A 61,562-nucleotide genomic window follows, 5' to 3' on the forward strand; every position below is an offset into this window, starting at 1 on the left:
TTGGAGTTTAGAAGAATGAAGGGGTTCCTATTGGAAAATGAGAATGTTATATATGTTCACGAAGGCTTTGTTATCAGACTTGAACATTTCATCTGGAGTTGAGTATCTGGTTTGTGAATGACGTTCAGCCGACAAATGAAATGGCCAGCCCATCAGACCCAACTTTGAGTGTGACTATAGTTTTAATGCTGGGGCATTGGTCTGGAAGGGTAGGGTACATTGATGCTGATTATCTTACCCACCTACAGTGGATTGGACAATCTTGCCCAGAGAGTATTGCTTTAGGATGAGCATTGAAAATTGGCCCTATCTCATAAGTGGGTAGGAGGGTGGGAATCACTGCTGCCATTTAGTCCATGAGCATACTGCCAGTTTGAGATCTTGATCTTCATTCATTCTCCAATAGCCAAGGATTGTGCAAGTGCTCTGAAGATTGTGCTGGTGCTCACTAATGATGATGTCCAGATTACTGGCTGTATTTGTTGAGAGATGGCTCTCAAGATAGTGGGAAGTGGTCCACATTTTCCACGGTCTCATCATGAACCTTTATTGTCAGGTGATGTTCTGTATATAGGGGAGAGTTTGAGAGAGGATCTTTATTCTGTAGAGGTTAAGTGTATGGCTCATCCATTCAATGGGATCTGTGAGTGAGTCAGTTACGACTTGAAGCTTTGCCTCTGAACATGCACATGTACCAATGTTGTCTATGTATTGCAACTCAACAACTGAGCTAGAGTGTGCGCAAGTTGGGCCGAAGGGCCTGTTTCCATGCTGTGTGACTATGAGTGGAGGTGAGTAGGTTGAAAGATTTCCTGAATGTCCTGTCGATTAGTTCCACTCCACCAGCGAGCTTGTTGGAGGCAAAGGGCAGTATCGTAGCAAGAAATTACGACAGTGATGCAACCTTGCCTAACACCACTCTACAGTGAAATTGGGTTTATTGTGGAACCATTCGTTACAATCAAGACTTGCAAGCCGAGATAAAGCAGATTAAAATGAAGAGAAATTTCCGTAGCCAGCTAAATATGAGGATGCCAAACTGTCCTACTCGACCAACCAAGTGAAAAGCTATAATGGGGTAATTAAACACTATGTCAAGTAATTAGTGCAGCAGGTACACAAAAATGCTGGAGAAACTCAGCGAGTGCAGCAGCATCTATGGAGCGAAGGAAATAGGCAACGTTTTGGGCCGAAACCCAAGGGTTTCGGCCCGAAACGTTGCCTATTTCCTTCGCTCCATAGATGCTACTGCACCCGCTGAGTTTCTCCAGCATTTTTGTGTACCTTCGATTTTCCAGCATCTGCAGTTCCTTCTTAAACAATTAGTGCAGCATCCTGCAGTTCTTACCACTGGTGAACCTATCTTTAGCCACTAGGAGGAGGCAATTGACAAGATCTCTTACAATGACTTACCTTGTGGCAGACAATACCGTTCAATCACCATTACCATCAAAGCTCATGTGGTCATTGACATCCCTGGGATCCCCTGGCATTATCTCCTCTTCCCAGTTGCGAGAGATCAAAATGTGAATATGTCGTTGAATTTCATCTCCAGCAAGTTTTATCACTTCAGCAGTGAGGCTCCCGAGAACGTCAAACAGTCTCATGGTGTGTGTGGTGTTTTCAGCTAATTGTTGGTCAGGGATGGCGGTGAGGTGGGACTGGATAATTTACTGTGAGATAGTCTCATGGACACGTGTGGCAAGGACAAACTCAAGGTTGTGGAATTCTTCAAAGCTCCCCTTCCAATCCATGCTGGCTGCTTTTCTGCCCTTGATAAACATTCCACCATTCTTGGCTCTCCAAGAATGGTGTTCAGTTTTGGTCACCCAGCGAGCCACAGGAAAGATGCCATGAAGCTGGAAAGAGTGTAGAAAATATTTAGATGTTGCCAGGAGTCAAGGGACCGAGTAAAAAGGGGGAGATTGGGCAGGCTGGGACTTTATTCCTTGGAGGGTAGGAGACTGAGGGGTGATCTTTCAGAGGTGCATCAAATCATGAGGAGCATAGAACAGTTGAAGGCACACATCCTTTTACCCGGGGTTGTGGAATCAAGAGTAGATTTAAAGTCCGCGGGGAAAGATTTAATAAGAGCCTGAGGGGCCGCATTTCCACACCAGAGTGATACTGTGTGGAACGAGCGGAAGTGGTTGACACAAGTACATTTTGAAAGTCATTTGGACAGGTACATGAATATGAAAGGTTTAAAGGGATATGGCTCAAACGCTGGCAAATGGGCCGACCTTAGTTCACACCTTGCTCAGCTGGGACAAATTGGGCTGAAAGGCTTGTTTCCACGCTGTATGATTCTTTGCTGTCTGTAAGGCCAAGAATATTGAACACCGTGTGTCTGAGATGTAGAAACATAGAACTGTAGATGCTGGTTCATACCAAAGATTGACACAAAGTGCTGGAGTAATTCAGTGGATCGGGCAGCATCTTTTTCACCAGAGATGCTGCCTGACCCGCTGAATAACCCCAGCACTTTGTTGGCTGGCCTGTATTGGTGGCATGCGTTAAAGATGCCTTAAATTCAAAAGAATCAGAACTTCAAGAATGTAGTGTTTAATGTTCCTTAAAGCAGATGCGACTGCCATTATGACGTCTGTTGTAGAACCGCGACTCGCCGAGTCCTCACGGTTTTGTGTGAAGCGGCATTTGCAGTTCCTCGTGTCTACACCTCGCGGGTTCCTGTTGTTTATCTGAAGGGGGTTCTGCGGCACACAGCGCCTCCTCAACCCCGGGAGAAGTCACAGTCTGAGCATCACACTAGTCTGCGAAATTGAATATTAGAGTCCTTTAAAATAAACTCATTGTCTTGATTTTTTTCCTCTCCGAAGGGATCGGAAAGATGCAGTTTTACAGGAACCTCGTGTTCGCGATAGGCGCGACAATCTTGCTTTTCGGTAAGATCAATATCTAAACGTTTATACTCGGGCGGGGGGGGGGGGGGGATTTTGCAATTAATTAAACGAAATATTAAACTGCTATGTTTTAACTTCAGTAAGTGGACCGACACAAATACAGCCGAATGTTAATGGGATCCTTATTAAAATTAATATTAGTAATTATACTTATCAGTATTTACTGTCAATGCTCCACAACAAGTATTTACAAATATACATTTTGTAATAAAGCTTTGCCCTAAAATAGCGACCAACTTAGCAGGCTGTTTATTCGCTTTAGCTGTCAATATATATACATAGCGTTGAATGTAGACTCGGGCTTGGCAGATGAACGGAACCAACAGCAAATGCCAGCAAATTCCTATTTTCGCGTTAATTTGGAGTTTGCTTTGGAGGAGGAGGACAAACAATTTTAATGCAAGGCTTGGATTGTGAAAAGATTGATATTTGGTTCCATTGTGGGGCGGGGGGTGATATATTTTTGCTACTAGTTAGTTGTAAGGCCGCTTAAAGGCAAACTAAAATATTTCGGAGCAAGTCCTTGACATAAATGTACGAGTGAGATCCACAACTCGGGCGAATGAAGCTGTAACCAGACCTGAACAAACCTCTGAGCTATAAATTAATCACTTTTTAAAACCCGACATGCACGCCAGGATGATAACAATAGTTAGTCCGATTTATTTACAGACTATACGGTTTAAAACACAAACTACAGTGGTTAAGTAGTATTTTCCCAACGCATATAGAAATGTTTTTTTTATGTTCTGTAAATTATGAATTTTATTTTCGAAACTGCAAACATATTTCAATATTGTGCCGGATTGCATGTCCCCGGGTCTGTCTTTTAATTTCAGTTGCTACCTGACAAAATACATGCTTTGAGTTTAAATATTTCTTACAAAGTAGAGCAAGCCGGTAGCTTGTCCTTGCGGTTTTGCTGTATACGAACAGCAAATGCCGCAGGTGTCAATTGCAATATGTATAATATATGCAGCTATTAAACTATTTGCAATTGAGAGTTTAGTTTTAACTCAATACTAAGTGCCGCTGGTTCCCCGATTCTTGGTCTCTAACCCATTCCCTGCGCACACGGCCTGTGCCGCCCTGTGCCGGGCGCTCCGGGACCGGCTGCGGGCACCAGCTCTCCAATGCTCCGGGGAACCGCCCGATGCACACGCGCAAAACCTCCAACCTTCACTCCTCCCCTTTCCCTCCCCCTCTTCCCCCCCCCCCCCCCCCCCCCCCGTCCCCTCCTCCTCTCCACTCCACACCCCTCCCTTCTTCTATCCTCTCCTCTCACTCCTCTCCCCTTCTTTCTACTCCCCCCCCCCCCCTCTCCACTCCTCTTATCTCATTTCCTCTCCTCTCCTCAACTCTTATCCCCCCCCCCCCCTCTCCACTACACCTTCCCCATCCAGTTTTCAAGAATGCTTAAGAAGGAACTGCAGATGCTGCAAAATCGAAGGTACACAAAAATGCTGGAGAAACTCAGCGGGTGCAGCAGCATCTATGGAGCGAAGGAAATAGGCAACGTTTCGTCCCGAAACGTTACCTGTTTCCTTCGCTCCATAAATGCTGCTGCACCCGCTGAGTTTCTCCAGCATTTTTGTGTACTTTCAAGAATGCTTGGTCCCTTCACAGTTTCAGCTCTCAGTTATTCTCTCTCCCACTCTGCAAAAAGTCACCAAAGAGCCCTATTTTATTACAGATGCTAAACAATGTTTTAAAATGCGTGAAATAAAGGCTACATTTATATTCTGGTTTCCCTAACTTCTGGGGATATCAGTTGTTGACTGCGTATCGGGGAACAGTTGCCCTGTGACTGAGGTGTGAGCTGGGCGAAAGGACACAGCAAGTTTGTCAGGTAGCGTCTCTGGAGTAAAGAGATAGGCGATGTTTCGGGTCGAGACCCTCTATATTTCTACACGAGCCTGGCATCGGTTAATTCGCCGGTTACCGAGTCAGAACGAGTCCAGATGAACTCCGGGCTGGTGTAGAATCAAAGAACTGCAAATACTGGTTTACACAAAGTGCTGGGGTAACTCAGCGGCCAGGCAGCGTCTGTGGAGAACATCTGGCGATTGTGCCCTGTGCTGGGTCCTGCACTTTAGGGCAGATGTAGTTTGCCACCTTATTGCCAAGAATTGGGACCATTTGTAAAATAATGTGACACAAACATTGAAGTAAATGATATTAGTTTTGGCATTGCAGACCGATTATTGTATAACAAAGACAGCCCCGCTTCATAATGTCCCCGCTAATGCGTTGCCATAGATCCATCATCACAAACTTGACAGAGCTTCATTGATAGAATCAGACCTTTCAGATTCTTCCTCAGTTCTCTCGGTATGTACCGACCCACGGCCAAGGCAGACCCACCACAATCAAAGTAATTGATTTGAACCCCATAAAATCCATCCATGAATGATGCAATCAAGAGAGAATTAGATATAGCTCTTATGGCTAACGGAATCAAGGGGTATGGGGAGAAAGCAGGAACGGGGTACTGATTTTGGTCAGTGATGATCATATTGAATGATTCGAAGGACCGAATGGCCGACGTCTGCACCTATTTTCTATACCTATGTTTCTATCAGATCAAACATGGTCAATTGATCAGTTTTAAACACTTTGCTGAACTCTTCCATGTTGAATGTCCCTTTGAAGAAACCCTTTATGTGGCGACTATTGCATACCTTGGCACCGTTGCAATGGGATTTGGTAGCTCGCAGATTTCTAAATGAAATGCCAGCAAAGACTTGTCGTAGATAGATAGACACGAAGTGCTGGCGTAACTCAGTGGATCGGGCAGTATCTCTGGAGAAAAAAATATATATTTTCGGGTGGGACCCTTATCAGACGTAAACTGGTTACGCTGGTAAGCTGGTTCTGCAGTTTGGACGCTGGTTACTAGCATCATGGCACCATTGAAAAGATCAAATACGCGTTTTGACTATAACATCTTATTTCCCCCACAGCGCGGTATTTTCGAACATTGTATGTGTTCTATCAATGAACGAAACGTTTTGGGGTTTGGGGGAAGAAAAGACCAATTGACCGCCTACTGTATTTGTAATGGCATCTGAGAGCGATGTGGGGATTTCTGAGGATATTGGACGTGGAGAGAGAGAATTGTCCATTGGGAAGGAGGCAGATGTAGAGTGGACCACTGATGTAGAAGATATTCATGTACCGCCCTTCACGGAACCCAGCGGCCCCCAGCACCAGCTCCCAGACACTGCCAGCCCACTGGATTACTTCACCTTACTCTGGCCACAGACTGTGTTCGACACCATAGCCGTGGAAACCAATCGCTACGCTGCCCAGTGCCAAGAGACAGCAGGCAAAAGGGATTCCTCTTGGACCCCGACAGAGTCCCAGGAAATCAAGGCGTTCCTGGCTATCAACATCATGATGGGCATCAAGCAACTGCCTCGCATCTCCCTGTACTGGAGCCAAGACACTTCCCTCCGCTGCCCATGGATCTCTTCCGCCATGTCCAGGGACAGGTTTTGGAAACTAAACCAGTATCTCCACCTCCGGAACAACAGGGGCGCCCTGGACAGATCGGACCCCGACCACGACCCAGTGTACAAAGTCCGAGGCCTGATGGAGGTGGTGCGCGGCCTCTTTGGGCAATGCTACCGTCCGAGCCGCGACCTGAGTGTGGACGAGGGCATGGTGGCTTACAAAGGGCGGCTGTATTTCAAGCAGTACTCCCCGGCCAAGCCGACAAAGTGGGGTGTGAAAGTGTGGATGCTGTGCGAATCTGTCACGGGCTACTGCCTGAACTTCAACGTGTACACGGGGCGGCGGAGGTCGGTGTCGCCACACGGCACTGGGCACGATGTGGTGATGGAGCTCTGTCGCCCCTACTTCCACCGCCACCACCACGTGTACTTTGACCGCTTCTTCGCAAGCCCCGTTCTCCTGGAGCACCTGGAGGAGCAAGGGACGAGGGCTTGTTCCACCGCACACCTCAACCGCAAAGGCATCCCCGCACAAGCCAAGAAGATGAAGCTCAAGAGACAGGGCGACGTTCGGTTCTTTCAGAAGGGATCGTTGTTGTTAACCATTTGGAAGGACAAGCGACAAGTAGTCACGCTTTCAAACAATCAAGGGACCAAGATGATTGCTAGCTCGGGGGTGGTCAAACCTCAGGTGGTCACTGAGTATAATAAGTACATGGGCGGCGTTGATATTTCGGATCAGATGAGGAGCTATTATCCTGTGGGTCGTCCTTCCAAAAAGTGGTGGAGGTGTCTGTTGTGGTTTTCATTGAATATTACCATCGTCAATGCCTGGCTTATCTTCAAGAGGTCATCTCACGACCCACCGCTCCCCAACCGCTATGACCACCTCAACTTCAGGACGGCTCTGGCCAAGATGCTCCGTGGGGATTACTCTGCGGGAGGGAGCAGGAAGGGCAGACTGGCCTCGTCGGCAGAAACCAGATACCAGGCGGGCTTCAGCAACGCCAGAGCACACAACGTGGTGAAGATAGATGGGCGCAAGAAGGTGTGCCGGGAGTGCTCGCGATGCAAACGCAAAACCGAGTCCGGGAGATCAGTGGAGACCTCCTTCATGTGCGAGTTTTGTGAAGTGCCACTGTGCAGGGTCCAATGCTTTCGAGATTACCATCAATCTCTCCCTTAACTTCACATCAGTGGGCTTGTGTGTTGCCAGCTCTCCACCATTGTCCTGACCATTCCAGGACTGATATCCTAGCCCCTATTGGGAGTAATCCCGGGGATGTAATCAGCCAAAGCTTTCAAAAAAAGTTGTTCACCTTCTCTGAGTTCAAGATTCAGTGACACATCTCCCTGGATTTCACTTGCCTTGAAGGATGAGGCACTTCTAAGAATGATCCAAATGCGACTTGAGTGATGTGAACACAACACATATACCCTCAGTTGACACAAATGCTGGAGTAACTCAGCGGGACAGGCAGCATCTCTGGAGCGAAGGAATGGGTGATGTTTCGGGTCGAGACGGTTTGAGGAAGGGTCTGGATCCGAAACGTCACCCATTCCTTCTCTCCAGAGATGCTGCCTGTCCCGCTGAGTTACTCCAGCATTTTGTGTCTACCTTTGATTTAAACCAGCATCTGCAGTTCTTTCCTACACATATACCCTCGGTCTGTCTGTTAATGCAATGACCTCGGTCAAGCATTGGACCAAATGGTCACTCCACGCCTATGGTACAAATTCAATGGGGATCCTTCAGAGATGAACTCACCCCCTGTAAAGTCGTACAGTGACGTGTGAACGAACTCATCTCCTAATGTTGCTCTGGCCATGCTGAACAAGAATATCTCCTTTGTGGGCTTGCAAGTATTAGTTATAATACTTTAATCATTATAATACAGGAGATGAGGAAGGTCCCCATTTGGAGGTCAGGATGTTGATGGCATGCCTTGTGATGAAAGCTCGGGAACGTGTCAAACTCAACTACAGACCCAAACTCTTTTTCTATCTGAAATATTCAACTTTTGTCACAGTTTCCTCCCAGGCAGTGCTGATTTCTTGTACGCCTATGCTTGCGGATGTCTTATGCTAACTCATGTAACCGAGAACCCTGTTTGTTGGTCAGAGGTTCTAACCTAACCTTTGCAGCAGGCCTGACCCTTAATGGCACTGCATAGATACTCCTTGAGGAGAAATGGTACACCATAAAGCTCACTGGAGGATATTAATTAAGGATACACATCCAAATATTGTCAGACTTTTGAAAAATACTGGCTCCCATAGTTCAGTGGACGTCACTATATTATAGTTTCCGGAGATAACTTTTTTTTAATGAAGCAAATCTGGTTGTACGATATGGACAGAGTTTGCAATTGATGTCTTTTTAATGGTGGCTGCTACATTTTGGTGCTGGGAACATTCCTTAATGTATTTGCATGTTCTGTGGTGTATTTTAATTACAAGTTATCTCCTGTGCCAAAAGATGAACAATTGTACCGTATTGTTTTTCTGTTAAGTCATTATGTTTTGCTTGCATCATAGCTGAGGGATCCAAGTGGTATTTAATTCAATAATGGCATTTTTCTGAATCTTCAGTGATAGATTCTTTTTTAGATCTTTTTCCATGAGAACTTTTTGCATTTCAAAAAAAGTGCTGGAGTAACTTCTTGTATATATGTCTACAATTAAATCTTTCATATGTGTGCATGATTGGGTAAATGTACGGAACAATATAGGCCATATGTAACATTTTTGCTTCAGGGATTATATACTGAATAAATTTCAAATCTGAAGACTGTTTTATGTGTAGCTGTAGGGCTTTGCTTATCATTTATCATTGGCGGATGTGATTCTTAAGTTGCCAGGGCAACCCCTAACTTCAGGGCATACTTGTAAACTTCTGTGGCTCAACTTGCAGCTAATTTACCATTGAAACAGCTGCCTGTCATATTCTATCTGTCAAAATAAATTTAAAGATTGACGAGGTCTATATACTTGCATCACGAGTAAGAAAGGAGGGAAATTAAATTAAAGCTAAAAATAAAATGAATCAAAAGCTAAACTAAAACTATTCTTACAACACAAGAGCAAGAAAGGGGAGAAACTAGGCACTGTTCATTGCCTGAAAGGACTTTGGTCACATCCGAGGACATATCCTCACCAGATTTGTTCTTTGATATTAAGTTGTTCTCACTGCAATTGTTCATTAATCTTTTTTCATTTTTATAATTGATTTTTGCCCCTAAACCGATCTGCCCAGGAAGGGATATCAGATTTCAAGTTCACTTCCTGGTTAAGAACAGGAGCAGATAGAAGCATAGTCCACAATTCTATATGATCATGGCTGACCTGTCTCTGGACTCATCTCCTCTGTTGTGCCACTTCCTCAAAGGTCACGTTTCCCTGAACTTTTGAAAATGTTTCTATTTCTACTTTTATATAACCCAATTATCTCATCATGACAGCCCTCTATAATAGAGAATTCCAGAGATTCACCACCCGCAGTGAGAAGTTCCTGTGTACATCTGTTGTAAACGACTGTTCACTAATTTTGTTCATTCTTTTGAAGTAAGGAAAAGAAGAATCAAACTATATCTCAACCCCACTCATGAGGTCCAATTTCATTGTGGGTTACACAGTTCAGGGACATGCACACAGAGTACCTGGTTATGAAATTAAGTGGTAATGCGCAGAGCAAAAGCTCATGACAACTCTAATTGCTTGGACAATACTGCAGTTATATGATCCATACCCTGTGGGGATAATCATGGTATATAATGGGATTTACGGATTGCATGAATCGCACGTGTGTGTGTGCTGTGTGTGTGTGTGTGTGTTTGTGTGTGTGTGCTGTGTGTGTGTGTGTGTGTGTGTGTACACCAGTCGCCTTTACTGTCAGCGTTTGCATTTAATTGTAAACTGAAATTCATGACTGTTTTCTCAATTTCTTTCTATTTAGGGTTTTCCCAAGAAATGATTGGTAAGCCGTTGATTTTTATTATTGGGGTTAAACGTTACTATGAGTTATGAAAAGCAAGAAACTGAAGTTTAGGATTTGTTAGATTTTCCACAGTTTTTAATTGGGTTTTCAATGAAAACCTTTAATTTCTTACCTTTGAAACATTGCATGGATAAGAGAGCGAATGGGTAATTTCTTGCTCCACCTTTGTAGTAACATCAAGCTGTTAGGGTGACTCCCTGCCCAGATCTCTGCTATTTCTTTGATTTCACTTTGTTTGCCTCATCCCTTTGCAATTGCTTTGAGCTTGCCAGTCAGAGATTAAGGTGTAAAGATAATTCCTAGCACTAAACACTCAGTTCACTGAACCTCCACTTAAGTTGCAAAAGAATGTGACCCAGAAAGTGACTCGAGTTTCCAGACCGGAAAACTTCCGAGATCCTGATAGTTATGCTTACATGTTTCTCCTCGACTACCAACACACATAGAGTACAAACACAAAATGCTGGAGTAACTCAGTGGAACTGGCAACATCTCTGCAGAGAAGAAATGAGTGACGTTTCGGGTCGAGACGCTTTTCCAGACTGAAGCCTCACCCATTCCTTCTCACCAGAGACGCTGCCTGTCCCGCTGAGTTACTCCAGCGTTTTGTGTCTACCTTGTGCTGGTGTAAACCATCATCTGCAGTTCCATTCTACACATAGAGTATAGATCAGCAGTCGAGAATAAACAGATAAGCAACTGAGCAGAATAATAAAATATCATGAAGACAAATATAATACTACAAAGAGCAATCCAGAGCTGTGTGTCCAAAGTTTAGTTTGTCAATTTGAATTCAGAGTTTAAAATTCTGGAAATGCTAACCTTGTCTCAGGCATATAACTAATGTCCCTCTTCTTTAAGGGCATTAGTGATCCAGTTATAATTTTCCAACACCTTGGCTATTTTCAGGATTATATTACCTTTTAATTACAAATCATCAAATTTAAGCAAGCAATCCCAGAAAACTATAGATGGACACAAAAAGCTGGATAACTCAGAAAAGGAATAGGTGACGTTTTTAGGTCGAGAACATTTCAGTTCTTCAGACTGAGAGTCAGGGGGCTAGCAAACTATGCCGGGATGTGAACTTGCAAGCTTTTATCATGTTAAAGTGTTGCCAAGCATCACGCATGTGGGAAGATCCGTTCCTTTTTCTCTCCCTTCTTGACTTCTCTTCCACATCAGCATTCTGTTCTAAGATTGACACTAGCTAAGCTGAGCACAAATTACTACTTGGGAATCAGACTTTGAATTCCAATAGGGAGCTCACCTCCCAGTCAGTAGCACTGTCAGAGTGCTGCTCAGCTCCTGTGCTTCGTCCTCCTCAGTGATCAAGGAAGAGTCTGGTGGCATCACTATGAAGTGTCCAATTGTTGGAGAATGGGAGAAGGACGGAGTGAACTATGCAGGGAAAACGCATGATGGTAATATGAAACTGACCAAGCTCTCGGACACCGATACTGGAGAATATACCTGCACTGTTGGCCAAAAGAGATCGACCGCTTTTGTGTTTGTCAAACGTAAGTTGATCTTTTCTATGTAACACTTGAAGAGATGTGATAACTAGAGTTGGGCATGATGTTAGTGTTTGTTACATTGCTGTCCCTGACCTACCTGACCCTGAGTTCCTCATTGGAACCATTACCAAACTGGGCTGGGAACAAAAGAGGTGGTGGGTGTCTGAGACAGAAGTAGAATTTGAATATCAGGGGTATGTTCTCCAATTCAGCACTGGCTGAACATAAGAAGGTGGTCAGCTGCAGCACCAGAATGAATGAACAAAACAGGAGCAATAGATGTTTAAAAAATTATATTGCATTAAATATAAAATGAAATTTTGATACGTTTTTGTCCTACCTTTGTTTTCAGTTTGTAAGAATTGTGTGCAACTGGATGCCAACACGATCTCTGGAATTGTGATTGGAGACCTTATTGCTACTGTCTTTATCGCTTTAGCGATCTACTGTGTGGCATCTTCGAAGGGAGGAAAAGGTTACCATTTATTTTATTAGTTCTCATCACACCTGTACTGATTGTCTCATCCTCTACTTCTACTAACTATAAGACCATTATGTACTTGGCCAACCTTTTAGCCTTGAGTCAGTTGGGTCGATTCACGGCCCATTACAAACATGTCCATATCCCAGCAATAGGCATTGGAGATTCCATACAAGATCATTGGAACTTGAATTTGCAACTTTCTGAGTTAAAAGCAACTGAACCATGATATACTAACAATTGAACACTGTGCTGCCGGTAGGAAAATAAAATATCTCTTGTGAAAGATTCAATTAACCTTCAGGCACCACAACATTTTGGGGAAGAGAATTTTAGATTGCTGGACAATCGTCCAGTGGCTCAGACATCCACCATCATGAAGTGCTTTGATAGACTGATGATGGCACATATTAACTCCAGCCTCCCAGCCAGCCTTGATCGGTTGCAGTTTGTTTACCGTTGCAACAGGTCTACAGCAAGTGCCATCTACCTGGCCCTAAACATATCTCTGGAACACTTAGATAACACGAGCTATGTTAGACTCCTATGTATCGACTATAGCTCTTCCTTCAACACCATAATCCTATCCAAACTCATCTCCAAACTCCTGGATTTAGGAATCCCCATCAGGGTGGATAGAAGGCAATAATTAGACCTCCACAATAATTCTCAACATGGAGCCATGCAAGGATGCATTCTCAGTACCTTCCTATACTCCCCATACTCTCACAACTGTATGGCTAAACTAGGTGCTAATTCCAGTTGAAGATTTGCACCGTGGTGGGCAGAATCACAGACAATGATGAGACAGAGTACAGGAAGGAGATGGAGAACTTAGTGATATGGTTTCAGGACAATAACCGCTCCCTGAATGGCAGCAAGACAAAGGAGCAAGTTATTAACTTCAGGAAGCATAGTTGAGTACATGCTCCATTCAGCCATCAATGGTGTGGAAGTGTAAATGGTCGATAACTTCAAGTTCCTTGGCATTAATATTACCAATGATCTTTCACGGACCAAGCACACTGATGCGACAGCCTAGAAGGCTCAGCAATATCTTTACTTCCTGAAGAGACTGAAGAAATTCATCATGTCTCAGCAGCTTCTTCCCCTCTGTTACCTGAACAGGCCTTCCATAAGTTAGGGTGCTGTCCGATTCATCGCTAGCCTATTGAGGAAATTAGTCCTTTGTCAATGGAACTGATGCGCTACAATGCTGGGAACTATATTCTGCGCTCTGTGTTTTCCCTTTTTCTCTATCTACTGTACTTGAGTTTGACTTGATTTATGTATGGTTTATCCGATCTGTTTGGATAGCATGCAAAACAAATCTTTTCTCTGTTACTTGGTACATATGACAATGTTATACCTAAGCCTAACCCTTATAGAAATGGTTTAAGAATGAACTGCAGATGCTGGAAAATCGAAGGTGCACAAAAATGCTGGAGAAACTCAGCGGGTGCAGCAGCATCTATGGAGCGAAGGAAATAGGCAACGTTTCGGGCCGAAACGTTGCCTTTTTCCTTCGCTCCATAGATGCTGCTGCACCCGCTGAGTTTCTCCAGCTTTTTTGTGTACCTTATATAAATGATATTGGTCGTGCCTTAGATAATTCCAAGTTTCTTATTCCTTTCCTTGTACTTTTCTTCCAGCTTCTGACGAGCAGCACCTTGTTCCCCATAACAATGATCTGTATCAGGTAAGGAGAGTCAACAGTTATCAACTAGAGTAATGCCTTCATTGAGTTTGAGTGGGTTTTGGACTTTGATCACGTTATTAATGTGGAGCATCACGCAAATGAATGTGTGGAGTTTGCAACCAAGTGAGTTTCCCCTGGGTGTTGCAGTTTCATGTAAATTGCCCCTGGTGTTGGCAAGAGGTACAAAAATCAGCGGGGGTGTTGATGGGAATATGCGAGAGATTAGGTTACAGGGAACTAAATATGAGAAACCAAATCATGTAAGCTGACAGTTGAGTCAAAGTTTTGCTCTCTTAATGGCTGAGAAAGGATGACTTAACCCACCCTAGGAGCCAATCCAGGGTATGCCTACGTGATCTGCAGGAGTCATACAGCACAGAAAACAGGTCCTTCAGCTCAACTTGCCCATGTTGACCAAGATGCCCCATCTACGCTGGTTGTACCTCCCTGAGTTTGGCCGCTGTCCCTGTAAACCTTTCCTATCTATCTACCTGTTTAAATGTTGTTATTGTATCTGCCTCACGTACCTCAATATTGGCAAAGGCTTCAAATATTTGTCAAGTACACACTGGATATCTCCACGAAACCAGCAGACTGTGGTTTTACACCATGCTCTATTGGTTGAAGTGGGAAGAGGATACCTGGTCCTAGACCTCTGCCGAGTGCGTCCATAAAGACATGTACAGGAGATAGACACAAAAAGCTGTAGGTCTCGACCCGAAACGTCACCCATTCCTTCTCTCCAGAGATGCTGCCTGTCCCGCTGAGTTACTCCAGCTTTTTGTGTCTGTCTTCCGTTTAACCCAGCATCTGCAGTTCCTTCTTACACAAGAGATGTACAGGGATGGACATGGTAACTCTCCTTCCTGAAGGAGAGAATTTTCTCTATCCTGCTCTGGGATGGGAGAAATATAGATATCTCAGCGCAAAGTGCTGAGGGTGTAATTTCCTACTGGGTAATTTCATAATCCAGATCCCATGCAGTGAATATGATATTGTAGAAAGAGATAATTTAATGAAGCAACAAGATTTACAGCAGAAAGAGGGCTGTAATCGGCTTGTGATTTCTCATGCCAACCAAAAGCAAGTTCATTTTGATTAAATGTGTAAGAAAGAACTGCAGATGCTGGAAAAATCAAAGGTAGATGATAATGCTGGAGAAACTTAGTGGGTGAGACAGCATCTATTGAGCAAAGGAAAAGGTGATGTTTCAGGTCAAGACCCTTCTCCAGCATTTATGTCTACCTTCATTTTGAGTAAAACTACTTTCCAGCTCTTGGCCATTGGCTTTATAAACTATGATTCTTCAAGGATTCATCCAGGCGCCTCCTGGCTTCTATGAGAGTTTCCCTCTCCATTACTCTTTCAGTCAGCAAATCCTAGACTCGTCCCCACTTGCCCCATCACTGTCTTTCGGGTGAAGAATTTTCATCAACCCTTAGTTATTCATCTCCCTTCAGAGAAGCTCCTGTTGATTCTTTCCATGTCTTTCATATTTATAATGTGTCAAAAAGAGTCTATTCAGCACAACTGCTCCATCACTCTGACTAATGCGCATATCCTTTGAGGAGCCACAGCCACCCAACACTCCCCCCCTATCCATGCTTGGCACCCAAATCTCCCTTGTTCTGGATCTCCCTCAGTTGCCCTTGTTCTGGATCTCCCTCAGGTCCCCTTGTTCCAAAGAGAACAAGCCGAGCCCAACCAGAACATAACTGACCGCGAGAACGTCCTCAGAATTCCTTTCCGCAGCCCCTCACATGCTTTCACAACCTTCTCCTGAAGTGGCAACCACAATCGCTAGGGGCAACCGGGGTTTCCTTGCCTGACACATGAGAGGATTAAGGCGGTAGGTGATCACATAGTTATTATTTGGATGCTAATACTGTCTTGGTATTTTCCAGGATCTTCGGAATCGTAGAGGGAGCTCTGAATACAGCCAGCTTGCTCCACGCCTGAAAATATAAAAAAGCGCACAGCCGAGATCCAACACCTTCCCGCCGAGCACCTTCAGTTATCTCGTACTTCTTTCTTTTGCTTTTTTATTGATGAAACCGCTTTTCTAAGTCGCTATTTTGCAACAAAAGTTTAAATAAAATGTTATTCCAGATGGCAAGGATGTTGTTTAGCATCTGCTGTGCTCACTGGTCACAAAGGTCTCCGTCCTGCCTGTGGGTACCATGTGCTCCCTCTCCAGGGGCAGGTACCTCGATCCAAGCTGAATCCCAGAGGGACAGGCACTCAAGATTTATGGACCCTTACCTGGACCATCAATGTTTGGTCCAGGAGCGCTCCAATGAGTTTGTTCCTCGACAGACCCATTATCACCACTCAACCCCACACTCACATCAGTTGCCCAAAGATCAGGAGAGTTTGACAGCTGGTAAGGAGCAGTTCCTACAAGTGCACAGAGGGATAGTCTTACAGCGTGGAAACAGGCCCTTCAGCCCAACTTGCCCTCACCGGCCAACATGTCCCATCTACACCATAACACTCTAAACCTGTCCTATCCAAGTACCTGTTTAAATGTTTCTTAAACATTGTAATAGTACCTGCCTCAAATACCTCCTCTGGCAGCTCGTTCCATACACCTACCACCCTTTATGCGAATAAGTTCCTTTTAAATCTTTCCTCCCTCACCTTAAACCTATGTTCTCTGGTTTTCGATTCTCCCACTCTGGGTAAGCGACTCTGTGCATCTACCCGATCTATTACTCTCATGTTTTTGTACATGATTTTAGGATGGAGAAACGGAACACAGAATCTTTGGAAATTGCAGGCATTCCACAAAGCCGTGAACTTGGTAAACATCACTTGTGCAAGCCTGCTCTGTGCAACGTTATCCACTCCGGTTTCCTGATGTGAAATTCTTGATCGAGGACACTCACTCTCCACGAGATGTCAAAACCAATCTCCACCGTGTGCCTGAGTGTCAGACAGAGGGATGGAGAATGTGTGAAAACAGCTCAAACAGAAACAACTCCAATATCTCCCCCCTCCCCCCCTCACTCCCCCCCCCCCTCATTTTCCTGTGCCCCATCTGGATTTACACCCATATCCCTCACTCCCTCTCCCCCCACCACTCCCTTTCCACTTGTATTCAGTCCAATGGCCTCACGCCTCTTCTATCTTTATCTCACACTTTTTGTCTTTTCAACACTGGCCGTTGTCTAGCCATTGTCACTGATTTTCTGCAATCAGTTTTTAATTTGTAATTTGATTGATAACTACGAAATAAATGATCTGTGGCTTCCACGTGGTGTGAATGTGTCCCTGCTGTTTGTAATAAAACCGGAATTCAGGATGTATCATTAGTTTTCACATATTGAACACCGGCACACACAAAGACCCTAGAAGGTGAACATATTCTGCATACAAATGACTAACCCCTTTATCAGCCTGTGACGCACTCACCAGTGTCTCGATTGTAAGCATAAAGCATCCAAACCCTTTTGTTACATTTCAGCTTGTAAATTGCTTCCAGGTATTGATTATCCCGCATGTAAACCTTGAACTATGTTGCAACTCTCTGCAAGGTGCAACCAACCCCCATGTTAGGAGGGGAGTGGGGGAGATTGCAATTTTTCAATAACACAAAGCACAAGACACAAAACATCAGCACAATTGCTAATAAATGCCAGACAAAACTAAAATTAAACTCGATGCATACATTTTGTAAGAGGGAATTTTGTTCCATAGCTCATATTCAGGTTGTGATTTGTAATTCTGTAGCAGCAAATTTCTGTTACCCAAATGGCCGTATCGTAAGGAATAATTTTTATATTTTTCGTGTTACATAAACCTCCCGAATCTGTCAACTAGATTTCATTTTCACTGCACCTTTGGGTGCATGTGACGAATAAATTTGACTTTGAATCTGATTTTGAGTCTTTAACTCACTACAAATGATCCAACTCTAATAGAATGGCAAGCAGGTCGGGATATTTGTAAACCATTAGATTCTGCAAATAACTCACTGAATTATAAAGCACTTCACTCCCTCATACGGACTGAAATATAAGGTGGATGATATTTTGTAAGGATAGGCCTTAGTGACACACTGTCCATTTGAGCAAGTGTACCCTCAGCTACAAATGTGCTTCCTGTAATCCCCAACAGTCCTTGTGACTCAATGAGTGAGATGGAGTGAAATACATCTAATAGCACATGAGTTAACAGCGTGTTGCTGCATGTACTGATGCTGGCTAGAGATAACAAAGATGCAAACAAAAGCATGCAACAGGAAGAGGAAAGAGGTAATGTAATGCGGGCGCCTAGAATCGCAAGCAGTTGGTTGTGTGTGGGAGGTGTTCCACTTATCAGATATTGGGATTTGGTGATTGTTGAGATATCACAACCTCTTCAGTCTTGTACATCTGTCAAAGCATACATATGTTTCCAGCTGCCAGCCAAAATCACCAGCCAGCATCATCAGAGACCCACACCACCCTGGCCGCACGCTCATTTCACTCCTACCATCCGGATGAAGATACAGGAGCCTGAAGACTGAAACATTCAGAACAGGAACAGTTTCTTCCCTACAGCCATCTGGCTGTTAAACATAACAGCCTTCAAATAAGCTCTGAACTACATAGACTTGGGGACATTAGTTATGTCTTTTTGCACTATTACTGTTTGTTTGTTTTATGTGTGCTGATGTATGTACACATAAATATATATATATATATATATATATATATATTGAACCTTTTTCCATTTATTATATTGTTTGCCGAGTACTATGTTTATATATTCTGTTGTGCTGCTGCAAGTAAGAATTTTGTTGTTCTGTTTGGGATATTTGACAATAAAACACTCTTGAATCTTGAATAATAACTTACATAGATGGCATTCTTGTAGTGTTTGAGCTCCGGGAATGGTTTTAGAATGGTCTTGTGGACGGAAGGTAGCAACCATAACCCAGTCATTCAGAAAAGGAGAGAGAAATCAGGAAAAGTTATCCTGAGATCAGTCATTGGGATATTATTAAAATTCAACAATAAGGAAATAGCAACCAGGGTCCCTGGAAAACAATTGGCAAGAATCAACAAAGATTTATGAAAGAGAAGTTATTTTTCATAGAATCATCAGTCCATTATGCCTATCCTTATTTTTGGTTGTCGAGAGGAGATTAATTAAATAAACCTGTAAATGTAATATAATGGGATTTTTGAAAACCATTCAAGAAGTTACCATGAGATTCTTAAAATAAGCCACTGATCCACGATTACTGACCTTCATCCCTCATACTGACTGAAATATAAAGTTGATGGTGCTTCGAGAGGTGCAGTAAGTTGATTGTACAAAACTAGGCCCGTGGAATTAGGGTAATACATTAGCATGGATTGTTTCAAGGCAAAAACAAACCAACAAATAACAAGGTCGATATTCCCAAGAATTTATTTCTGGATTTCTGGAGAACGTGAACAGGCTTGTTTTTTCCCTTGGCTGGGAAATACAGAACCATGGGTCATAGAAACTGAAATCGTCAGATTATGAATTATTGATAAATTTGATGGTAATTTCTTGAATTAAAAAGTGAGGGAGCAGAGCAGATCTCCGCAGTGATTGAGCAGTTGTGCATATGACAAATAAAACAGCATTGAAGCATTGATCTTACTGCACGACTGCACGGACCTGCAGACCTTCTGATGGCCCCCTGCTGCCCTTACCTTACACTTTCTTAGAGGAAATCAAAATAGTTAATTGTGAGTTCTGGATGGTTTAGGCAGAATTCAATGAGAATTTACCCCCAACAAACTATCCTTCTGCACAGATGATGCTCTCATAATTAGTTGCCACCGGTCATGCAAATTTAAATGCAACCAGCGGATAATCACGTTGAGGCGTGTTAAATGCCGAGACTTAAAGAAGGGACTTGCTTTGTACTGAAAATAATGTCAGAAGTTTCCCCATGACAGAAACCTGAGTCCTGAATCCAGGCTGACAGCCCAGTGCGTTTCTGAGGTAGTCTTTTAGTTTCTTAGTTCAGAGATGCAACATGGAAGCAGGCACATCAGCCCACCGAGTCCACACTGACCACTGATCACCCATTCATTCCACACATCCTTCCTGAGGAGAGGCAACCAGAACTGCACATAGTGCTCCAAATGTGGCTTCACCAGTTGTCTAAAGCTGTAACATGACTTCCTGACTCGTATACTCAATGCTCTGACTAATCAAGGCATGCCAGGCACCCATCCCACTTTATCATCGACTCTCTACACACTAGGGACAATTTTATAGAGGGAAATTAACGTGCAGACCCGCACGTTTTTGCGATGTGGGAGGAAGCCTATGTGGTCACGGGGCGAACGTGCAAACTCTGCATAGACGGCACCCGAGGTGAGGATCGGACCCAGGTCTCTTGCGCTGTGCGGCAGCAGCTCTACCTGCTGCGCCACTGTGCCGCAGTGTCATCTCCTTTTGGAGGCACTCTCTTATTGCTGTAGCAGTAATCTGACTTCACTACATTGCAGTACACACACTAAGCCCAGCTATGAAATTTTATCAACTGTTGCACTAATGACTTTGGGCTTTCTTTTGCACCAGCATTGTGGTTATTGAATCGTTGTTTATTATATAACCATATAACCATATAACAATTACAGCACGGAAACTTATCTCGACCATCTCGACCCTTCTAGTCCGTGCCGAACACATAATCTCCCCTAGTCCCATATACCTGCGCTCAGACCATAACCCTCCATTCCTTTCCCATCCATATAACTATCCAATTTATTTTTAAATGATAAAAACGAACCTGCCTCCACCACCTTCACTGGAAGCTCATTCCACACAGCTACCACTCTCTGAGTAAAGAAGTTCCCCCTCATGTTACCCCTAAACTTCAGTCCCTTAATTCTCAAGTCATGTCCCCTTGTTTGAATCTTCCCTACTCTCAGTGGGAAAAGCTTTTCCACGTCAACTCTGTCTATCCCTCTCATCATTTTAAAAACCTCTATCAAGTCCCCCCTTAACCTTCTGCGCTCCAAAGAATAAAGCCCTAACTTGTTCAACCTTTCTCTGTAACTTAGTTGCTGAAACCCAGGCAACATTCTAGTAAATCTCCTCTGTACTCTCTCTATTTTGTTGACATCCTTCCTATAATTAGGCGACCAAAATTGCACACCATACTCCAGAATTGGCCTCACCAATGCCTTGTACAATTTTAACATTACATCCCAACTTCTATACTCAATGCTCTGATTTATAAAGGCCAGCACACCAAAAGCTTTCTTTACCACCCTATCTACATGAGATTCCACTTTCAGGGAACTGTGCACAGTTATTCCCAGATCCCTCTGTTCACCTACATTCTTCAATTCCCTACCATTTACCATGTACGTCCTATTTTGATTTGTCCTGCCAAGATGTAGCACCTCACACTTATCAGCATTAAACTCCATCTGCCATCTTTCAGCCCACTCTTCCAACTGGCATAAATCTCTCTGTAGACTTTGAAACTCTACTTCATTACCCGCAACCCCACCTATCTTAGTATCATCTGCATACTTACTAATCCAATTTACCACACCATCGTCCAGATCATTGATGTACATGACAAACAACAGTGGACCCAACACAGATCCCTGTGGCACCCCACTCGTCACTGGCCTCCAACCTGACAAACAACCATCCACCATTACTCTCTGGCATCTCCCATTCAGCCACTGTTGAATCCATCTTGCTACTCCACCATTAATACCCAACCATTGAACCTTCTTAACCAACCTTCCATGAGGAACCTTGTCAAAGGCCTTACTGAAGTCCATATACACAACATCCACTGCTTTACCCTCATCAATTTCCCGAGTAACATCTTCAAAAAATTCAAGAAGATTAGTTAAACATGACCTTCCAGGCACAAATCCATGTTGACTGTTCCTAATCAGACCCTGTTTATCCAGATGCTTATATATATTATCTCTAAGTATTCTTTCCATTAATTTGCCCACCATTGACGTCAAACTAACAGGTCTATAATTGCTAGGTTTACTCTTAGACCCCTTTTTAAACAATGGAACAACATGCGCAGTACGCCAATCCTCCGGCACTATTCCCGTTTCTAGTGACATTTGAAATTTGAAAGCTGTGTGTTGTGTTTACAAGCCTATTATACTGTTACAGTTAGAATTTCATTGTTCAGTTGTCGGTATGTAATACAATTAAACACTCTTGACTCTTTTAGTCCACAATGATGTGGTTAAAAGATTCCATGACCTTTTGGAAATGGAATCTCCTCCACCTTCTTGACAATAAGTATTCCTCAACGAGCATCGTGTTAAAAAAAATCCCTCGTCATTGTCGCATGAATGTACTTGGGACTTTGTTGTACTGAAATTGCCTGCTTTATTTCGAACATCATGTCTATATATTTGCTTTGTATTTCATTGACTCTGGGACCTCCAGAGGCCATGACAGGACTGGATTATAAATCTTTCATTAGCATCTAACTTTTCAATAAGTTGACAATTTATTTGCTCGAAATGAAGACTTGAACTCATTCACTTCTTTTTGCGAAGGAGGGTTTGACTGTTGCTGCTTTTAAATATATTTATCAGAGAAACCACTGATAAGAACAGCTGACGGCTGATTGGTTGATAAAGTCAGTTAGCGCTCACGTATCAGCCTCTAATCTCCACCTTCGACTTCCAACGCGGCGACCAAGCGAGGTCCTTTCACCCGCCTTCAGATAAACCCAGCTCGTTACCAGCCAGGTATCCCGTAGGGAAAGGGTTAATCTATTGCTTGCGTGCCAACTTTCATTGAAAAGCGATGGTTCAATCTTTCCGTAATGAACTTATTTCGACATTTGAAGTTGTTTTGTCACCTTAAAATATTCTTTAATGATTTTGCTGCATTGCAGCACTGACTCTCTTCTGAAGTCCCTCATTGATGCTATTACACATTGCGACATCTTGAATGAAAGGAGCCGAAGAACATTATCCCTTCGCCCGTTGTTGCTGGTTGGCATTTCTCTTTCAACCACGTTGATTGTGCTGCTCTGCTGCTCTGCATGATGTTCACATCATTCATTCTGTGCACCCATAAATTTACGGGATGTAATGTTAACATTATGGTGTAAAAGTCACAAATAAGCAGCTAAATGACATTCAATACTCCCGCACCGTACAGAAATTTCAAAGAGCAACCTTGTATTTAGTTTGGTGTTACAACTGAAATATGATCTAATCATCAAACAATCATGGCAGTGAAATGTTTGTTATATTCACATAGTACATGTAAGGGAACTAAACTAGGTGTCAGATACACTGCACCATTGCTTTACAGTCACTAGCGCAGTGTCCCAAACACTTAAGAAGTTAAGGATTTCCGAGTAAAGATCATGTAGCTCCTGGATCAATAGGTCATACGGAATAGGTGCAGAATTATGCCCATCAAGTCTACTTCACCATTCAATTGTGGCTAATCTATCTCTCCCTCCTAAACCAATTCCCCTGCCTTCTCCCCATAACCCCTGACACACGTACTAATCAAGAATCTATCTACCTCTGCCTTAAAAATATCCATTGACGGCCTCCACAGCCTTTTGCGGCAAAGAATTCCACAGATTCATCACCCTCTAACTGAAGAAATTCCTTCTCATCTCCTTCCTAAAGGAACATCCTTTATTCCTGAGGCTATGACCTCTAGTCCTAGACTCTCCCACTAGTGGAAACATCCTCTCCACATCCACTCTATCCAAGCATGTTGTACCTTTCACTAAGGTATAACAGGAACATGGTGTGATTCCATATGCCTCTCTTTTCCTCATAGCCCTTGATTTTAAATGTTACAACTAAATTAATCTTAGTTTAATATTAAAGTCTAACCAGCACCGATGGTCATTTATACACTTTCTGAATTCCAGGAAAATCTGTCATCCATTCTCGCCATTTAACCGTTAGACTCGATATTGTTCTGGTAATCTGCACAATGGTCTATTCAATGCCCACACTTGTTCACCATGGTGTATTATCCAGGAGGAAAGATAATACACTGAGAACAAGCTAACTGGACATTTGCACAGTTGGAGTCTAAATTCCCCCATGTTATGCCTCCCCCAATATTTGGACCAATATCTCATTACACTATTTTGTTAATTTTTTATTCTATCCTACACCAGTCTATTTGGACCTGACTTTTGGATTTTTGGATTTCTCACCATTTAGAAAAATGAATTCTATACAATAAAATCTATCATTAATTTGCCTGTTTAAATTCATTTACAAGTAATTCACGCGACCATTTCAGATTAGTATTTGTTATTCATAATTACGTTGGTTCTTTCTACACTGCTTTAAAAGCCACTTTGTTTTATACAATTGTATTTCTTTCCCGTGATTAACAGTTCATAAACAGTCCATAAATTGATGAAGTTCTAACACAGACAAATCCTGCCCATTTGATTTCTCTTTACCACTTAGCCAGCTCTATAAATCGTCTTAAGTTCCATACGCTTAGATTTTGGCTCACAATCTCTTATCAAAAGACTTCTACTCATCCACATAAACCACATATATTGGCATTGCCTGACTACCAGTTCAGTTAACTCTGAAAAGTGTTTAGTCAATGTCCTCTAACATGACCCTTTGCAGATTCATGCTGGTCCATTCTCACACTTCAGTCCCTCAAACCTTAATCAAAGGCTCCGGTAATTTCTCATCAATTAATTTGAGAAAATAGGTTATGCAATTGCTTGGATTTTCTCCCCTGCCGTTCTCAAAGAGTGAAATAAAATGTGCAGATTTTCAGCAGTTGTGCCAAAGAAAAGTTGGGTAGGGAGTGGGATGTCGTGGGGGAGGAAGTGGTACGGGAGATGGAAATATGGGTGTCAATTGAATACTCTCCTCACCAATTGGTATAAAACCTCAAGGGGTGGAACATGTGGCATCCTTACCCAGCTAATACATTGATCTGAAAGATGGTCACATTGTTCTCATGGAGATAGTGTAAAGTATACGCTATTCACTCAAGGTTGTGAACTGTGACCCATGACTCATTTTCTATTTCTGTTATTTTCAGGGATCAGCGAGGCAAAGATAAGTAAGTGATATTTTCAGTATCATAAAGAAACATAGAAACATAGAAAATAGGTGCAGGAGTAGGCCATTCGGCCCTTCGAGCCTGCACCGCCATTCAATATGATTATAGCTGATCATCCAATTCAGCATCCTGTACCTGCCTTCTCTCCATACCCCCTAATCCCTTTAGCCACAAGGGCCACATCTAACTCCCTCTTAAATATAGCTAATGAACTGGCCTCAACTACCTGTGGCAGAGAATTCCAGAGATTCACCACTCTCTGTGTGAAAAATGTTTTCCTAATCTCGGTCCTAAAAGATTTTTCCCTTATCCTTAAACTGTGACCCCTTGTTCTGGACTTCCCCAACATCGGGAACAATCTTCCTGCATCTAGCCTGTCCAACCCCTTAAGAATTGTGCAAGTTTCTATAAGATCCCCCCTCAATCTTCTAAATTCTAGCGAGTACAAGCCGAGTCTATCCAGTCTTTCTTCATATGAAAGTCCTGACATCCCAGGAATCAGTCTGGTGAACCTTCTCTGTACTCCCTCTATGGCAAGAATGTCTTTCCTCAGATTAGGAGACCAAAACTGTAGTATGGGTAGAGCTCATGAAGCAAGGAGTTGTTCTGCTCCCCTTTGGATATAAATCTCTTGAATTTCTTCCAGGCTTGAAGCACAAGGACAATGATTGCATCTTATGGCCTTGCGTTTCAGACCGCCTATTGTGCCATTGCTCTTACACTTGCCGATTTGATGACCAGTCTCAGGCTGGGGTGGGTGAGGAGGGAGGAGGTTGGCAGAGAGGTTGATTAGTTGAGGAAAAGGAATGAGAAACCGGAGCCCAGAGAAATAATTGTTGGCATGTTAGTCACCATGTTTCCTACATTGGGACAGTGACCACATTGGCAATGTGCTGCGCTTTGAGGCTCCATGAGGTGATGAAAGGTGCTGTGGAGATGCAACTCATTCTGTCCTTTCTTAGCGATCATACCCAGTGGATCAACTCTCCAACTCCAGTGCAAGAACAATGCGAATGTAACAATCGTTTACCGCGGAGGTGTCAAGGAAACGTCCTCCTCCTCCTCACGAACAATACGGACTGATGCAGACACAGCGACATACGGCTGCTCCGATTCCTCCGTTTCCTCAGATTCTACCTTCGTCTTCATCAGAGGTAAGTTACACGTTACAAAGTCTCTTTTTTTAGTTTAGTTTAGTTTAGAGATACAGCGTGGAAACAGGCCTTTCAACCCACCGACCAGGGTCCGCGCCGACCAACGATCACCCTGTACACTACTTCAACCCTACACACCAGGGACAATTTACAGAAGGCAATTAACCTACAAACCTGTAGGTCTTTGGAGTGTGGGAGGAAACCGAAGCACTTGGAGAAAACCCACACGGTCACAGGGAGAATGTACAAACTCCGTTTAGACAGCCCCCGTAGTCAGATTTGAACCCAGGTCTCTGGCGTTGTCACCAGGCAGCAACTCTTCCACTGCACCGCTGTGCCGATCTCTTCTAACTTTCGACAGTGTCTGCCACAAGGTGGTCATGCTACCTGACTGGTAAAGGGCCTGTCCCACTGTACGAGCTAATTCAAGAGTTCTCCCGAGTTTCCCCTGATTCGAACTCGGAGAATTACGGCAATAGCTGCTCGTAGGTACTCGGGGCTCTCGTGGACATTTTTCAACACGTTAAGGGCCTGTCCCACTGTACGAGGTTGAAAAATGTTCACGAGTCTTCACGAGCTTACCACGTTTCCCGAGTACCTGCCGTTAGCGTTAGGAGCCGCTAAGTGACGTCCCCGTGCTCCAACATACCCGCTACTTACATTCTACGTGTTTACCACGAGTTTGATTTTTTTTTATAATCACGGGAGAGCTCTTGAATTACCTCGTACAGTGGGACAGGCCCCTAACGTAGGAGCCCAGACTATCAAACCACGGGAGTACAGGAATTTACATGAGAGTCATTTATGAAAATCATTTATCATGTACATGAGAACATTTCTAAAATTAAAAACTTTAGATTAAGAAAACACACACTATTAAAGCGATGAGTTTGAAGCCACTGGATAGTTATAAAAACCCACCTAGTTCATTTATACCCTTCAGAAAGAGAAACCTGGTCACAGGATGCTGGTTTACAAAACAAAACCAAAGTGCTGGGGTGACTCAGTGGGTCAGGCAGCATCTCTGAAGGACATGGGTAAGTGACATTTCGGGCCAGGAACTTTCTGGAAGTTTTCTGGAAGATAAGAAAACTTACTGTCCTCACAATGGGCTCCAGACCTCAGCTGTGCCTTAGGCTTACAACTGACCTCTAATTCAACAAGATGCTGGATTCAATGCTATTAAGGACAGCCAATATTTATTGAACCAGTTAACCAACAAATGTCATGAATGCCTTAAAATGGAGTGGACCAGTTGACCCCTCAGGATCGTGTTGTGTCTGTGGAGAAACTATCTAATCAGTCCTACAAACGTATGAGGCAAACTGCACAAGCAATAACGCTGTTAGTCATACTGACACGAAAAGGTTTGTTTGTGTATGAAGGAACTGCAGATGCTGATTTAAACCGAAGATAGACATAAAAAGCTGGAGTAACTCAACGGGACAGGCAGCATCTCTGGAGGGAAGGAATGGGTGACATTTCAGATCGAGACCCTTCTTCAGATAAAATCACCACTTCTTCTTTTCCCCTTGGGTATTGACAGATGAAACTCATGATCAATGTTCTAGTTTTTGTCCAATGTGTTGAATTAGCCGAGCTCAACCTGGGTAACAGTGAGGTGGCATATAACAGTGAGTTACACAGCGAGCACCTCAGTGTCAGCCAAGGATTAACCTCCAATTTCCTCCATGAGGGTCAACAACCTCGAATGAAGAACATAGAACATGGAACAGTACAGCACAAGAACAGGCCCTTCGGCCCGCAGCGTCTGTGCACAACACGATGCCACATTAAATGTGCCTGCACATGTTCCATATTCATTCATTCCCTGCATTTCCATCTGCCCATATTAAAGCCTCTTTAGTGCCACTTTCATATCTACTTCCACTACCCCCCCAGCAGTGTGTTCCAGGTACACTGTGTAAAAAAACGTCTGCACATCTCCTTTAAACTTTACCTCTCTAACCATAAAGCTCTCTAGTATTTAACATCTCTTCGCTGGGAAAAAAAGAGCCTTACTGTCTACCCTATCAATGCCCCTCGCACTTGTATAACCTTCCATCAGGTCTCCCCTCAGCTGCCAAAGCTCCAGAAAAGACATTGCAAGTTTGTCTAATCTCTCCTTATAGTTAATAGCCTCTAATCCAGACAGCATTCTGCTAAAGTCTGTGCATCGCATCCAAACCCCACCACATCCTTCCTGTAATGATGCGACTAGAATTGCACATAATGCTCCAAATGCGGCCTAACCAAAGTTATCTGAAGCTGCCACATGACTTCCTGACTCTTCGACTCTGTACATCAATGCCGTTAAGGGTGGTCTTTTTACCAATTGTTAGCAACATGTCCTGGGTGCCTTGGTGAGGTTCTGTACCTCCGAGGGACGAGGAGAGAACATGTAGTGATTCACCTTCAGCTTGTTGTGGCATCTATTCTTTTTCACTGGTTTAACATATGTTTTGAAGAGTAAAGATAGTTTAGTTAAGAGGTACAGCGTAGAAACAGGCCCTTCATCCCACTGAGTCCACGCCGACCAGCAATCCCCATACACTAGCATTATCCTACACACTAGGATATGCACACTTGCTGAAGCCACTTAACCTACAAACCTGTACGCCTTTAGAGCGTGGGAAGAAACCGGAGCATCTGGAGATAACCCACGCGGTCATGGGGACAATAGACAAAAGACAATAGACAATAGACAATAGGTGCAGGAGCAGGCCATCTGGCCCTTCGAGCCATTCAATGTGATCATGGCTGATCATCCCCACTCAGTACCCCGTTCCTGCCTTCTCCCCATATCCCCTGACTCTCCGCTATTTTTAAGAGCCCTATCTAGCTCTTAACAATCTTATATGTTTCAATGAGATCACCTCTCATCCTTCTAAACTCCAGAGTGTACAAGCCCAGCCGCTCCATTCTCTCAGCATATGACAGTCCCGCCATCCCAGGAATTAACCTTGGAATGTACAAACTCCATACAGACAGCACCCGTGGAGAGGATCGAACTTGGTTCTCTGCCAACTCTATGGCTGCTCCACCATACCGCCCTTAGATTTAATCTCTCATCTACTCTGTTCTCTCCTTTTTGCAGCTTGTCGGAATTGTGTGGAAGTTGATTCAGGGACCATGGCGGGGCTTGTGATTGGTGACCTTATCGCCACATTTCTCATTGCTGTGGCTGTTTATTGTGTCGCCACCCCACCTAAAGTCAAGATTCATCGAGGTAGGACTGGCCGGTTTTGTCTGACCGTTTGACACAGTAACTCTTAATTTAATGGACATAAGAAGCCGCTGCACCTCGAAACTCTGACATTCATTGTTTGACTACGGAGATTAACAACCTCAAGTAAATGCTATTCTACATTGTGGATGCTATTACTGGTGAGCTGCAGAGATCGCTCAGATATAAGGTAGACACAAAATGCTGGAGTAACTAAGCGGGTGAGGCAGCATCTCTGGAGAGGAGGAATGGGCGAAGTTTTGGGTCGAGACCCTTCTTCAGACTGATGAAGGTTCTCGACCTGAAATGTCGCCCATTCCTTCTCTCCAGAGATGCTGCCTCACCCGCTGACTTACTCCAGCATTTAGTGTCTACCTTCGATTTAAACCTGCATCTGCAGCTCTTTCTTACACATTTTGCCCAGATATAATGTCTAAAGACAGGAATGGGGCTCCACGGTAATATTACAGCAAAGGTATTGATGTTGGTTTGTTTTACATAGAATGGAAAACTTTATTTGTACGATCTTCAGTAAAAAGATTCCACACATGAGTAAAATCAAGCCATACGCAAGGACATCAGGTCGTGCAAAGAGAGATATAACCAGAGTGCAAAATATAGTGCCATAGTGAATATATGTTTAAATAAAAGTGTAAGGGCCACAATGACGTAGGTTGCAAGATTTGGTGGTACATGCCTTCAAACATTTGTATCTTCTGCTCGATGGGATAAGGGAGAAATAATGAGGTAGTAAGTGAAATATAGATGGAGTCAATGGCGGGGGCAGGGGGGGGGGGGGGGCTGGTTTGATTGATAGACTGGGCTGCATCCACGACTCTCTGTGGTCTTAAGCTGCCGAAAACAAATGGTGATGCTACCCAATACGATGTTATCTGTGGTGCATCTATAGAAATGGGTAAGAGGCACATTGATTTTCCTTTGTCCTCTGAGGGGGTTGGGACATTGGTGAGCCTTCTTTGCTGTTGAATCAATGTAGTTGAACCTCATGTCCCATCACTGTCACAGTTTTGCTGTAGAAATGGAAGACTTTTTATTCTTGTGAATGACTGTTCTCTCTCCTTCTGTGCAGCTTTTGATCGACAGGCGCTAATTCCGAATGATGCCACTGGTGCACTTTACTCAGTAAGTCATGGACTTGGTGAGAGATATCTCATGCATATGCCTGTGATGCCGCTTAAGGTCAGGGCAGGTATTCAGTGAGCACTAAAGCCAATGAGGAGAATAAACATGAAGGGAATTCCAAATCAACTCTTGAATGACCCAGAAAATAAACAGGGTGGAAATTGCTTTTAAAGTCAGAGTTTGGTTTAGTTTAGTTTAGTTTAGTTTGGAGATACAGCGCTGAAACAGGCCCTTCGGCCCACAGAGTCCGCGCCGACCAGCGATCCCCATTCATTAACACACGAGGGACAATTTTACACATACACCAAGCCAATTAACCTATATACCTGTATTTCTTTGGAGGGAAGGTTTAAGTGAGATGTGTGGGGCATGTTTTTCACACAGTGGGTGTTGAGTGTCTGAAATGCCCTGCCAGGAGTGGTGGTGGAATCAGATACAATAGTGGCATTCAAGAGGCTTTTGAATAGGCACATGGAAATTCAGGGAATGGAGGCATTGGGAGATGATATATATCTCAGATTCCAGAATCGCACTTGCTAACTGCATCTCTTTTGGTTCCAGGGAATCAAACAAGGCGACAGACAGGAATACAGCAAACTGAAGGTTAAGAGCAAGGAATAAGTTCATTGCTGTTTCATTAAAAAGACGATTCTTCGATCTGTTCGTTACTGCAATTTCAAAGTTTAATAGCATGTTTTTAAACAATTAGGATCTGATTCCTGGCGAGATAGTGTTTAGGAGCAGATGTTAGCGGATTTAATAAAAAGAGAAAATGCTGGAAGTACTCAGAAGGTGTGGCACAAGTTCGGAGAGTAAAGGGCCTGTCCCACTTGGGCATCATTTGCGTGACATTTACGCGACAGGTCGGTAGCGACTGTCACGCGAAAATTGTCCAGCAGTACGGCAGTCATAGAAACATAGAAACATAGAAAATAGGTGCAGGAGTAGGTCATTCGACCCTTCGAGCCTGCACCGCCATTCAATATGATCATGGCTAATCATCCAACTCAGTATCCCATCCCTGCCTTCACTCCATACCCCCTGATCCCTTTAGCCTCAAGGGCCACATCTAACTCCCTCTTAAATATAGCCAATGAAAGTCGTGCGGCAAGTGCTCTCGAGGGCCCTGCTTCTTTTGGGAGCCATTTGTGATGTCGTTGGTACTTAGTCCGATCTCCGTGGCAAGGATTTTCCCAGTGAAAAAATTTCAAAACTATGAGCGCTTTATAACCGGGTGGTCACGTGGTGCGGCCCGCAAATGACGCGCCGACGGCGTCGGGGTGGCGCATAGTTACGGACGTTGACGCACGGTGACGCATAATAAATTAGCATAGGCAATGTTCGTGCGTCACCGTGCGTAACCATGCGTCACCGCGCACCACACGCGCGCCGTCAGTACGTCAACGTGCGCAAGAGATACGTCACGCAGGTGGCGAGCGAGGATTTTGAGCACTACAAAATCCTGGGGTGCCGCGCATTACCGCGCTTCACTGCATACGCCACCACGCGTCACCATGCACCATGCACCATGCACCATGCACCATGCACCATGCACCATGCACCATGCACCATGCGCGCGTCACGACGCGCCGACCAATTTTTAGGATGTCGCATAAATGACGCACAAATGGCGCCCAAGTGGGACAAGCCCTTGACAGTTCACATTTCAGGCTGAATCGCATTTCAAAGATAGACATAAAGTGCTGGTGTAACTCAACGGGTCAGGAAGCATCGGAGAAAAAGAATGGGTGACGGTTCGGGTTGGGACCCTTCTTCAGGCTGAAAGGTGGGGGTGGAGGGATGGGGAGGGTGAAGAGCTGGAGGCAAGAAAAGACCAGGATTAATCAGGACCACCTGCAAATGATCTCAGGCAGATCCGGTTGCCCGGTAGATCCATTGTTGGCCGAGGAAGGTGTGATCTCAAGAGAAACATTGCTTTTGTAGCCACGATGTTTGTATCGGAGAACAACGATAAGAATTGTGCCTTTGCCGCAGAACGGAGAAGATTGTGGGATAGTGACAGAGATCGATAGTGGGAAATGGAGGGAATATTTGCGATAGGATCAAAGGCAGGATTAATTAATGGTGAAAGATGCAAAGGGGATGGTAAATAGGACTAACAAAAATAAAAAGATAGGTCTGTTGTGGATTGTAACAACATAATCTTCGCTAATAGCAGCTACTTAAAAAAAGGGAGCAGATTTAAAATTATCGAGATACATTTTAAGACTGAAAGGATGCCCTAATAAAATAATTTCCCTTCCTGATGAATATTTCCAACAATTTAAGTTTTTATTTCAGATATCGTGGATCAGTGTTATTTTGCTTTGTATTTGTACCACACACAATAAACTGCGTTTTACCTGTACATCTCATCAATATTTCCAGAGGTAGAGGACTCAATCTAAACCACCATGCACTCTTCACTATTCTGCTGCTTAGCCCTGGTTGAAGTCAGGCAGTGTTGGTGTACTCGCTGATATCCTCATTGACCCAACTGAATGGCATTTGAAATCACAGGCAGGCTTCTCCTGAACAGATCACACCACAAAAGAACAGACCACACAATATGGATAGGTGATGTTTCGGGTTGGGATGCCTTCTTTGAAGAGGTTCTCCTCTCTCCATGTTCGTCAGGGATGCTGACTGACCCATTGAGTAACTCCAGCACTTTGTGTCCATTTTTGTGAACCTGCATCTGCAGTTTCTCGTTTCTACGCCTGGACAAAGGGAGAGAGTTGGACCACACACTGAATGATTATTATTGCGTGAGGATAAGAAACCGGAGGAAATGGAAGTCATAAATGTGTGCATTTGTTATACTATTGCAAGAATGAACAGGGAACATATGAATTTGTGCTTAATAAAACCATGTCACTTGCTTATACTTTGTATTCTGTGCAGAAATCACCCATTGTATCTTTAGGCAGTGCATACACTATAGTATGAAAATAAAATTTTACAAGCCACAGAGTCTTCAATGGTAATTAGGAAACCCGAGCTCTGGGAACAGCATGGTGTAATGGCGGTGATGGCCAGGTGAGCAAAGTTCTTAGCCATGTGAAAAATGTTAATATTGAACTTGACTCTACAAATAAACCATTACTAATCTGAAGAGATAGTTTTAACCACATGTGTGGATGATGGCTGTCATGATCTCACACCTCCAGCCACAGTGAACTAAGGGGCAGACAATGATATGGGGGTGTTCGGGTAACTTGAGAAAAATAATAACTGGTGGCCAATGATTTTCTCTAACAAGGAGGGATTTGGTCAGCTACATCATCTTGTGGATGGCGGAGAAAAAGTTTCAACCCATTTAACAGCTGGGAAGTGAGTGAGCCAGAGTTCATAAGGCCGGATGGAGATGCAAGGAACTGCAAGTGCTGGAATCTTGAGAAAAACGCAAAGTGCTGGAAGAACGCAGCAGGTCATGCAGGAGCGGCTTGTGGTAAGGTAAAGGCGGCCTGAACTCCTCCAGATTCATTGAAGCAACACCGGCCTGGTTGGGTTTAAAAAAGGGAGCCCAAAACGACGTCTGTCCTTTCCCTTTATAGATGCTGCCTGATCCGTTGAGTTCCTCCAGCACTTGACATAAGGCTTGATGGGATCTTTAACAAAATCAGCATACATATAGAAAAACAGAGGCCCAGACATGAGTTTCAAAGCTTGAAACAGGAAACAGGTGTGCAATTTATTTGTAAAATTTAAAATATACTCAGTAATTGCAAATTCTTAGAAAACGTCAAGGAGATTTGGAATTCAGCCTCTTTGGAATTCAGTAAACCAAGACATGCAGGAGGAAGGGTCTGAAGAAGGGTCTTGACCCAAAGCATCACCTATTCATATTCTCCAGAGATGCTATTTGACCTGCTGAGTTACTCCAGCACTTTGTGTCCTTTTGTGCATTAATCAGCATCTGCAGTTCTTTGTTTTTACAAGTGGTAACTTTACCATCTGGGGCGTGAGACTTTACACTGAGGAATAAGGAACTGGCAGAACATTTTGACAAATATGTTATGTCTGTCTTCACAGAAGAAGTCCCGGAAATAATGGAGAACGCCAGAACTAGAGTGAATAAAATTAGCAATAGTGAGAAATAATTTTAGAGAAATGAATGGGACTGAAAGGCACTAAATTCCCAGGAAATGATGACCTGCTCCACAAGGTTTTGAAGACGATTGAGATAAAAGCACTGAATGAACTTTGGCAGTTAGTGTGTATTGGAATGAGCTTTACATACTACAACAGGTGCTTGCTTCACTCTGCAGGTGCATGTCTCATCTAAAGCCCTGGGAGTAGACCTGCTACAGGATGGCAAAAGGCATCAGTTGTATTTTGAAATATTCACATTGACAAAAACACAAAAATGCGACAGGATTATATGAACTGACCCATCGAGCATGGCCATCGTTCGATAATGTCATGGCCGATCAGCTCCAGGTTTTATTTTAAACAGCTTGCATGTCATTGCTCAATAAGAACAAAACGAACATGAATGACAGAAGCATGAGTAAAGTAGACAATAGACAATAGGTGTAGGATTAGGCCATTCGGCCCTTCGAGCCATATTCAATGTGGTCATGGCTGATCATCCACAATCAGTACCCCGTTCCTGCCTTCTCCTCATATCCCCTGACTCCGCTATCTTTAAGAGCTCTATCTAACTCTCTCTTGAAACAACACTCATGCCCTCTCCCCAATTCAATACAACCTTTCACCTCAAGGCTACTTTCCTGCCTTAACCCTCTATTCCTCCATACCCTTAATGTCTAAATATCTATTGATTATTTTCATTAGTTACTTTTAGCATTATTTTCTATCACCATTCACTCCTAATGTGTGGCATCTCCTCACCATGTTCCAGTTTTCTTCTTTCACAAGTTTGTTTCTGCCTTTAAATATGAAAAAAAAAAAATTTCAGTTTCAGGAAATCTCTCATTTTTGACAGATGGTCTTTGTCTTGAACCACTGACTCTGTATCTCTCTCCACGGATGCTTCCTGACCTGTTGAGCATTTTCAATGTCTTCTGTTTTTGTTGTATTTGTCTTATTATAAGTTCATATGTCGTAGGAGCAGAATTAGACCATTGGACCGATCCATCGAGTCTACTCCGTCATTCAAGCACGGCTAATCTATCTTTCCTTCTCATCCACATTCTTCTGCCTTCCCCCCCCCCCCCCCCCCAAATTATCCAACCTTTGCAACTTGATATAACTTTTAATTTGCCTTTCGGGTCACAATAATGTCCTAGATGTAACATCTATCATTACCGCCAACAATAGGTTTAAATTCAATCTTGTGAAAATAACTATTTCAACCAATACACTTACTATTCCAGAGTAAGAAAGAGGGAAAGCTCTTTGATGGGGAAAATGTTGCATGTCACTGGTAATCCTACACACTGTATCATTGATGATCCTACACACTGTATCATTGATGATCCTACACACTGTATCATTGATGATCCTACACACTGTATCATTGATGATCCTACACACTGTATCATTGATGATTCTACACACTGTATCATTGATGATTCTACACACTGTATCATTGATGATTCTACACACTGTATCATTGATGATCCTACACACTGTATCATTGATGATTCTACACACTGTATCATTGATGATTCTACACACTGTATCATTGATGATCCTACACACTGTATCATTGATGGTCCTACACACTGTATCATTGATGGTCCTACACACTGTATCATTGATGATCCTACACACTGTATAATTGATGGTCCTACATGTCGTTGATGATTCTACACACTGTATCATTGATGATTCTACACACTGTATCATTGATGATTCTACACACTGTATCATTGATGGTCCTACACACTGTATCATTGATGATCCTACACACTGTATAATTGATGATCCTACATCTCATCGATGATGCTGTATGTTGCTGGTGACCCCACTTATGACTGGTAATTTTACGTAATGATGCTGACCCTATGTGTGGTGCTGATTCCAGTGTTAATGGTGATGCTGCTCCTTCATCGCCAGACCAGTGTTAATGTGCCTCAGAGTCATGGAGTTATGGCAAGGCATGCATCTATAATCCATCATTGGTAGCCTTGAGATATATGCATGTTGGCTCGTTTTGTGGGACTGCAGCAGACCCTGCTGTAAGCTGCAGCTTCTCCTTCAGCGAGTACATACTTGGTAAGTAGATCATGCAGGAGCGGCTTGTGGTAAGGTAAAGGCAGCCTGAACTCCTCCAGATTCATTGAAGCAACACCAAGCTCTGCTCTGAGCTCCACCCTGACTTCCCGTCTGCTCACAGGGCGGCGCGGAGGGCGGCTTTCACACACCGCCACCTCACGCAGGCTCCCCACCATTCCACCAGTTAGGAGCGAAAGGGTTAAGAGCCTCCACGTTCAGTCGGAACAAACAACTCCACCCAACGCATTCCAAAGCTTTTGTCTATCAATCTGGTTTATATTGAAATACTTGTCGCTGTAGTCCACATCTAACTTATCTAACTCAAGGATGATTACAAAAAGTTGAACATTTGATTTAGATCTATTGCCAGAATCAGTAACAAGATCGGCTTTATTGTTCTTCACTAATGCCCCTAATAATGGTCAGGGTGCAGTCTCCCCTTGGACTGCTGCAGTCTGACTGTTGGAAGTGAAGTTAGACTGGGACCTCCAGGATTTTAATGTTACTACAGAGAAGGAGGTGCTGTGTTCCAAGGCGAGTGGAGGTGCTGTGTTTCTGTGCGCCTTTAGATGAGGTTGATGCAAGTAGTTGCAGTGCTTCCTGTGTTTGTTACAAACACCATCAGGCCCGTGCGAGAGAGAATGTGTAGGAAGGAACCAAAGATAGACACAGAAAACTGGAGTAACTCAGTGGGTCAGGCAGCATCTTTGGAGAGAAGGAATAGGTATCGTCACCTATTCCTTTTCTCCAGAAATGCTGCATGACCCACGGAGTTACTCCACCTTTCTGTGTCTATCTTCGGTTTAAACCAGCATCTGCACATCCTTCCTACACATTTTGTCTAATTCTACTGAAATGGGCACCCACCAGAGATACTCACACACGACAAATTACAAAGGGAAACACATATGTCTCTTAAACAGTGACCGCCCAGAGAAGAGATCCTGCTGGATTATGTAAAGGTAGACAAAAGTGCTGGAGAAACTCAGCGGGTGCAGCAGCATCTATGGAGCGAAGGAAATAGGCAACGTTTCGGGCCGAAACCCTTCTTCAGACTGATGTAGGGTGGGGGGGGGGGGGGGGAGGGGGGGGGTTGGGGAGATGAAAGGAGAAAGGAAGAGGAGGAGCCAGAGGGCTGAGGGAGAGCTGAGAAGGGGAGGAGACAGCAAGAGCTACCGGAAATTGGAGAAGTCAATGTTTATGCCACTAGGGTGCAAACTGCCCAAGCGGAATATGAGGTGCTGCTCCTCCAATAACTGGGATAACTCAATGGGTCAGGCAGCATCTGTGCCTGACCTGCTGAATTACTCCAGCACCTTGTGAAACTTATTTAGAGATTTATCACATGCATGTGGGAATACAGCGCAGAGGCTCTTCCATAGAATTAGGTGATGAATTTTGAGAAAGCTTTGCTAGTTCTTGCACGGCCTGAGGGTGTCCATGCCTCAGGACTGAGACCCGAAGCTCTGGAAATCCCTTTCTGTCTCACTATCTCTCCTTCCTTTAAGATGCACCTGAATAGCAACATCTGCAACCAAGCTTTTGATCATCTGACCCAGCATCTTATTCTGTAGGAAGAGACACAAATTGCCAGAGTCACTCAATTGGTCATACAGCATCTCTGGAGAACATGGATAGGTGACATTTTAAATCAGGACCCATCTTTGGACTCAGAAAAGTCTGAAGAAGGGTCCTAACCCAAAACGTCACATATCCATTTCTCCATAGAAGCTGCCTGATCTGCTGTTACTCCAGCACTGTCACTTTTGTGTCTTTTTGTTTTGTTAACCAGCACCTGCAGTTTCTTGTTTCCACATCTTAGTTTTACTTTTCAATTATAAAGATACAGCATGGAAACAGGCCCTTCAGCCCATCGAGTCAACACTGACCATCCATCACGCATACACTAATTCCATGTCCCACACACTAGGGACAATTTACAGAGGCCAATTAACCTACAAACCTGTACATCTTTGGAACGTGGGACGAAACCAAAGCACCCGGTGGAAACGCACAGTCACAGGGCGAGCGTACAAACTCCACAAGGTCAGGATCAAGCCTGGATCTGTAGCGCTGTCAGCCAGCAGCTCTACCGCTGTGCTACTGTCCTTATTCTGCATCATTGTGTGACTTGGCGATAATGCTCCTATGAAGCATCTTGGGCGGCTTCATTACACCTGATCCAATTTAGAACATTAACCAGTGCATTCAAGTTTCTGACTTTTTGAACCAAGTCTTTCGTTCAAGGAGTGTAACATTGAATTTGTCTCTTTTCAATTTACAGGCCCTGCTTCAACGAAGATGAGTGAGTTATCATTTTACACTAAAACAGCTGGTGGGTTCAAGGCATTCCGCTGTGTTGCTCAGAACATCTGTAACAGATGTATGTTCCCAGTTCCAAATCACCTCGACACAGTTGCAGCTTTGGACTTTAGACTTTAGAGATACAGCGGGGAAACAGGCCCTTCGCCCCACTGAGTCCGAGCCGACCAGCAATCGCCCCGTACACGAGCACTAACCGACACACTAGGATCAATTTACAATTTTACCGAAAACCAATTAACCAACAAACCTTGCGTGTTTAGTGTGTGGGGGGAAACTGGAGCACCCGGAGGAAATCCATGTGGCCACAGGGAGAATATGCAAGGGAGAGGGAGGGGGAGGTGGAGAGGGAGAGAGAGGGAGGGAGAGAGAGGGAGGGAGAGAGAGGGAGTGAAAGAGAGAGAGAGAGGGGGAGGGAGAGGGAGAGGGAGAGGGAGAGGGAGAGGGAGGGGGAGAGGGAGGGAGGGAGAGAGGGAGAGAGGGAGGGAGAGGGAGAGCGGGAGTGAGTGAGAGAGGGAAAGAGAGAGGGAGAGAGACACAGAGAGAGAGAGGAAGAGAGATGGAGAGAGAGGGAGGGAGAGGGGGAGAGGGGGAGAGAGAGAGAGAGGGATAGAGAGAGAGGGAGGGAGAGAGAGAGGGAGAGAGAGAGAGAGGGGGGGAGAGAGTGGAGAGAGAGAGAGGGGGGAGAGAGAGAGGGGAGATAGAAGGAGGGAGAGAGAGGGAGAGGGAGAGAAAGAGAGAGAGAGGGGGAGAGAGAGAGGGGAGAGAGAGAGGGAGGGAGAGAGAAAGAGAGAGTGGGAGAGAGAGGAAGAGAGAGAAAGAGAGAGGGGGAGAGAGAGGGAGGGAGAGAGAGGGAAGAGAGGGAGAGAGAGAGGGAGAGAGAGAGGGAGAGAGGGAGAGAGAGGGAGAGGGAGGGAGAGGGAGAGAGAGAGAGAGAGGGAGGGAGAGAGAGAGGGAGGGAGAGAGGGGAAGGAGAGAGAGAAGGAGAGAGAGAAGGAGAGAGAGGGAGAGAGAGAGAGAGAGAGAGCCATGAAAATGTCTTCAAGATTACTGTTATCTTTCAGAATTTGAGGATGTGAAGAATGGTGTCAAGATGGACTGTGATCAACCGATCAAGTTTGGTAATGAATATAGTGACAGCAACACTTTGGTGGCTACTGATCAATCCAAGATGGAATACACATGTGGGAGCGATGACACCTTTGTCTATGTCAACAGTAAGTTTTGCTTTCAGATTAACGTTGGTGAGGCTGACTGCATGCCTTCTGTCGTTAATCCTGGTCAGCAGGGGTATCTTTTTTCACTGTTCAACCTGTGAGCATTGACATCAGCTGAGAGTGGCCGGTGCACAGTTGCTTCGGATTAAGTTAAACACACCAGCTATAGAACAAGTTATATTCTCCCTATCCCCATTGCACAAGGGCAGCAAAATGGCACAGCTGATAACCAGGCTGCCTCATAGTGTCAGGGACCCAGGTTTGAATCTGATCTCAGCTGCTGTCTATGTGATGTTTGTACGTTTTTCCTGTGAGGAATTCCTGTGGGAATTTCCTTTGGGTGCTCCAGTTTCCTCCCCCATCCCAAAGACATGTGAGTTTGTAGGTTAATTGGCCTCCGTAAAACTTGCCCCTAACTGTGGGGAGTGGATGTGAGAGTGGGCTAACATAGAACTAGTGTGAACTGGTGATTGATCATCAGCGGTAGACACAATCTCAAGGGCCGGTTTCTATGCGATATCTCCAATCTGACCTAATCTAAACAACATACTTATTCCTTTTCCTTAGTGTGAGTCCTTAGCAAAAGTAACTAGATTTTAATTTCAAAAATATATTTAATTTCAAAAATATAACGTTCTACTGCTACACCACAAAGAGCAAACTAACGTATGGCATCTCTGTGTGGTATCTCAGCTGCACGGAGGCGGAGAGGAGAGCTCTTCAGCACGTCGCCCACAGAGCGCAGAGGATTATTGGGACACAGCTACCAGCCTTGGAGGGCATCTAACACACACGGTGCCTCAGGAAGGCCGTCAGCATCCATAAAGACTCCTCACACCCTTGTAATGGACTGTTCGAACTACTTCCGTCCGGCAGACGTTACAAGGCCTTCTACGCCCGAACCTACAGACTCAGGAACAGCTTCATTCCCAGAGCTATAGCTGCTCTGAACTGGCCCTGCCAAGTGCCCCCCATCCCCCCTGGACTGTCACCCTCGGATGGTCACGTCGCACAGACACATCTGCACTTTAGTCTGTTTGAACTGTTTTGACTGTTTTACTGTTGTAATGTTCGTTTTACAAACCATGTTCTCGGGATATCTAAATCTAAATTTTATTAGTTATTTAAGTTATGACATCGGATGGAAGCTGCATACCAAATCTCAAAATAAGTATGTTGACAATAAAATATATTATTATTATTATTATTATTATTATTATTATTATTATTATTATTATTATTATTATTATTATTATTATTATTATTATTAGTTTATTCATAAATTTTTCTAACGCATATAATACAAATCCTTTAAGTCAATATTTTCATCACAAACCATTATTCCAGTTAGGTTATGTTAGTATGATATCATTTATCAGCAACTGTGAGCAAAGAGTTAAATGAGTTGAAAGATGGGTTCGTGCACAATGACAAATGTCATCGACTGCAGTCCTTCCCCAGTCCGTTCAGCAATAACTGATCCAAATTTTCGTTTGTCCCTCTGCACAAAGTCTTAACCATGTATGTGTCCGATTGCAGCACTTGATCACAGAACACTCATAGCTCTGGACGACCCATGGGTTTTGTACATCTTTCACCATGTTGATGGTTCTCCAGAAGAAGAAGAAGAGTTTGTCATCTACATCAATGATTTGGATGAGAACAGGCAGGGCAAGATTAGCAAGTTTGCTGATGATACCAAAGTGGGTGGTTTTGCAGATAGTGAAGATGGTTGTGAAAGATCGCAGCAGGATCTGGATCAATTGACCACGTGGGCTGTGGAATGGGGTTGGAATTTAATACAGAGAAATGTAAGGTGTTGCATTTTGGGGACTTCGAACAAGGGCAGGACCTACACAGTGAATGGTAGGCCTCTATTGGCCTACCATTGAGTATAGAAGTTGGGAGGTCATGTTGCAGTTGTATGAGATGCATTTAGTGTATTGTGTTCAGTTCTGGTCACCATGTTATAGGAAATATATTGTCAAGCTTGAAAGGGTTCAGAGAAGATTTGCAATGTTGCCAGGACTAGAGGGTCTGAGCTATAGGGAGAGGTTGAGTAGGCTGGGCCTCTACTCCTTGGAGCACAGGAGGATGAGGTGGGATCTTATAGAGGTGCATAAAATCATCAGATAAATAGATCGGGTAGGTGCACAGACTCTCTTGCCCTGAGTAGCAAAAACGAGGACCAGAGAACATAGGTTCTAGGTGAAGGGGAGAAGATTTAATAGGAATCTGAGGGGTAACCTTTTCACACAAAGGGTGGTGGGTGTATGGAACAAGCTGCCAGAGGAGGTAGTTGAGGCTGGGACTATCCCAACGTCTAAGAAACAGTTAGGCAGGTACATGGATAGGACAAGGTTTGGAGGGATGTGGACCAATTGCAGGCAGGTGGGACTAGTGTAGCTGGGACGTGTTGGCCGGTGTGGGCAAGTTGTGCTGAAGAGCCTGTTTCCACAGTGTATGACTCTATGACTCAGTATGTGTCCCTGGAAACAGCCCATACTGCACCGATAATCCTGCAGGGGTGTGGTGCAGCTGCTGAGAATGAACTCAACTACAGGCGGGGCATGGTGACGCAGCTGTAGAGTTGCTGCCTCACAGCGCCAGAGACCAGGGTTCGATCCTGACCACAGGTGCTGTCCGTAAGGAGTTTGGACTTTCTCCCCGTGACCTCGTGGGTTTTCTCCGGGTGCTCTGGTTTCCTCCCACACTCCAATGATGTACAAGTTTGTAGGTTAATTTGGCTTTGGTGAAAATTGTATATTTTGATTGTACCATTTTTAATTCTCCGTGGCCATTCATACTAATTCCCCAGCATTTATCATTCTTAATCTGGTCAACTGTCCCGAGATATTTCTCAGGAATATTAAAGAAAATTTGACACCAAGTCACGTATTGAGATGGGTAAGCTCAAACGTTGCCAAAGAGAAGGATTTTTAGGAACTATTTTATAGGAATGAAGGCAGACAGAGAAAGGTGGTTGAAGGAATGAACTCCATTGCTTAAAACCTTGGCAGCAGAAGGCATGGAGCTGCGAAAGGAGACATTGAAAATAGGGAAAGAACAGGAAGAAAGTTCTCAACAATGGAAGCACTGCAGAAAACTGCAGAAATAGGATGGGTCGAAACTTTGAATACTTTCAAAGGAATATCAAAGCCAGTTGTGTGGATTTTTTTTCTGTTGTGCTGCATAATTTAAATTTTCTTTCTCTTTCTCTTTTTTTAATCACAGTGGGGAAGACTTTTGTGTCTCTGGATATTGCAGGGTTAAGTGGTTTCATCTTTGCAAGTGTTGCCTCCACCATCTTCATCGCCATCGCTGTTTATTCTCTAACAGTCCAGAACAAACCCCGAACTTACCAAAGTGAGAAGTATTCCTGTCCTGTCTGTGATTCTATTGCAGCAACTTTCTTTCAACGCCATTCCTAATGTCCTCCCACGAGATTCTGACTTCTTACGAGCAGATTCCCTCTCTGTTCTCCTTCCCATTCCATTTCCATCTTTATTTGTGGTCTTGATACCTCTCAGCGATCCATTCAACAGGTGGCATCATAAGCCCAGACCTGCTGCGGAGATTTTTTTCCCCACTCTCTACTCTATAGTTGGTCCGAAGATGAGTCCCAACCTCAAGTGTCACATCCATTTTCTCCATAAATGCTGCCTGACCAGCTGAATTACCAGCACTTTGTGTCTATTTCTGCTACTGAAATTGGCGAGTGTCCACACATGATTGTCCAGGAGTTTAATCAAGAGCCTTCTCGACTATATCCATCAGCAGCAGCACCAGAACCCATGCATCTAAAGTAATCATAGATAAATCTGCAGTGAATTCAATGGAAATTGAAGCATCTGGTGCTAAGAATGTGAAGATAGACACAAAAAATGCTGGAGTAACTCAGTGGGTCGGACAGCATCTCTGGAGAAAAGGAATAGGTGATATTTCAGCTCAGGACTCTTCTTCAGACTTGTGACAAGAATGTGAACTGTCTGCACGGAGTGTTCGAGGCAATAAGTGTAAGTACATCTAAGGGGATAGGAGTACCATACAGGAATAGTTGAAAATGCTGATAGGGTTGAATGATGAGAAACAGGTAGAGGTTTGTGTGGCATAGTATTGTGCTGCTTTCATTATATAGAGGAAGACCATTTGGCCCACTGTGCTTGTGCCAGATGTTTTTAAAGTACCATCCAAATCGACCCAAACCCCTACATTTGTACGAAGCTCATAGCAACTCTATACTCCAGTACACATGCAGTCACCTTATTGCAGAATCTGTTTATGCCTCTCTTTCAGGGAATACATTCCAGATCATAATAACAAGCTGTGTAAGAAAATTCTCCCATCGTCTTTTTTAAAAATCTTAAATCGGTGTCCTTTAAACACTTTCTCCTTTGACAACAAAACATTGAATGTCTTCATTACCCTGCTCCTTTTAGTTGCTCAGAAGAAAACAATCCCAGTCTTTCTTGTCTTTCCACATGCCGGAGGTTCCCCATTACCAGTACCAGTTGAGAACATCTCTGCATCCTCTCCTCAATCCCCACATCTTCCCAAATGGTAGTATTTAGAATTGCACACAGTACTCTGCCTGGGTTATTTAGCTATAGCATCCTTGTTCTTGTATTCCATGCACCTACTTATAATGTTCAGGAAAAAAAGACACAAAGTGCTGGGGTAACTGGCTGCCTGAGCCAGAGTTGCTCCAATGGTGTAGGAAGATTTTGGGTTGGAATCCTTCTTCAGTGTGAAGATGGTTCCTGACCCAAATTACACCAATCCATATTCTCTAGAGATGCTGCCTAAGTTACTCCAGCGCTTTGTATGTTTTTTGTAAACTAGCACCTGCAGTTTCTTGTGTCTCTATAATATTGAGGATCCCGTTTAATTTTAATCTCCATGTATTCTTGCTTTGTGCAGCCTCTGACAGACATCCCCTGGTGCACAATGACGGCAATGAAGCGGTGTATTCGGTAAGTATCTCAAGCAACACACACACATTTAATGCCGCAATCCTAAGTGTTGCACAAATGCAAACATCAATTGGTTCCTTTAGGAGTGCATTCTGTCAATAACTCTGAGCCCTGAATACAGCTATGGTCAAAGCATTTTCATGCATTTAATTATATTGAATCATATAGCCCAGAGATGTGATGTCCTTATTATGCACCTCAACTTGCCAATGTCTCTGTGAAAACAGCACCTTAGAACAGTTCTGGATTACTTTCTCAAGACCTGAAGTGGATTTTGAACTGTCTATGAAGAAGTGAGCATGAAACTCAATGATTCAAACAAACACTTCTCGGGAAGATGTCCGAGGAAAAGTTTGGAGGTCGTTTTGCGTTCCCCGACAAAACTTGCATAATCCTAGACAAATTAAAGCCCAGTGGCGCAGTGGTAGAGTTGCAGCCTTACAGCGCCAGAGACATGGGTTCAATCCTGACCACAGGTGCTGCCTGTATGAAGTTTGAACCTTCTCCCTGTGGCCGCGTGGGTTTTCTCCGGGTGCTCCGGTTTCCTCCCAAAGGATGTACAGGTTTATAGGTTATTTGGTTTTGGTAAAAATTATAAATTGTCCCTAGCATGTTGGATAGTACTAGTGTATGGAGTGATCGCTGGTCGGCATGTACTCGGTGGGCCGAAGGGCCTGTTTCCACGTTGTATCTCTAAACTAAACTAGAATTTAACCGTCCAAATCATTCATCAATTAAGTTGCTCTCAGTTAAGTGCCTTAGGTACACTGCCAATTATGAAATGAGAGGAAGACTCCATGTTGCACAAAGGCAGCAGGGCTGGTCTGCTCCATGCAATACACTGACTCTTCCTCATCCATGCAATACACTGACTCTTCCTCATTCTTGCCAATTTTATGGGATTAAAAACTGAATGGAGTGAATGGATAACAGAAGATTGTAATGAATATTACATTGTTGAAATACAAAAACAAAAATCTGGATTTTTATGGAGCTTACAGAAATTGGCATCCCAATTGATTTTTCTATTTTTTTAATCTATCTATTTATCATTTTTTCTATTTTTTTAGCATCTCAACAATGATGGAAAAGCCACGTACAGCCAGCTCGCCAAAAAGCGATTCCAGTGAATGATGGGGCTACTTCTCAAACAACATTTGTTGAAACATTTTGTGATCCCAGAAAACAAAGAGATCGACCTTGTTTGTCAATGACCTACAGAAGATCAGGACTTTAGTGTTTATGTTGCTTTGGAGAACCGTAACTTTAAATTAGAAAGAGCCATGGATTATTCTTAAATAGACGTATCTTCATTCCTTTAGTTCTTTTTAGGCCCTTCTTCCATGTTTAATCCATATTTGACCTGCTGTCAAAGTGTAACTTGATTCCTTTGGAGTATTGTTAACCCTACTCTCAGCAATTGCAGGTTGCTTTGGGCACCTTCTTTGTAGCCTTTGTCCTGGTGTATACTGATGTGGGAGGTTAAATAACTGAGTGAGAATACTGACTTCATGGAATTTCTTTTGGAGAATTTATTTTGGAGAACAGGGATGGGCAACATTTTGGGTCGGGAACTACCAAGTTGCCTCTAAATGTTCTCCAGAGATCCATGTTCGCCCGACCCACTGAGTTACTCCAGGGTTTTGAGTCTTTTTGATTGAAAACCAACATCTGCAGTTCCTTGTGTCTATGGAATTTCCCCTGGTTATGATCCAAAATAAACAGATTTGTTCCCATGTTCTGTTGTTGAACCACTGGCCACATAATGCTTTCAAAGGCATCTTGCAAGATTTTTGAAACATCTGTTTTTTTCAGATTTGTTCAGACTATTGTAGAGTTAAGAAAATAAGAAGCATTCACATCACTTCTCACACCAGAGGGCCTTGCATCCGATGAGAAATGTCTGAAGTGTAAGGAGGCACCAGCAGCCTTTACATAATGGCCCCATCTAGCACTCACTTATTGCATGTGAGGCCATACGTCAAGGAGAGGTTTGTCCCTTATCAGTCTCCCCCTAAATTGTAGTTAAAAGTTGGACCTTCCTCTTGATTACCTCAGATTTCTGCTAGGTTCGTGACGCCAAGGATTGTGTTTCCATTATGATGTACATTCTGAAAAATGCCAAACAGGAAGTGAAAAGTACATGCTTTAGATTATTGGTTTAAGGTTAACCACGCTGTGAATAATTTAATACTAACCACTATTGCAGAATAGAAATAGCTGGGCTTCTGGCTGAGAAAAAAAAAAAATCCTTGTCTATGATTTACCAAAGATGAACCTTTTCCCAGAGCACGTTGAATAAATTAGAGACACAAGAGAATGCAGGTGCTGGAATCGTGACCAAAAAAACCCAAAATGCTGGAGGAACTCATCAGGTCAGGCAGCATCCAGGGAGCAAAACTGACAAATAGATGTTTTGGATCTGTAGGAGGGTCCCAATCCCCAAAACTTGTCTGTCCATCTCCCTCTACAGATGCAGCCTGATGGGCCTGTCCCACTTACGCGACTTTTTCGGCGACTGCCGGCACCCGTCATAGGGCGTTGCAGGTCGGTGAAAATGTTCAACATGTTGAAAATTCAGCGGCGACCAGAAAAATGCTACGACTCTTTGGGCGATTGAGGAGACTATTCACCACCATACAGACGACACCCCAGTGACATGTCGAAGGGTGAAGCCTGTATGGTCGTGAGTAGTCGCCCAAAGAGTCGTACCTTGTTCTGGACGCCACTGGATTTTCAACATGTTGAAAATTTTCAGCGACCTGTAACAACCTATGACGGATGCCGGCAGTCGCCAAAAAAGTTGCGTAATTGGACAGGCCCTTGACCTGCTGAGTTCCTCCAGCAATCTGTTTTTTGTGCAAGTTTGATGCTCAACCATTTTAAACTTATTTCTCCTCCATCACTCTTTCGCAACATTCCATATTATGGGTGCAAGATCTTTGCCTTCATTATATGTCCTTATGTGGGTGTTCCTTCAGAACAGCACTGGAGGCTGATGCTGGACATGGAGCTCAAGTTTGTAAAGTGGGCCTTCGCCTTAGACGGGAGACTTCACTTGAGCTTCAGGTCCTAGGTTGAAAATGTGACCATTTACCCGTGCTGCACAGTCCACGAGTGCTGCTCAACATGCTTTTCTAAACCACCGCAGCAGCTTGAAGAACCTCTCGGCATTTCATATAAAACAGTGTCATGTGGGTAAGCTGCTAAAGCTATTTTGTGCTCAGCAGGATTTGAAACTGAGATCTATCAGCATTATCAGAGCTTGACATTAGTTTATCAGCGATTCACAGCTTGTTCTGTAAGTGAAGCCATAATTGAATCAGTTCAGGCTGCAGATTTGGATGTAATCTGGAGTAAGCTATTCAGTCACTTCTGGATGTCCTGTCTCATGGCCAGTCACATCAACAATACCTTACAAGTCAAAGCTGTGTGGAAGGCTGAGAACAGCTCCACAAGTCAATACATTGCCAGTTAAATTTACATTGTACAGTGGGTACATCCACACTTCAAGGGCTGCAGCAGTTCAAGAAGGCAACTCATCACCACCTTCTTGAGGGCAATTCAAAATGGGCAATGAAATGCCGGCTTTGCCTGTAAAGCCCACATCCCTTGGATGAATAAGAAAGTCCCCTTTAATGCATAGGAATAGCTCAAGGTGTGTAATAAAGGCATGATGAAATTTAAAAAAACAGTCGCCTAACCAAAGAAAGCGATGTTCAGGCAGTTGTAGCAAAAGCTCAAAGCATCGATTAAAAAAAAGGATTTTACTGGACAGAGATAAAGATATAACACAGGAAGTTGCAAAATGTAAGGCCAGCTGCCTGTAGATCAAGCTGCCAATTAAATTGGGAGGATATGCAAGGGGCCAGAGTTGAATGTATACATGGATGGTGGAAGCTTGTGGGGCTGGAGGAGGGCATGAGGCTGGGAGACGCTTGTAAACACAGAAAGATTTCAAATCAAGGAAGAGATTGATTTTGGTATTGTAGACTGTAATCCAAAGGGAGCTACTGCGGGCAGGGAGCTACTGAGTGAATAAAACTTGATTCCAGTTAAGGTATGAACAGCAGAGGTTCAAACTAAGGTTGGACTTTAAGAGATTGACATTAGTCAATTGGGAAAGTTACGTCCAAGGTTTGCAATGACTCAGATGAGGAGATCAACAGCTTATGAGTTGACGGGCTCAAAAACAGCTGATATCAATGGAAATCTTAACAATGACTCAGATATGTGATTGGAAACTCATCTCAAGATCAAATCGAATGTGAATTTGCTTGTTGCAGTTTGGGGGGTCAGATGAAAGAGCAAAGTATTCAGTAAATGGCAAGAATATTGGGAGGAAATGATGTGAAGAATAAACTTGTGGTGCAATTCCTTGGCTTTCTAAAATTAGCTACACAAGTGGATAAAGTGTTTAGAAAGGCACATGGCATGTTTGATGGGGGTGTTGAATATAAAAGTTGACAAATCATGTTGCGATTGTAGAAAACTTTAGTTAGACCACATTGTGTCCAATGGAAATATGCTGAGGCTTTGGAGAGGATGGATGGTCGGTAATTCATAAAATAAGAAAAATTTTAAATGTTATACAGCACCTCGATCCTGCTCTAAGATTTAAAACAATCACAGAGGATCTTTTACCTCTGGTTCACGTTCCATTCTATCCCCTTGATTCCATTAATATCCAAGGATCTATTAATCCATCCTTGATAGTAATGACTAAAACTCCACCATGCTGTCAAAGAATCACTATCATATGAGTGAGGCAGTTTCTCACATCAGTCCAAATAGAAACATAGAAATTAGGTGCAGGAGTAGGCCATTCGGCCCTTCGAGCCTGCACCGCCATTCAATATGATCATGGCTGATCATCCAACTCAGTATCCTGTACCTGCCTTCTCTCCATACCCTCCGATCCCCTTAACCACAAGGGCCACATCTAACTCCCTCTTAAATATAGCCAATGAACTGGCCTCGACTACCCTCTGTGGCAGAGAGTTCCAGAGATTCACCACTCTCTGTGTGAAAAAAGTTGTTCTCATCTCGGTTTTAAAGGATTTCCCCCTTATCCTTAAGCTGTGACCCCTTGTCCTGGACTTCCCCAACATCGGGAGCAATCTTCCTGCATCTAGCCTGTCCAACCGCTCAAGAATTTTATAAGTTTCTATAAGATCCCCTCTCAATCTCCTAAATTCTAGAGAGTATAAACCAAGTCTATCCAGTCTTTCTTCATAAGACAGTCCTGACATCCCAGGAATCAGTCTGGTGAACCTTCTCTGCACTCCCTCTATGGCAATAATGTCCTTCCTCAGATTTGGAGACCAAAACTGTACGCAATACTCCAGGTGTGGTCTCACCAAGACCCTGTACAACTGCAGTAGAACCTCCCTGCTCCTATACTCAAATCCTTTTGCTATGAAAGCTAACATACCATTCGCTTTCTTCACTGCCTGCTGCACCTGCATGCCTACTTTCAATGACTGGTGTACCATGACACCCAGGTCTCGCTGCATCTCCCCTTTTCCTAGTCGGCCACCATTTAGATAATAGTCTGCTTTCCTGTTTTTGCCACCAAAATGGATAACCTCACATTTATCCACATTATACTGCATCTGCCAAACATTTGCCCACTCACCCAGCCTATCCAAGTCACCTTGCAGTCTCCTAGCATCCTCCTCACAGCTAACACTGCCCCTCAGCTTAGTGTCATCCGCAAACTTGGAGATATTGCCTTCAATTCCCTCATCCAGATCATTAATATATATTGTAAATAGCTGGGGTCCCAGCACTGAGCCTTGCGGTACCCCACTAGTCACTGCCTGCCATTGTGAAAAGGACCCGTTTACTCCTACTCTTTGCTTCCTGTTTGCCAGCCAGTTCTCTATCCACATCAATACTGAACCCCCAATGCCGTGTGCTTTAAGTTTGTATACTAATCTCTTATGTGGGACCTTGTCGAAAGCCTTCTGGAAGTCCAGATACACCACATCCACTGGTTCTCCCCTATCCACGCTACTAGTTACATCCTCGAAAAATTCTATAAGATTCGTCAGACATGATTTACCTTTTGTAAATCCATGCTGACTTTGTCCAATGATTTCACCACTTTCCAAATGTGCTGCTATCCCATCTTTAATAACTGACTCTAGCAGTTTCCCCACTACCGATGTTAGACTAACTGGTCTGTAATTCCCCGTTTTCTCTCTCCCTCCCTTCTTAAAAAGTGGGGTTACGTTTGCTCCCCGCCAATCCTCAGGAACTACTCCAGAATCTAAAGAGTTTTGAAAGATTATTACTAATGCATCCACTATTTCTGGAGCTACTGCCTTAAGTACTCTGGGATGCAGCCTATCTGGCCCTGGGGATTTATCGGCCTTTAATCCATTCAATTTACCCAACACCACTTCCCGGCTAACCTGGATTTCACTCAATTCCTCCAACTCCTTTGACCCGCGGTCCCCTGCTATTTCCGGCAGATTATTTATGTCTTCCTTAGTGAAGACGGAAGCAAAGTAGTTATTCAATTGGTCCGCCATATCCTTGTTCCCCATGATCAACTCACCTGTTTCTGACTGCAAGGGACCTACATTTGTTTTAACTAATCTCTTTCTTTTCACATATCTATAAAAACTTTTGCAGTCAGTTTTTATGTTCCCTGCCAGTTTTCTTTCATAATCTATTTTTCCTTTCCTAATTAAGCCCTTTGTCCTCCTCTGCTGGTCTCTGAATTTCTCCCAGTCCCAACCGGTATGCTGCTTTTTCTGGCTAATTTATACGCATTATCCTTCGCTTTGATACTATCCCTGATTTCCCTTGTTATCCACGGATGTACTACCTTCCCTGATTTATTCTTTTGCCAAACTGGGATGAACAATTTTTGTAGTTCACCAATGCAGTCTTTAAATGTCTTCCATTGCATATCCACTGTCAACCCTTTTAGAATTAATTGCCAGTCAATCTTGGCCAATTCACGTCTCATACCCTCAAAGTTACCTTTCTTTAAGTTCAGAACCATTGTTTCTGAATTAACAATGTCACTCTCCATCCTAATGAAGAACTCAACCATATTATGGTCACTCTTGCCCAAGGGGGCACGTACAACAAGACTGACCAACAATTTATCTAAGACTATCACCTGTCTTCCAGACAAACAGTGTCCCTCCAGCTAGCTGTCAAGTGGATTTATATCATTCTGTGAGATCGCCTTTCATTCTCCCAGTGAATGACTGCCTCTTCTACCCATCCCGAGAAATCTAATCAGTGAGCCTTTGTTATACCTACTCTAAATCAAGTGTCAACAGAGCTGCCATGGGTTATGAAACCAAAATTGCATGGGTGTTGGAGGAAACCGGATAAACCTGTCTGACCCGCTGAGTTACTGCAGCACTTCGTGTCTATACACAGAACAGGAGGTGGGTCTTGAGTGATGAGCTTTGAGAGGATTTTGGGTGCGAGGTTTGGTGGTACGTTCAGAACTATGTGAATGCAGGGCTTGGATCTGGCAGTAGAGTGCGGGAGATCTGAATGGGTGGCAAGGCAAGGAAGGAAGGGAACTGCAGAGGCAGGTGAATAGGATGCCTCAACTATAGAGGCAAAGATACGCACGAGTTGCCCCTACCCCTGCCTTTCGAGGCTGATGAAGTCAAGGAGACTTGAGAAAAACAAGCCAGGGTTTGCTAGATCAGTGAAAATATACACCTTGTTTGAGGCAATGGAATTATTTTTCTGTCCTATTACTGAATCTCAGTCACTTCTCAATAACAGAACAAATGATGTCACTTCTGACATTTAGGAGAATTAGTCAAAAACAATGAACAGCAATTTTTGGCCCATGCAAAGACAGCGACTTCTGTACGTAATAATTAACAGAAAATATTATAGCACAAGAACAGGCTCTTTGGCCCACAGTATCTGTACTGACTCATCCCATCTGCCTGTCTGCATCCCTCTATTCCCTGCCTGTTCATTTACCTGTCCAAATGTCTCCAAAATGTCACTATCATATCTCGTTCCACTAAACGCCCCAGGCGACGGGATGTGTCTTGCCTCGTAAATCTCCTTTACATTTTTCCTTTCTCACCTTAGAGCTAAGCCCTGAATTCGGAACTTTCTGAACATCACCAAAGTGAAGGTGATGACTTGTTCATGTACAACTACAGTGAGTATTTCAGTGCTCTGCCCATCAGAGGTAATGATTCCAAATTCCATTACGGTAAATCTGGTCATTCCTAGATATGAGGGAGTCAAGAGTCATGAGTGTTTTATTGGCGTATGTACCAAAATGAAACAACATAATTATTACAGCAGCAACACAACAGGTTTGTAAACACAGTACTCAATAGACAATAGATGCAGGAGTAGGCCATTCGGCCCTTCAAGCCAGCACCGCCATTCAATGGGATCATAGCAGATCATCCCCAATAGATAGCATAATAGACAAACAGCAACAAAAAAAGTTAAATAAATATAAAACCCCAATATAGTGTAAAACAAAACAAAAGTTGAAGCCCCTGGTGCAACTAAGGCAAGTCGCAGTTTGAAGTTTAGTTGGTGTTTGTCATGTTCAACAGCTTGATGGTGGTTGGGAAGAAACTGTTCCTGAACCTGGAGGTCATGGTTTTCAGACTTCTATACGTTTCTCCCAATGGCATGAGTGAAATGGGAACGTGGCTAGGATGGTGTGGGTCCTTGGTGATGCTGGCTGTCTTTTTGAGGCAGCACTTCTCATAAATCCCTTCGATGGTGGGAAGGTCAGTGCCCATTGAGGGACCGAGCAGTGTCCACCACTTTTTGGAATCTCCTTCCTTCCTGGGTGTTTGAGTATTTTTTCAGTTTAGTTTAGAGATACAGTGGAAACAGGCCCTTCGGCCCGCTGAGTCCCGTGCTGATCAACGATAAACAGTAGCTAGTCCCATGTTATCACAGTTTTGCATCCTACAATATGCTCTTTACAGTACACCTGTAGAAGTTCAAGAGAGTATTTGTGGACATGCTGGATGGTAACTGCCTTAGGTTGCCTGGTCTGATCTATGTGACTCCAGTCCCAGTGAATGCCTCTTAGATTGCCCAAGCCTGTAAACCAGATAAACCTCACTAAGTGTGCTTGAAATAGATGCCCACATTCTACAGCAAGTGGTAACAGCATCTGGAAAATGTGAGCAGGCATTATATTTTTCCTTTGAAACACTGATCATCTGTGGGTTGTCGATGTTGTCGGGCTGTTTGCAAACCGACAAAATGAGCAGTTTCCTTGATTAGAGATTTCTCCAAAACTGCATTTCATCCCCACCCCTGTGATTACCAGGCAAGTCGCAACTTTAAACAACATTGAACTTCACTATTTACAGTATCGCAGACCACAAACCGCACAGCCCCTCGCAACAGCGTTCTGTGCAGGGTGGTGAATACGAGCAGGAGTGGTGGGTGCCATGGAAGTAGAGGCAAAATGAATATGTCAAAGAGTGTGTCAGTGAGTGTGAGTGGAAATGTAGTTGTTGGTGAGCATGCGCGTATCCGTGAGTGTGTGTCAGTGAATGGGAGTGCAAATATCAGTTGGGGCGATCGTGTGTGGATGAATGGATCAGTAAGTGTGGTTGATAGTGCAAGTAGTGTGTATTGGTGTGTGTGAGTCAGTGAGTGTGTCAGTGAGAAGGAAAGAACTGCAGATGCTGGTTTAATTGTGTCTGGAGTGTCGGTGAAGGTGAGGTCCACTTTCTTCGGTTCCTATCAAGGGTTGCTCTGGACATGCTGAGTCAGAGAGTGACATGCGTTTCTGCAATAACATCGAATGGGGAGTGGGTGCATGATACCCGCTTCATCGCGGCTAAGACAACAGAATCAACAAGCTCATCAGGAAGGCTGGCTCTGTCATGGGGGCGGAGTTGGATTAATGGGTGGTGGTCTTGGAGTGGAGGATGCTCCTCAAACCGTGAAGCATCTTGGACAATACAGCTCACCCCCTCCATGACACACTGATCAACCTGAGCAGTACCTTCAACAACAGACTGGTTCCACCAAGATGCAGCACAGAACACCACAGGAGATCCTTCTTCCCTGTGGTTATCAAACTAACAACTCCTCCCCCTTCTGTCTTGGGGTAGACTGACTCCCCTTCCCCCCTCCCCACTCGTTGCATATCCCAAATCGTGGGCTTTCAACTCGTCACCTTAATTTCACGTTTCACGTATCCTGTTGTGTTTTAGGACTGTTGACAGGCCAATTTACTTCCTGGGTTAAATAAAGTTCTATTGCATCGCATCGTATCGTATCATGCCACGGGCTCTCCCTGCTTTCCCTGTTGACTGGAGCTGAAGTCAGGATGATCAGGGCCTGCAGTTGGGAGGCGAGGAGGAGAATTTTCAAAGAGGTTTAGGGTCCAACAAGTAGATCGCCAGTGGGTTGATGGCTGGGGTCAGTTATCACTGAGTTAGGGGTTTAATCCCATCAAATGTTTGGGTGGTCATGGATGGTGGAGGGGTGCCATGGCTTTAAGACATTGAGAGTAGAGGGGTCAAGGATTGGAGAGGTGGACATTGGTGGCTCAGGTTGGGGTTTGAGGACCTGATGCTGGGGATTGTTGGAGCCATGTTTCCAGATGCCACGAAGGTCAAAGGTAGATAAATGGTTTACCTTCCAGGAGTTCCAGCCCACTTCTGTGACTTTTAGTTTTAATTTAATTTAGAGATAAAGAGCGGAAACAGGCCCTTCAGCCTACCCAGTCCGCGCCGACCAGCGATCCCCTTACATTAGCACTATCCAACGCGCTAGAGACAATTTATAATTTTTACCAAAGCCAATTAACCTACGAACCTGTACGTCTTTGGAGTGTGGGGGGGAAACCGGAGAACCAGGGGGGAAAAAAGCACACACGGGGAACGTACAAACTCCGTACAGACAGCACCCGTGGTCAGGATCGAACTCGGTTCTCTGGCACTGTAAGGCAGCAACTCTACTGCTGCGACACTGTGTCATCCCAAGTCAGACTAGTCCAACTCCCCCCACAACCTCCAGGGTGAGTGTTCCACGGGAATTGATTTCATCTCCTGCCTGACAGCAGGTAACGTTGGGTCAGTAAGTGTGGTTGGTAGTGCAAGTAGTGTGTATTGGTGTGTGTGAGTCAGTGAGTGTGTCAGTGAGAAGGAAAGAACTGCAGATGGATTGCCAGGGTGACGTGTGGGAGGAACAGGAAGTGGCTATTGTTGTGTCACACTGGGTGAAGTAAATTCCAATTTCATAATGCTGAAGGCACCGATGCCAAGTGAAACTCCAGCCCACCAAGGTTTCACTCTCTCTTGACCCTGGTGTGCCGATGTGACTCCTTCCCTCACCAATCATTAGACACAATTCTGACTTCCATGCACCAAGATTTATTTCTAGAAATGTTCCTTTAAAGGGATTGTGTTGTCATGCTCAGTCACAGGGCCACACACACACTGGCCAACAAACTCTGTTTATTTCTGGCCTGCTCCTTGCTGTTTGAGTGGCCCCCGTATGAAACAACAGAAAGCACAGGACTGATCTATAATCAGGTTAACATTCACAGCCCCAACCGGTCAAACATCCCTGGAACCAAGGCCAATAATTCACCTCTATCTCTGTAACTAATACAGTGTCCAAAGGGGCAAAAGCTTCCTGGATTGGCTGTACTGCCAAACGTGTAACTATTCTGGTTGCCCAGGCAACATGGGTTTCACCTCTGGTAGGATCGTAATGGTGGGGTTGGACATCTGCTCCCATCCGCTTCCATGAATCCATGAGAATTCCAGGCGCTTCGTAGCCCCGTCACTGCCCCTGCCCCTCCCCACCTGCCTTGAGGTGGGATATAATGGGGATGGCAGTGAGGTGGAGTGCCTGGATCATGGCGGTAGGGATGTAGCAAGGTTTGGCGGGGTTGGCATTGGGAGCGGTAGTGAGGGAACTATGATAAGGAAGAGAAGAGGCAGGATAATGGAGGGGTGGTAGGAGATCAAACATGGGTGTGGGCTGGAGTGATAAGGAAGGATGGTGGGAAGATGTGAGGGAGAGGTTGGAGACATTGAATGTGCTGGGATGGGTAGGAGAGTTGGGGCATGGGTGGTAAATGCTAAGAGGGGTACCTCTGACCTAATAGTAGTGGGCCTCCAATTATCCATGTTTTTAAGTTTATTTAGGTTGGCTGACTAAGGATTTGGGACTGTGCGATTGTTCTTACTGTCAGGTGGAATCCTGCTGCATTTAAGCTAAGAGGGATACATTTGGATTATTTCATTCATCCATTTCAACAATTACCAGCGGGAGAGAGAAAGATGCAAATAAAAGGAAGTTCCTTGCCATTTATCTGCCCAAAGCCTCACACTTCCGACCGACAGTGGGAACTGTGGTCAATAAAACAGTCTCATGAAAGATTTCAATGGTTAGTTGGACCACTGGATCCCTCTGGCTCTGATAAACATACAAGAGAACTAGGGTATTTGCTGGGTGGGAGAAAGCTGGCAGAATCACTGCAATTGTAAGATAATGTCTCAAAGATACCTCAAGCCTCCTCTGCTGTTTGTTTCTGAGTAGGTCTGGAGAAAGGAATATAGCCGAGACACCTCACATGGGGCTCTAAAAGAGATACATTTTTAGCATGTCAATCTTTATAATTGACAGGCAGAGTCACACGGAAACATAATGGGCGGGCACGTTGGAAAATTCATCTCTAACTTCCTCTTTCAGATGAAACCAGAGCAGAGAAGGATCACATTACTGAGGAATGTGCATTAGGGTTTTCCAGAAGCATTAGCTCACAGGTAAATGACTCACTGATACATGGCCTTCAGCTCACTGACACAGGCCCTCCCAGCTCAGTCACATGGGACCGCCGAAAACACCAATATAGGTCTTCTCAACTCAGTAACAGAGGTCCTCCCAGCTCCCTGACACAGGTCCTCCCAGCCCCCTGACACAGGTCCTCCCAGCTCCCTGACACAAGTCCTCCCAGCCCATTGACACAGGTCCTCGCAGCCCACTGACACAGGTCCTCGCAGCCCACTGACACAGGTCCTCCCAGCCCCCTGACACAGGTCCTCCCAGCTCCCTGACACAGGTCCTCCCAGCTCCCTGACACAGGTCCTCCCAGCCCACTGACACAAGTCCTCCCAGCCCATCGACACAGGTCCTCCCAGCCCACTGACACAGGTCCTCCCAACCCACTGACACAGGTCCTCCCAGCTCCCTGACACAGGTCCTCCCAGCTCCCTGACACAGGTCCTCCCAGCCCACTGACACAAGTCCTCCCAGCCCATTGACATAGGTCCTCGCAGCTCACTGACACAGGTCCTACCAACTCACTGACACAGGTCCTCCCAGCCCACTGGCATAGGTCCTCCTAGCTCACTAACACATGTCCTCCCAGCTCACTGACATAGGCCCTCGCCTCTCACAGGCAAGAGTCTAATAGTTCCTGCAGCAAACAGAGACTGTAAATTGCAACAAAACAGCACAAAGTGAAACCGCTTCCGTCTGCCAGAGGGGAGTGATGTGACTGATAGCCTTATTGAGACAACTCGCAAAGCCCCAAGATCAGAAAGCAGCGTTGTATCAAACCACAATGCATCTCAGGGCCGCTCTGAGCAAGAATCAGCTCCACGCCCACCTCAGATCAGCAGAGCAGCTCGTCTTGGAACATGATTTAACCCTTTGATAACTCAGCATTCTGTTTACAGAGGAACTCATTTGATAAACCGCTATAAAACCCATGGAAAAAGTGGCCTTTTACTGTGCATCTGATCTGTGCTAACTCTGGCTCAGGAACCTTTGATGGGTCAGACAAAGGAGTTTGAGTTCAGACTAACCCTGATGTCCAGATGTGCCCTGAGATTATTTGGTATGTGACCTTTCGGGTCGGGACACTTCATCAGATTCAAGAATGGTTCCGTCTAAATGTCACATATCCATGTTTTCCAGAGATGCTGCCTGACCCGCTGAGTTACTCCAGCACTTAGTGCCGTTTTTTGTAAACCAACATCTGCAGTTCCTTGTTGCTATACCCTGCGATGATTTGATCAGATGAAGCATGGAATGTGTGTAAGCCAGTGTGTTGTGCTGTCTTCCATGTTATGTCATGCATGTGTTCATCAAACTAGGGAACAACCTGCTACCCAGGCCTGTAAGTCTATTTACACTGAGTGGAACTAGATTAAGCAAAACAACCATTCCCCTCCACCATTTCTATTTTGCAATCAGTCGAGGTTGCATTGGATGCAAACTCAGTATGTGATCAACATGTTGACCTTTCCTAGTTAGTATAGCTTTAATCCAACTCCCAACCAAAGATTCAGCTCGTCAATTGCTGAAGCCATTTTTTGGTCAATGTTCAGGAAGAATAAGGATCTGAGCCAATTGCTTAATGACAATCCTGGATGAGGTCAGGAGAAAGTTATTTGAAAACTGAGAAACATCAAAGAAGACACAACTTTAAACCACGATTCTCAACTTTCAAGCTGTGTTGGGTTTCTACTGGAAATGGAAGCTGTTCACAAGGTTGTGGCTTACAGGAAGCTGTTACATTTCGTAGAGATACACAGCATACATGCAGGCGGAAATAAGAGATGGTGTGGCATGCACTGATGTCTAATTGCAGGAATAAGGGCGTATCGAAGGAAATTAGATCCACATGTTTTACAGGCATTAGGGGTATATAGAGGGACATGACAGGATAGATGTTGGGATGTCTCTACTACTTTGTGAATCTCATACAGGGGACATAGTTACAAGACTAGGAGACAACTCGCAAACCTCTCGTAAAGTGTTATAAATCGCTGGAATTCTTCTCTATCCTGCAGGATTATGGAGGCAAGATCATTAGTGTATTGAAAGAGGAGGCTGCTATGCTTTTGAGAGATTGAGAATTGGGGCCCTTTGGGGAACTGGATGAGGCTTGGGCAGATCTGTATGACCATGTTGAATGGTAGGATCGACTTGAAGGGCCAAGTAGCCACTTCTGCACCTGTTACCTATGTTCTTATAGCTGACAAAATAAAATGAGTAAGCTAGGATAATTTTCCTTCTGTACGTGCGAAGGTCTAACAACTGAGATTCACTTATTTTTCATGCACTCAATGGCAGCCGCCGCACGCTCAAATCCATAATTCTATGGCAACGTGAGTTTGTTGTATCCACCAATTAGATATAACAATATGAATTGGGGAACATTGTTTGTAATACATGGGCCGAATTAGTTATAACATGACTGGAGAACTACTTAAAAATTACTTTGGAAATTGAGAAGCAGAAAAAAGCTGTCTTGTCCAGGGACAAAAAAAATTGTTTCTTTGTAACCGCCCCAGAGTAGCAAAACACAATTGTCTTTTCAGAACACATTCCAATGAAATCTACAAGCAATTATGACCCGAAACGTCACCTATTCCTTCGCTCCATAGATACTGCCTCACCCGCTGAGTTTCTCCAGCATTTTTGTCTACCTTCGATTTTTCCAGCACCTGTAGTTCTTTTTTAAGCAATTATTTCTAATCACACTTGCACAACCATACTATTTTAGATTTTGTCACATAGAGCCTTCAGTATTTTTAGCTTAGTGGCTAAAATAAATGTAAAGCTATTAAAAAGACCTTTATTTTTGAAAATCTAACAGAAAAAACCCAGCCTGTTGCTTCCCTCTTTTCCCATATTGACAAGATAGATTTTCTAATACAATTTTCATGATGTTTCTTACGAATAAACTTTCACCATATAACATAATTACCCTAAAGAAGACATGGAAAGAGATTAGCAAATTGATCAAATTTATGTTTGTAAAATCTCCGGTGCTTTTTGGTTATTACCTGTTGCAGTAGAGCTCTAACTGCACGATTCCTGATGTGTGCAGACATGCAGTGAGTCCCAATTGCTGGTAAGTGAAGCACTGCTCCATGGCAGCCACATCCAGTATTATATGGCAGCCTCAGAGCTGAGGGACAACGATGCTGGGGTGGGCTGGTATGGAGAAGGTGGGGGTGAGGGGGGGGAGGGTGTGTTATATTTTTTGTGTTCATGGCTACACGCTCTGCGATCGATCCCTGTGCCTTGGGATGTGGGAGGAAGCACCAGGAGGAAGCCAATGCAGTCACAGGGAGAACGTGCAAACTCTACATGGATAGCACCCAAGGCTAGGCTCTTACTCAGGTCTCTGGCACAGTGAGGCAGCAGCTCTACCAGCTTCGTGACTGTGTCCGTCCGGCAGGTGAGCAGAGTCTTG

At 44.1% G+C, this 61,562-nt stretch overlaps 1 protein-coding gene across 3 annotated transcripts; it reads left to right on the forward strand.

Moving 5' to 3' along the window:
* The first annotated feature begins 1,890 nt into the window (after positions 1-1,890).
* LOC116991245 (T-cell surface glycoprotein CD3 delta chain-like) lies at positions 1,891-47,081 on the forward strand. 3 transcript variants are annotated; one of them, XM_033049704.1, is made up of 7 exons: positions 1,891-2,185; positions 2,841-2,906; positions 25,102-25,122; positions 26,085-26,276; positions 29,374-29,505; positions 30,593-30,645; positions 31,207-31,635. In XM_033049704.1, the coding sequence occupies exons 2-7, from the start codon at positions 2,852-2,854 to the stop codon at positions 31,264-31,266; spliced, it is 513 nt and encodes a 170-aa protein (XP_032905595.1). In that variant the 5' UTR covers positions 1,891-2,185; positions 2,841-2,851; the 3' UTR covers positions 31,267-31,635. The 3 variants fall into 3 exon arrangements, with proteins under 3 accessions (XP_032905595.1, XP_032905597.1, XP_032905596.1); XM_033049706.1 differs by lacking the exons at positions 25,102-25,122; positions 26,085-26,276; positions 29,374-29,505; positions 30,593-30,645; positions 31,207-31,635 and adding exons at positions 39,116-39,136; positions 40,218-40,370; positions 43,605-43,736; positions 45,291-45,343; positions 46,414-47,081 and having other exon boundaries at positions 1,899-2,185; XM_033049705.1 differs by lacking the exons at positions 25,102-25,122; positions 26,085-26,276; positions 29,374-29,505; positions 30,593-30,645; positions 31,207-31,635 and adding exons at positions 10,335-10,355; positions 11,705-11,896; positions 12,246-12,368; positions 14,027-14,073; positions 15,978-16,586 and having other exon boundaries at positions 1,906-2,185.
* Positions 47,082-61,562: the final 14,481 nt, after the last annotated feature.

The sequence above is a fragment of the Amblyraja radiata genome, chromosome 33, assembly GCF_010909765.2.
Source record: "Amblyraja radiata isolate CabotCenter1 chromosome 33, sAmbRad1.1.pri, whole genome shotgun sequence".
Classification (NCBI taxonomy): Eukaryota; Metazoa; Chordata; class Chondrichthyes; order Rajiformes; family Rajidae; genus Amblyraja; species Amblyraja radiata.

Excerpts from the sequence above, each read along its gene's own strand:
- LOC116991245 (XM_033049704.1), top strand. The coding sequence starts at position 2,852 with ATGCAGTTTTACAGGAACCTCGTGTTCGCGATAGGCGCGACAATCTTG. Across the intron at positions 2,907-25,101 it reads CGCGACAATCTTGCTTTTCG|GGATCAGCGAGGCAAAGATA; the intron begins GTAAGATCAATA and ends TGTTATTTTCAG. Across the intron at positions 29,506-30,592 it reads TAAAGTCAAGATTCATCGAG|CTTTTGATCGACAGGCGCTA; the intron begins GTAGGACTGGCC and ends CCTTCTGTGCAG.